Source organism: Oncorhynchus nerka, linkage group LG15, assembly GCF_034236695.1.
Source record: "Oncorhynchus nerka isolate Pitt River linkage group LG15, Oner_Uvic_2.0, whole genome shotgun sequence".
Classification (NCBI taxonomy): domain Eukaryota; kingdom Metazoa; phylum Chordata; class Actinopteri; order Salmoniformes; family Salmonidae; genus Oncorhynchus; species Oncorhynchus nerka.
The window spans coordinates 51,455,626-51,527,253 of NC_088410.1; the positions used below are offsets into that span (position 1 = coordinate 51,455,626).

Genomic DNA, 71,628 nt, shown 5'->3' on the forward strand with positions numbered 1-71,628 from the left:
GACCACCTAACAACAACAGGAAGGATGTCACGAATTGCTCTTCTCATAACAGGATTTTACACATACATTTGGATGTATATCCAGATTTACCACTCTGGACCTACAACATTATTACTACAACGCTAATCCCCTGAAGCAATGTCTCCTATGCCTGCAATAACAAACATGTCATAGCATTTCATTAACTGTCCTACATATCAGTGATGTTCATATGCTTGCAAAAAGTATGGGTGCATGCCATTTCTTGAATTTGTAATACATTTCAAATCACATTTTAAACTACCTGCTGTGACACAACAGGGATGCATGTTTACTTCATTGTGGTCTGACCAGAGACGGACTGGGACCAGGCATTTCCAACACACCTACCCATTTTACTCTCTCAAGGCACCCACACTGTCCCCTTTTGGGACCCCACATTATTAACCAAATTATAATTATTCTGCCCAAAATCCCCAATTAAGACTGTCCCACTGGGCTAAAGCTGGACCAGCCCATCTGGCATTTGCCCAAACTGCCCTAATGCCAGTCCATTTTTAGGTCTGACTCATATCATGGGAGGAAAGATCCCCCAAAAGGCTGTGGGTTAGTACTGGAACAGGTGTTACTTCATTGCATATCAACATTACAGGTGTCGTTTAGGGAGATGTGGAAGTGAATACCATTAAACATCCCAAATGAGCAATGAAGCAAGGATAGCATGTAAGATTTATTTGTGTAACCTTTATTTAACTAGGCAAGTCAGTTAAGAACAAATTATTATTTAGAATGACGGTCTACCCCGGCCAAACACTGACGACGCTGGGCCAATTGTGCGCCATCCTATGGGACTCCCAATCACGGCCGGATGTGATGCAGCCTAGTATAATCAAACATGAACGCATTTAAACCTCGAACAGGAGGAGAAAAAAAACGTGGAAATATTCATAATCCACACAACCTGCACAATCTATTTTATTTCAGGTTATTAGGAAAAAGGTAGGTTAAATAGTAATTGACACAATGTCACTAACCAATATGTATTTTGTAGGCCAAAGCTGAGGATCCAACTTTTTTGGATCCCTCTTCCCAGCAGCTAAAGGTCCCAAAACTTTATTATTATTATTATTGCTCTACTCGTAGAGAACAGATCATACTGTTAGTGCAAATGTAAATTAATGTCTGCAAGATTTTTAATTTTTTTACCCACTTTTCTCCCCAATTGTTTTTAGTAGCTACTATCTTGTCTCATCGCTACAACTCCCGTACGGGCTCAGGAGAGAAGTATGTGTCCTCCGATACACAACCCAACCAAGCCACACTGCTTCTTAACACAGTACGCATCCAACCCGCAAGCTACAATGTGTCAGAGGAAACACCGTGCACCTGGCAACCTTGGTTAGCGCACACTGCACCCGGCCTGCCACAGGAGTCGCTGGTGCTCGATGAGACAAGGATATCCCTACGGGCCAACCCCTCCCTAACCCGGACGATGCTAGGCTAATTGTGCATCGCCCCACGGAACTCTCGGTCGTGGCCGGTTACGACAGAGCCTTTTGTTGTGCAAAAATACATGCAACCAAACAAAGACAAGATCCCACAACTGAAGGTGGGGAAAAGGGCTGCCTAAGTATGATCCCCAATCAGTATGATCCCCAACCACGATAGACAGCTGCCTCTGATTGGGAACCATACTAGGCCAACAAAGAAAAAGAAAACATAGATATACAAAAACTAGAGTACCCACCCTAGTCACACCCTGACCTAACCAAAATATAGAGAATAAACAGGGATCTCAAAAGGTCAGGGCGTGACATGCGTGTTAAAGCTAACTTGGCATACTCTCAACCAGCTTCTGTATTGACGGACCTTCATGTCTTAAAGTAATGGACTGTCGTTTCTGTTTGCTTATTTGAGCTGTTCTTGCCATAATAGACTTGGTCTTTTACCAAATAGGGCAATCTACTGTATACCACCCTTACCTTGTCACAACACAACTGATTGCCTCAAACACATTGAGGAAGAAATTCCACAAATTAACTTTTAACAAGGCACACCTGTTAATTGAAATGCATTCCAGGTGACTACCTCATGAAGCCGGTTGAGAAAATGCCAAGTGTGCAAAGCTGTCATCAAGTTAAAGGGTGGCTACTTTGAAGAATCTCAAATATATTTTTTATTTGTTTAACACTTTGTTATTTCATAGTTTTGATGTCTTCACTATTATTCTACAATGTAGAAAATACAAAAAAATCAAGACAAACCTTGGAATGAATAGGTGTCCAAACCTTTGACTGGTACTGTATAAACTTTGATTATATACTGTAACTCAATCATGATTGACTTGATTTAGTTACACATTTCAAATATTAACACCAACTACTAATACTAACATACTAACCCCCGATCTTGATAAGAAATTACCACACCAGACAATTTTATTTTAAAGACAGTTGTTATTTGATTGGTTTCCAATTTATATAATCCATTAAATATAAGAGTAAGCTACACCAACATTAGTTTGGTAAAACAAGGAAATACATTATTGCAGTTGTGCGTAATGATTATCAAATAGATAAATCGCCCTTAGTCTGCTCAAAAAGTAAGACGAAGTTGTTTCCGATGACAATACCCACCAGAGAGCGAACATATCTTGAAAGACTTTGGTAGCAAGCAAGACTAAGGTAATGCCGACATCAGCTTTTAGGGAGCGGTAATGTGACCAATAATGGTTGCAATTGAGATCAGCTATGCAGGTGAATTTAGCGCATATTGATGGTCTAAAAAGAAATCAGCTGGCGATAATCGTCCCATCGATGTTTGCAAATGGCCCAGTATAATGTTTGGCATACTCAGTCTCTTTTCATCTTTCATAATGGCCCTGTCGGAAAATTGTTCTCTTCCATGCTATTTCAAAGCAACACTCTCAAGTATAGCTAATGTACCAGTAGTTTGTCGTCATCTTCACACAAACACATTTGGGAAAGCTATACTTGAGAGTTGCCAGGTTTGTTTTCACATATGACTAAATTGTCATCCATAATAATCATGCTTTTCAATCCTTTTATCAGGAACATTGTGCATTTCTGGGCAACCACTCCAAGGAATTAGATTTCACTGCCGATCAGCCAACATGAAACAAATAAATGAGTGTTTTTTATGTTACATTTATGTAAATTGTTTTCTTTGATTTCTAATCATAACAAAAGTTTTTCATAACAAAGAACTTTCTGTTTGTAATCCAACCACATAACAACCAGAATATGGCATCCCACAAAGTTTTGATATTGTCATGACCGACTATACCTGGTTGTAACAGAGACCCGTTGGTTGTAATCTGGTTGCATAATTTCTTTTCAACCAGAGACCAGCATAAAAGTCATTATGATGTCACATGGAAAATTTTGCACAGCAGGCAATGTTTGGATCTGGTATTTTGTTCGCTTTTTAAACTGCAAAGCGATATTTGGAAATACATTTTCCATCAATGCGCAAGAGTACACATGCAGTGGAAGCAACAAGGAGACAGCTGCGCAGGTAGATGGAGCAGAAAAACATTGACCCAGACAGCAACAGTCATCTGCTTAATGGATATAACCAACACACTGTTTCAAACTCACTGGAATGATGAAAGAACAGTCATTTTACTGGGACAAACTGCCAACCAATGGCACTCCAGTCCTCACTGGTGCCTCACACAAAGCATCGGAAGAAACCACACCTGAAACACTTGACCTACTCCTGCCAATAGAAACTTGTGGCTTTCCCTTCGCCACATGCCGTCTGCAATGTTGAGTCCACCATCAATTATTTACAGATGTTGTGGGAAGAGTAGTTTAATACTTCCTTTAGCGAGGTTTCTATAAAGGTTATATATATGAATTGCTTATTTAAGGTATTAGTTGACCTTGCACTAGTCCTTATAGATATGATATTGATCATCCTGTGGATTTTATTTGAAATCTATGTTGTTTTATTGTGTTGGTTTATTATTGAGCTGTGCCTTTTAAAATTACCTGTCTCATACAGATCCGTACCAGGTAATTATCTTCTCCTGCAGACTGGAATGAATCCCAAATGGCACTATTCACTAAATAGGGCTTTATGGGTTCTGGTCAAAAGTAGTGCACTGTATAGGGAATAGGGTGCCATCTGGGACACAACCTGGCATGGCTGCGAGAAGATGTTTATGGGTGGGGGTGTTTATCTTCGAGAAGAGTTAGGGGGTGCAGAGATAAATTGCACTGCCCAGACATCCTGCATTATTGACCATGTGAGAATTGGCCGCTTCTCAAAGCAATTTAGTTGACGGTGCTATATTATGATGGTAACATTCAATTCAACAAATCCTCAAGCTTCATTACAGTGTAAAAGTGATAAACTTTAGCCTACCACAGGGGCGGGACTGGAACCAGATATAGGCCTGGGAATTTCAAGTGAACCAGTTCCCGCGACTCAGCAGGATGATGGCATGGCGCCGTGTTCTGCTTTACTCCCTTAGATCTGTCAATAGCAGGCCAAATAAAATAAAATAAAAAAATTAACCTTTATTTAACCAGGTAGGCAAGTTGAGAACAAGTTACCATTTACAATTGCGACCTGGCCAAGATAAAGCAAAGCAGTTCGACAGATACAATGACAGAGTTACACATGGAGTAAAACAAACATACAGTCAATAATACAGTATAAACAAGTCTATATACAATGTGAGCAAATGAGGTGAGAAGGGAGGTAAAGGCAAAAAAGGCCATGGTGGCAAAGTAAATACAATATAGCAAGTAAAACACTGGAATGGTAGTTTTGCAATGGACGAATGTGCAAAGTAGAAATAAAAATAATGGGGTGCAAAGGAGCAAAATAAATTAATTAATTAAATACAGTTGGGAAAGAGGTAGTTGTTTGGGGCTATGTACAGGTGCAGTAATCTATAAGATGCTCTGACAGTTGGTGCTTAAAGCTAGTGAGGGAGATAAGTGTTTCCAGTTTCAGAGATTTTTGTAGTTCGTTCCAGTCATTGGCAGCAGAGAACTGGAAGGAGAGGCGGCCAAAGAAAGAATTGGTTTTGGGGGTGACTAGAGAGATATACCTGCTGGAGCGTGTGCTACAGGTGGGAGATGCTATGGTGACCAGCGAGCTGAGATAAGGGGGGACTTTACCTAGCAGGGTCTTGTAGATGACATGGAGCCAGTGGGTTTGGCGACGAGTATGAAGCGAGGGCCAGCCAACGAGAGCGTACAGGTCGCAATGGTGGGTAGTATATGGGGCTTTGGTGACAAAACGGATTGTACTGTGATAGACTGCATCCAATTTGTTGAGTAGGGTATTGGAGGCTATTTTGTAAATGACATCGCCAAAGTCGAGGATTGGTAGGATGGTCAGTTTTACAAGGGTATGTTTGGCAGCATGAGTGAAGGATGCTTTGTTGCGAAATAGGAAGCCAATTCTAGATTTAACTTTGGATTGGAGATGTTTGATATGGGTCTGGAAGGAGAGTTTACAGTCTAACCAGACACCTAAGTATTTGTAGTTGTCCACGTATTCTAAGTCAGAGCCGTCCAGAGTAGTGATGTTGGACAGGCGGGTAGGTGCAGGTAGCGATCGGTTGAAGAGCATGCATTTAGTTTTACTTGTATTTAAGAGCAATTGGAGGCCACGGAAGGAGAGTTGTATGGCATTGAAGCTTGCCTGGAGGGTTGTTAACACAGTGTCCAAAGAAGGGCCGGAAGTATACAGAATGGTGTCGTCTGCGTAGAGGTGGATCAGAGACTCACCAGCAGCAAGAGCGACCTCGATGTATACAGAGAAGAGTCAGTCCAAGAATTGAACCCTGTGGCACCCCCACAGAGACTGCCAGAGGTCCGGACAGCAGACCCTCCGATTTGACACACTGAACTCTATCAGAGAAGTAGTTGGTGAACCAGGCGAGGCAATCATTTGAGAAACCAAGGCTGTCGAGTCTGCCGATGAGGATGTGGTGATTGACAGAGTCAAAAGCCTTGGCCAGATCAATGAATACGGCTGCACAGTAATGTTTCTTATCGACGGCGGTTAAGATATCGTTTAGGACCTTGAGCGTGGCTGAGGTGCACCCATGACCAGCTCTGAAACCAGACTGCATAGCAGAGAAGGTATGGTGAGATTCGAAATGGTCGGTAATCCGTTTGTTTACTTTGCTTTCGAAGACCTTAGAAAGGCATGGTAGGATAGATATAAGTCTGTAGCAGTTTGGGTCAAGAGTGTCCCCCCCTTTGAAGAGGGGGATGACCGCAGCTGCTTTCCAATCTTTGGAAATCTCAGACGACACGAAAGAGAGGTTGAACAGGCTAGTAATAGGGGTGGCAACAATTTCAGCGGATAATTTTAGAAAGAAAGGGTCCAGATTGTCTAGCCCGGCTAATTTGTAGGGATCCAGATTTTTCAGCTCTTTCAGAACATCAGCTGAACGGATTTGGGAGAAGGAGAAATGGGGAAGGCTTGGGCGAGTTGCTGTTGGGGGTGCAGTGCTGTTGACCGGGGTAGGAGTAGCCAGGTGGAAAGCATGGCCAGCCGTAGAAAATTGCTTATTGAAATTCTCAATTATGGTGGATTTATCAGTGGTGACAGTGTTTCCTATCTTCAGTGCAGTGGGCAGCTGGGAGGATGTGTTCTTATTCTCCATTAACTTTACAGTGTCCCAGAACTTTTTTGAGTTAGTGTTGCAGGAAGCAAATTTCTGCTTGAAAAAGCTAGCCTTGGCTTTTCTAACTGCCTGTGTATAACGGTTTCTAGCTTCCCTGAACAGCTGCATATCACGGGGGCTGTTCGATGCTAATGCAGAACGCCATAGGATGTTTTTGTGTTGGTTAAGGGCAGTCAGGTCTGGGGAGAACCAAGGGCTATATCTGTTCCTGGTTCTAAATTTCTTGAATGGGGCATGTTTATTTAAGATTGTTAGGAAGGCATTTAAAAAAAATATCCAGGCATCCTCTACTGACGGGATGAGATCAATATCCTTCCAGGATACCCCGGCCACGTCGATTAGAAAGGCCTGCTCGCTGAAGTGTTTCAGGGAGCGTTTTACAGTGATGAGTGGAGGTCGTTTGACCGCTGACCCATTACGGATGCAGGCAATGAGGCAGTGATCGCTGAGATCTTGGTTGAAGACAGCAGAGGTGTATTTACAGGGGAAGTTGGTTAGGATGATATCTATGAGGGTGCCCGTGTTTAAGGCTTTGGGGGGTACCTGGTAGGTTCATTGATAATTTGTGTGAGATTGAGGGCATCAAGTTTAGATTGTAGGATAGCTGGGGTGTTAACCTCTTCAACCTATGGGGGCGCTATGTCATTATTGTATATAAAAACGTGCCCGTTTTAAGCGCAATATTTTGTCACGAAAAGATGCTCGACTATGCATATAATTGGCAGCTTTGGAAAGAAAACACTGACGTTTTCAAAACTGCAAAGATATCTGTGAGTGCCCCAGAACTGATGCTACAGGCGAAACCAAGATGAAACCTCAAACAGGAAATGAGCTGAATTTGAAGCTCTGTTTTACTATCGTCTCCTTATATGGCTGTGAATGTGCCGTGAACGAGCTTATGCTCTCTGCCGTTCGTCCAAGATGTCTGCAGCATTGTGACGTATTTGTAGGCATATCATTGGAAGATTGGCCATAAGAGACTACATTTGCCAGGTGTCCGCCCGGTGTCCTTTGTCGAAATTGGTGCGCAATTCTCAGTGGCACTCATTTTACCATGCGATACAGAGGGAGAAGCACACTTCCAGGAACGATACATCATTGAAGAGATATGTAGAAAAACACCTTGAGGATTGATTCTAAACAACGTTTGTCATGTTTCAGTCGATATTATGGAGTTATTTTAAATAATACTTATTTATAAATAGGTGAGGCTGGTTGCAGGAGAGTGTTTTGAAGATGAGTTGATGGAAAATAAAAATAAAATGTATGAAAAAAGTTGTAAATATATATATACAGGACACGACAAGACGAGGACAAAAGACGTCTGAACTGCTATGCCATCTCTTACAAATAATAAGATAGTAAATTGAATTCTAATCACAGGTAGGTTCAGTTCTGTCATATGTCAATTTAAGAAACCATTCACTCCATTGAGTCTACGTTGAGTCATCTCAAAATAGAGTCAGCATTTTCATCCAAATTCAAACCATAGAAGACTGTCCTACCTTACATGGTTAGCAGGTGGCGCAGTAGTGACATTTTCTCTGCAACCCTGTCAATAACCCCCATCACTGTCAAGGGCCAGCAGTATCTCTTTCTCTGTAGCCATCAACATGAAACCCTCCAAGTGGTCTTGGAACATAGTGCTTCTCAGTCTGTTCTTTACGAACTTCAGAGTAGAGAAACTCCTTTCACATGCCAATTCAGTGACAGACATAGTGAGGATGAGTATTTAAGTGTGTTATTTCTATCTAGGTGTATGCTGCTGCATCTGTTCTCCCTGGACCTGTTGTACTCGACCCTGCCAAAGGCACATCTACAGGCTGACTGATTTGGGAACAAGAAGCATCTCCCTAGCTACACCTATTGGCAGAGCCAGGCTAGGCCTACGGAACATGTCTGCCTTGTGAGACAGTTGCCGTTTCTCTCAATTTCTCCGCACCAGCTTTTCTTTTCCTCTCCATTATGACAACACAAGGCTACTCAGAATAGTTATTTGGAAAACATGATTAACTTCTTGCGTCGAGCCAACCCGGATCCTGGATCATGACTACAGCCTCAAGCCCATTACCATAACGCAACGTTAACTATTCATGAAAATCGCAAATTAAATCAATATGCTATCTCTCAAGCTTAGCCTTTTGTTAACACTGTCATCTCAGATTTTCAAAAATATGCTTCTCAACCATAGCAAACTAGCATTTAGCATTTAGCGTTAGCATTTAGCATTAGCATTTAGCGTTAGCATTAGCAGGCAACATTTTCACAAAAACATTCAATAAATAATTTACCTTTGAAGAACTTCGGATGTTTTCAATGAGGAGACTCAGTTAGATAGCAAATGTTCAGTTTTCCTGAAAGATTATTTGTGCAGGAGAAATCGGTCCGTTTTCTGCGTCATGTTTGGCTACCAAAAAACCCCGAAAATTCAGTTATAAAAACGCCGAACTTTTTCCAAAATAACTCCATAATATCAACTGAAACATGGCAAATGTTGTTTAGAATCAATCCTCAAGGTGTTTTTCTACATATCTCTTCAATGATGTATCGTTCCTGGAAGTCTGCTTCTCCCTCTGTATCGCATGGTGAAATGAGTGCCACTGGGAGTTGCGCAGCAATTTAGACAAAGGACACCGGACGGCCCCCTGGCAAATGTAGTCTCTTATGGCCAATCTTCCAATGATATGCCTACAAATACGTCACAATGCTGCAGACATCTTGGACGAACGGCAGAGCGCATAAGCTCGTTCACAGCATATTCACAGCCATATAAGGAGACGATAGTAAAACAGAGCGTCAAAAATCCTGCTCATTTCCTGTTTGAAGTTGCATCTTGGTTTCGCCTGTAATATCAGTTCTGGGGCACTCACAGATAATATCTTTGCAGTTTTGAAAACGTCAGTGTTTTCTTTCCAAAGCTGCCAATTATATGCATAGTCGAGCATCTTTTCGTGACAAAATATTGCGCTTAAAACGGGCACGTTTTTTTTTATCCAATAATGACATAGCGCCGCCATAGGTTGAAGAGGTTAAGACACTGAAGATGGAACAAATATGAAAAAAACTTTGCTTAGGATATTGACAAAACCCGTTAGCAATAATGCCAGGCGAGTTCAATTAGGGAGGGGTCACTCTTCCTCTCCCCTTAAATATTGCACTATTGGATAGATCCATCCAAGAGAGTGGCCGTCTTGTGTGTTAGAGAGAGTAAAAAAAAATAAAAGGCCAGTTGAGGAGGGTGGCCCACGCAGATCCGATGAGAACAGTCCCGCTCTTCCGGACGGCCAGTCTGCCTCTGGCCTACCATATTGTTTCTCACTATCCAGTCTGTGGACAGGCGCCAGTCCATGGCATTCTAGTTTCTTCATTTCTAGGTTCTGTTTCTGTTTTGGCCGGGTATGGTTCTCAATCAGGGACAACTGTCTATCGTTGTCTCTGATTGGGAATCATACTTAGGCAGCCTGTTTTTTCACCTTAGTTGTGGGTAGTTGTCTGTGTTTAGTGGCCTGTATAGCCCTAGTAAGCTTCACGGTTGTTTCCTTATTCTTTGTTTTGTTGGCGACATTTATAAATAAAAAGAAATGTACGCTCACCATGCTGCACCTTGGTCCAGTCATTTCCACCCTGACGACAGTCGTGACAGCAAAAGCCACTGGCCATTCCATGCCTCCGTGCAGTTGAGACAAAACAGCTCCAAGGGCAAGTGTTGAGGCATCACAGGTGACAATAATTTGTGAAGATTGTCGAAGTGAGCCAGAATTAGGGTCGATGTGAGCTGCACCTTGAGCTCCTGCACAGCATCCCGACAGTCCTGAGGTCATGTCCATGGTGCGTCTTTTTTCAGAAGCCGCCGAAGAGGATCGATTATCTCAGCATAGTTTGGAAGAAACCTTAAGCAGTATTTTGCCATGCCGAGGAATGACGCCAGCTGTGCTGCATACTGAGGCTCAGGAAAGGTGAGAGTGGCATCCACATGGGACAGGATGGGGGTGATGCCCTGGCTGGAGAGCCTGTATCCAAGGAGCTCAATGTCTGACACCCCGAACACACACTTTTCAGTGTTGAGTCTGGCCCCGTTCGAAAGCTGCAAGCGAGAATCGTGCTCTGTCTGTGATTCACTGTGTACCACAACGTCATCCAGATAGATTGACACTCCAGAGATGCCTGCCAGGAAAAGTCATAATCTTCTGGAAAAAAGCTGGGCACGGAGCTGAGTTCGAATGGCATGTGTTTGTACCTGAACAGCCCCGTGTGTTATGAACGCATGAGATCGACTCTCATGTGCCAGGGGAACCTTGAGGTATCCCTGCTTCAGGTCTAGTTTGCAGAATACCGTGGACCCATAGAAATGGGTTGTGAGCTCCTCAGCGGTTGGTAGCGGGTACTTGACGGAAAGATTGCGGTCCATGCAGGTCCTGAGGTCCATGCAGATCAGAAGATTGTTCTGAAAAATGGTTAAAGACCTGGAGAATAAACCCTCCTCCTCACAGCTGCCCATGTCCCTTAAAGTTGACGATGTGGTTGTTACATTAAGTCAGGATTCCTATTTGCCTCAGCCATGCCTCCTTGCCCGTCCAACATTTCCTCATCTCCCACCCCTTCTAATGCGACTATCAGCGATGCTTCTCCCTTTTTTTCCTCTGCCCCGCTACGAAGTTTCTCCCTGCAGGCAGTCACTGAGTCTGAAGTGCTAGAGGAGATCCTGAAACTTGCCCCCAAAAAAACATCTTTCTTCTTTAAGGTTGCTGCCCCTATCATTGCCAAGCCTATCTCCGACCTTTTTAACCTGTCTCTCCTTTCTGGGGAGGTTTCCATTGCTTGGAAGGCAGCCACGGTTTGTCCTTTATTTGAAGGGGGAGATCAAGCTGATCCTAACTGTTATAGGACTATTTCTATTTTGCCCAGTTTATCAAAAGTGTTGGAAAAACTTGTCAATAATCAACTGACTGGCTTTCTTGATGTCTATAGTATTCTCTCTGGTATGCAATCTGGTTTCCACTCAGGTTATGGATGTGTCACTGCAATCTTAAAAAGGTCCTCAGTGAGGTCACCATTGCCCTTGATTCTAAGCAATGTTGTGCTGCTATTTGTATCGACTTGCTATTTGTATCGACTTGGCCAAAGCTTTTGATAAGGTAGAACATTCCATTCTGTGGACCGGCTAAGGAATATTGGTGTCTCTGAGGGGTCTTTGGCCTGGTTTGCTAACTACCTCTCTCAAAGAGTGCAGTGTATAAAGTCAGAAAATATGCTGTCTCAGCCACTGCCTGTCACCAAGGGAGTACCCCAAGACTCAATCCTAGGCCCCACTCTTCTCAATTTACATTAACATAGCTCGGGCAGTAGGAAGTTCTCTCATCCATTTATAAGCAGATGATACAGTCTTATACTCAGCTGGCCCCTCCCTGGATTTTATGTTAAATGCTCTACAGCAAAGCTTTGTGTCCAACAAGCTTTCTTGTGTCCAACAAGCTTTCAAGCTTTAGAGCTTGAGGTAGTCACCTCATACAAGTACTTGAGAGTATGGCTAAACAGTACACTGTCCTCTCAGCACATATCAAATCTGCAGGCTAAAGGTATTTCTAGACTTGGTTTCCTCTATCGTAATCCCTCCTTTCACCCCAGCTGCCAACTAACCCTGATTCAGATGACCATCCTACCCATGCTAGATTACGGAGACATAATTTATAGATCCGCAGGTAAGGGTGCTCTCGAGTGGTTAGATGTTCTTTACCATTCGGCCATCAGATTTGCCACCAATGTTCCTTATAGGACACATCACTGCACCATATACTCACCTGTAAAATGGTCATCTCTGTATACCCGTCAAAAGACCCACTGGTTGATGCTCATTTAAACAACCCTCTCAGGCCTCACTCCCCACTAACAGAGATATCTACTGCAGCCCTCATTCTCCACATACAACACCAGTTCTGCCAGTCACATTCTGATTAAAGGTCCCCAAAGCACACACATCCCTGGGTCGCTCCTCTTTTCAGTTCACTGCAGCTATCGACTGGAACGAGCTGCAAACACTCAAAATGAACAGTTTTAACTCAATCTCTTCATTCAAAGACTCAATCATGGACACTCTCACTGAGTTGTGGCTGCTTTGCGTGATGCATTGTTGTCTCTACCTTCTTGCCCTTCATGCTGTTGTCTGTGCCCAATAATGTTTGTACCATGTTTTGTGCTGCTACCATGTTTTGTTGCTACCATGTTGTCATGTGTTGTAATTTGTTGCTGCCTTGCTATGTTGTGGTCTTAGGACTCTGTCGTGTTGTCTCTTGTCGTGATGTGCGTTTTTGTCCTATATTTATATGTTATTTATTTTTAATCCTTGCCCCCGTTCCTGCAAGAGGTCTTTTGCCTTTTGGTAGGCCATCATTGTAAATTTGAATTTGTTTTTAACTGACTTGCCTAGTTAAATAAAATATCTTATTAACAATCATTATATCTTGAGGAATGGCTGCCCTTTCATTTGTGTCGATCGGCTTATCCGTAAACTGCAGAGCAATCATTGACGACCACAGCACACAGAGAGGTAAATGCTGAGTGCCTTTTGGAGTTCTTCAAGGCCAGTAATCTTAGCAAGACACTGCATAGGTCCTAGGTCAACCTGCAGAGACACTCAACTAACAATGTTCCTGCTTCACTGTGACATTCCCTCCATCCCAAATGGCACCCTATTCCCGAAAAAGTGCTCTACGTTTGACCAGAGTGGGGCACCATTTTGGATGCACAGAGTTCACTTGTTATTTTCCAGGGGAAATAGTTAGAAAAAGGGGGTACAAAATGGAATAGTAAGGCCTATGACCACAAAGTCATGTCGAAGGCAGGTTTTTTTTATTACTCTCATGCCGCCCTGGAAATAAAAGGTGCACACTATTGTGCAAATGCTTCATACAACTGGCACTAGTATGGTAGCTTGAGAGATTTGAACAGATGAAGGCAATCTCAAATATTATATTCCAGGTATAATTATTTATATTGATTTAATCAGTCGGTTTCAGTCTGTCCATGGCAATATAAACTCAGCAAAGGACCCTGTCTTTCTAAGATAATTCATAAAAATCCAAATAACTTCACAGATCTTCAAGGGTTTAAACACTGTTTCCCATTGTTACGAATCCCTTTTGGCCCGACAGTCTAGGGGGGGGATGGTAATGAGACCCGTAACATAACTCATGCAAATTCTAATAGTGACAAAGTAAAAGTGAGAACGAAATAACAACAACAACTGAAATCTACCGTCGAACTCAAGGTTTATTTGTAAACACACGGTAATGGGGGGAGCAGGAAAAGGGGCTGAGCTGGACCCAAGGAAAGAAACAATAAGTATTCAAGAAAAAACTAAGTTAGACTAGCCTACTTTAACAACCGCTAACTAACTAACCAAAAATACAGTGGGTGGTCCGCCCAGTTCTAACTAGTGTATTTAACAAAGTCTACCGACAGGTAGTGTATGCCCATGGGCGACTTGTCTTGGTTTCCCCTTTTCCCACCAGCAATCAAACAAACACCATAACCAAAAACAATACTCACAGGTGATGACAAAGTGCTATGGAGGTGCTCAAACAAAAGAGCGGTTAATACACAAAGAGAGAGTGACACAACGAGACCTACAGACATGGCATTTACAGAGAGATTGCGCTCTAGAGCAGACAACTGATGGGGTTTTTAAACCAAGGGAAAGGAACTGTGATTGGGTAGGAAACAGGAGGAGGTGTGTCTTCTGATTGATGATTGGATTGGTGACTGATTGGGGAGTGATGATTTTCACCTGTGAGGGGAGACGTAGAGAAAAGAACACAGGATACACACACACACACACACAGACACAGGATACCTGTATCCGTAACACCCATGCTTGTTCAATGAACCATAAATAATTAATGAACATGTACCTGAGGAACAGTCGTTAAGACACTAACAGCTTACAGACGGTAGGCAATTAAGGTCACAGTTATGAAAACTTAGGACACTAAAGAAGCCTTTCTACTGACTCTGAAAAACACCGAAAGAAAGATGACCAGTGTTCCTACTCATCTTTTATTAATTTATTTAACTAGGCAAGTCAGTTAAGAACAAATTTGTTCAGGAGCAGAATGACATACTTGAACCTTGTCAGCTCGGGGATTTGAATTTGCAACCTTTCGTTTACTAGCTCAACGCTCTAACCACTAGGCTACCCTGCTGCCCTATTTTGCATGTACTGAGTTCACTGCGTGAACATGCCTTAGGCATGCTGCAAGGAGGCATGAGGACTGCAGATGTGGCCAGGGAAATAAATTGCAATGTCCATACTGTGAGATGCCAAAGACAGCGCTACAGGGAGACCACGTGTAACAACACCTGCACAGGATCGGGACATCCGAACATCACACCTGCGGGACAGGTACAGGATGGCAACAACAACTGCCCGAGTTACACCAGGAATGCACAATCCCTCCATCAGTGCTCAGACTGTCCGCAATAGGCTGAGAGAGGCTGGACTGAAGGCTTGTAGGCCTGTTGTAAGGCAGGTCCTCACCAGACATCACCGGCAACAACGTCGCCTACGGGCACAAACCCACCATCGCTGGACCAGAAAGGACTGGCAAAAAGTGCTCTTCACTGACAAGTCACGGTTTTGTCTCACCAGGGGTGATGGTCGGATTCACGTTTATCGTCAAAGGAATGAGCGTTACACCGAGGCCAGTACTCTGGAGTGTGATCGATTTGGAGGTGGAGGGTCCGTCATGGTCTGAGGCGGTGTGTTACAGCATCAACGGGCTGAACTTGTCATTTCAGGCAATCTGTCTTCCCTGATTACAGGGAAGACATCCTTCTCCCTCATGTGGTACCCCTCCTGCAGGCTCATCCTGATGTAACCGATGTGAAATGGCTAGCTAGTTCGCGGGGTGCGCGCTAATTGCGTTTCAAACGGTGACGTCACTCGCTCTGAGATCTTTAAGTAGTTGTTCCCCTTGCTCTGCAAGGGCCGTGGCTTTTGTGGAGCGATGGGTAATGATGCTTCATGGGAGGCAGTTGTTGATGTGTGCAGAGTATCCCTGGTTCGAGCCCAGATAGGGGCGAGGAGAGGGACGGAAGCTAAACTGTTACACTGACATGACCCTCCAGCATGACAATGCCACCAGCCATACTGCTCGTTCTGCGTGTGATTTCTACATATAGTACCTGCAGTGACAATCTGCAACTTCTAATACATAGTCATGCAGGAATGTCAGTGTTCTGCCTTGGCCAGCGAAGAGCCCGCATCTCAATCCCATTGAGCACATCTGGGACCTGTTGGTTCGGAGTGTGAGGGCTAGGGCCATTCACCCCAGAAATGTCCGGGAACTTGCAGGTGCCTTGGTGGAAGAGTGGGGTAACATCTCACAGCAAGAACTGGCAAATCTGGTGCAGTCCATGAAGAAGAGATGCACTACAGTACTTAATGCAGCTGGTGGTCACACCAGATACTGACTGTTACTTTTGACCCCCCCCCCCCCCCCTTTGTTCAGGGACACATTATTCCATTTCTGTTAGTCACATGTCTGTGGAACATGTTCAGTTTATGTCTCAGTTGTTGAACCTTATGTTCACACAAATATGTACACATGTTAAGTTTGCTAAAAAATAAACGCTGTTGACAGTGAGGATGTTTCTTTTTTTGCTGAGTTTATATTCATACAATACACCTAACTGGGACCTAGTAGCCATATGAAACAATCCCTCATTTGCTAGTGCCAATAAACATGATCTCATTTTGATTGTTCGGATCCCATAGCCCGGTGTTAGTCGTAGTTATCAGGCTGGGATGGGTCCATTCCCATGGGAACACTTTACATTTTCTGTGGGCTTACTGTATGTTGCATGTGTACTGCGTTGCTCAGTTAGCTCAGAGTTTCAGTGGTACAAGTAGGCACACTTGATGGAGATGTAACAATGTTCATTCCTCCAGCTAATTAGACAGGATTTCTACCTGCATTGAAATTGAACAGCCCTTAGATAAACATGTTTAACACGTTCACATAGAAATGTAGTGTGCAGAATGTATATGATTACTTGATTAGGATATCTGCTATAATAGAATTGGTAATGCTGTCAGATCTACTGATTACATTTCTATCTGAAACATTATGAACCTTTCACCTCATCGAATAGGCCTACATGGAACTAATGCCATGGGTGTCCACTAGTGGATTCATTTGTATTAATACAGAATATGAACAATGTAAGAGTTACATACTGTATAACAGTGTAACATATTTTCGTTACACCCCTCCTTCATATAGTACATGCAGTGACAATCTGCAACTTCTAACACATAGTCATGCATAACATCTATGAATATATTTTTTAAGTGAGAGAGCAAGTAGCAAAACATTGACCCGTGAAGAGCTTTTAGAAGGAAGAATAGGAAACCCGGACTAAGTAACACTCATAATATCCTACTCTGTTTTGTATTTCTTATGAATTTATTATATAGAGTAGCTGGAATATCCAGTTTTTTATGGATGTTTTCACAAAAAAAAATACCTTTCTCATTTAAAGGCTCGCCAAGTGGTGACCACAAAGAGGACAAAGAGAGGAATCCAGCGCATCGAGAGCCTCACCTCATACTTCACAGAGAAGTAGCTCTTGTGAACAGTGGAAGTCTCTTATGGTTGTGCTCTGCTTCCCTTCTTCTTCTCTTGCATTTTCAGCTTCCTCTACACACCATCTGTATATGTATCATAAAAAAAAACATGGAACCCAAACACAAATACAGGGGTTACGTGTTTTATTTTAGACCGTTCAATGCATTCCTGACATAGATTTTATTGGAACAAACAAGCATCTGTCTGATAAAGCATTCTGTTTGTTCTTTGTGAGCGCTTGTACATATTCACACTATGAAAGAAAATATGTCATTAGTATAGCTTGTATTTGTATTTTCCTCCGATTTATAAGACAACACTATACAGTGCATTCTGAAAGAATTCAGACCGCTTGACTTTTTTCACATTTTGTTACGTTACAGCCTTATTCTAAAATGTTTTTCCCCCCCTCATAAAAAACACATTTACATAAGTATTCAGACCCTTACTCAGTACTTTGTTGAAGCACCTTTAGCAGTGATTACAGCCTCAAGCCTTCTTGGGTATGACGCTACAAGCTTGGCACACATGTATTTGGGGAGTTTCTCCCATTCTTCTCTGCAGATCCTCTCAAACTCTTTCAGGTTGGAAGGGGAGCGTAGCTATAACAGCTATTTTCAGGTCTCTCCAGAGATGTTCGATGGGTTCAAGTCCGGGCTCTGGTTGGGCCACTCAAGGACATTCAGAGACTTGTCACTGAACCCGCTCCTGCATTGTCTTGGATGTGTGCTTCTGGTCATTGTGCAGTTGGAAGGTGAACCTTCGCCCCAGTCTAAGGTCCTGAGCGCGCTGGAGCAGGTTTTCATCAAGAATATCTCTGTACTTTGCTCTGTTCATATTTCCTTCGATCCTGACTAGTCTTCCAGTCCCTGCCGCTGAAAAACATCCACACAGCATGCCTGCCACCACCATGCTTCACTGTACGGATGGTGCCAGGTTTCCTCCAGACGTAACGCTTGGCATTCATGGCCAAAGAGTTCAATCTTGGTTTCATCTGACCAGAGAATCTTGTTTCTAATGGTCTGAGAGTCCTTTAGGAAAATTCCAAGCGGGCTGTCATGTGCCTTTTACTGAGGTGGGGTTTCCGTCTGGCCACTCTACCATAAAGGCCTGATTGGTGGAGTTCTGCAGAGATCGCTGTCCTTCTGGAAGTTTCTCCCATCTCCACAGAGAAACTCTGAAGCTCTGTCAGAGTGTGTATCGGATTCTTGGTCACCTCCCTGACCAAGGCCCTTCTCCCCCGATTGCTCAGTTTGGCTGGGCGGCCAGCTCTAGGAAGGGTCTTGTTGGTTCCAAACTTCTTCCATTTAAGACTGATGGAAGCCGCGTTGTTCTTGAGGACCTTCAATGCCGCAGAAATGTGTTAGTACCCTTCCCCAGATTTGTGCCTCAACACAAACCTGTCTCAGAGATCTACGAACAGTTCCTTTGACCTCATGGCTTGGTTTTTGCTCTTTTTGCTCTGACATGGAACCATACAGATGTGTGCCTTTCCAAATCGTGTCCAATCAATTGAATTTACCACAGGTGAACTACGATCAATTTGTAGAAATATCTCAAGGATGATCAAAGGAAACAGGATGCACCTGAGCTCAATTTCGAGTCTGATAGCAAAGGGTCTGAATACTTATATTAGTAAGGTATTTCTGTTTATTATTTTTAATACATTTGCAAACATTTCTAAAAACCTGTTATCGCTTTGTCATTAAGGGGTATTGTGTGTAGATTTTGATGTCTTCACTATTATTCTACAATGTAGAAAATAGTAAAATAAAGAAAATCCCTTGAATTAGTAGATGTATCCAAACTTTGACTGATACTCTATGTGGACACCCCTTCAAATTAGTGGATTTGGCTATTTCAGTCAAACCCGTTGCTGACAGGCAGTGGCGACCTGTCATTCAGGGTAGGTGTGGCAGACCCTGACATTGAGCCCCACATTTTTTGGGGTTGCCTGTTTTGCATGTTATTTTGGCATTAATACGTGTCCCATATCAGTTTGCAAACAATGTAAAATCATTAAGTTAATAAAGCTGCATACAAACATGGTCTCTTTTTTGATGTCTTGAGTATGGCAGCTACAAAATGCAGGTGTTTCAGCCTACCTCGGTGCTTTCTGTGGTGGTGGGAAAATACGGAGCGCAGGGGTTGGTAATGTTCTATTGTTGCCCCTTGGCAGCACCCCTGCTGCCATAGTTACATTAGACAACTGGGAACTCTGAACTCTGGAAGTGCCCATCCACGGTCATTGGCCACAGATAAAATGACATCAAATCACGTTATATCTACAGGAGCTTTGATTGGACTGATCATGTCAACATTATACTTTCAAAATCTTAGCTAGCAAGCTAGCAGTCATCATCATGAATCAAGTCGACAATCTACTGGCAAATACTTTTTAATCCTTGTAATTTGAAGAGAAATAATGAAGAGAAATTATAGATAAAACGTATCGGTGCTCATTGGCCATAAACATTACACAACAAGTTGGAAATCGCAAATTCAACAATGAGTGGTTTGGAATTAATTAGTGGTTAACTGCAAGCAGTGAAAAGCAATCACTAGCCTGCTATTCAGTGGAGTGGCTGTGTGGTCCCAAGTATGATTTCTGCCGTGCTCAAAACAACTGTTAACTAGGAACTGGGAAATCTGAATTCAGTGAGTTCAAGACAACTGAGAACTCGGGGAAAAACGTGCTCCAACTGGGAAAATACGTTTTGAACGGCCTTCCAACTTGGAATTGTAAGTCGGGAAACCGGGCCTCTTTCTAGAGCTACGACCTGAAGATTACTGACGTCATCATAACTTGACATTGTTTTTTTCAGTGTTCCCAGTTGTCTTGAAAACTCCATAAATCCAGAGAATGCCAGACTTTCATAACAAAGTTTGATGACAAAATTTCCCCCACGAAGGACCACCGCACCACCTTCCTGTTCATGTGCGCACAGCACAACAAGGTGAGTCCAAAAATGTATTGTATGCTGCTGCATAAATTATGTAATATCCCAGGGTGATATGTATACTCTATCTAAGAAAGCAGTAGTTAGTGTATGTTGTAAGCTGTTAGTAGCCTGTATGCCTCACCCTAATAATTTGGTCTATTTTCCCCTCTTAATTTTACCTACTGTTCTGACTTGGTGGTGCACATGTAGCCTATTCAGTAACCTGTTTTAGAGAAATGTAATCATTGAATATTGTAAGAGCTTTCATTGTCTGCATATATGCCCCCTTTATTTATCATATGGTTCTAACTTGGTGTACAGGGAGAATACTGTAAGAATGGTTCTGAATTCTGTCGCTGTACATTTCAAAAGTGCTGAACAAATAGTTTGCTTGCTCATTAACTGACTTGCCTAGTAAAATCAAATTTAAATAATTGTTTTGCTTTTTAGTGGAAATTCCAAAGCCAAAAATAGTGAACATTAAAAATTGCCAAAAATATTCAATTGTCTCTGTCAGGTTCACATTGGGTAGACATCAATAGAAAAATAGGAAATGACTATCAAATAATAGAATATTTCAGTTGTGTATTTTACTTAGTTTTGTTTGATGGCTTTACTTTTGATTTAATTCCTTAAAGTCCTCATCTCATCTCTGCTCAGACAATAGCAGCCAAACAATGTTATCTCTGTACTCCCAATACTGTTCTGTCTTTTGTTATTCTATTTAGCTAGGCTAGCTGCAGAGCTGTCTGACAAAATTATTTTACTAGTTCTTCAAAGAAGACAAGGCATACTTTCATGAACAGTCCCTCTCTCTCATCGTTGTGTACATTCCTCTCTGTGTATCTAACCTAGAATAACACGAGCAAAAGTGTATCCACCTGCCTGAACATAAAAAACTGAATTGAATGCTAAATAAATATGTTTAATAAAATATCATGGTGCCCCAAAAATAAATCAGTGCAAAAATGAAAGGTGAAAACAAAACACAAATGTTTCGGCCTCAGGCCATCATCAGTGTGAATCGTTGGCACACACACCTGGCTTGTATTAGGATAATTGCATATATGTCATGATCAAGCAAGAACACACATAAAAAAATCTATGAATCAATACAATAGAATAGTAGGGTCCTTGTCCACTACCTTGTATACAAAGCCTACAGACAAGAACAGTATACTTTCATGCCTCTAGTGCACATCCCACATTTCTGAAGGAGGGATTACCGTACACACAATTTCTGAGACTGAAGCGCATTTACTGGTAAAACAGACTTTGAAAATTAGGCTATGAAAATGTATAGACCATTTGAGGTCCGCTTATACTGTAAATAACGGCTTGATGATGCTCTCGGTAGAGTACGTACCATTGATGAGACCTCAACCAGAAGGGATACAAGTTTTTTTTTAAACATTCATGTGTCTGTTCCACTACATATTCTCCTTTGAGTGATGACATCAATGGAGCGGTTTAGAAACATTGGAATGTGCTCACGGCTAATCCTGCTTGTCAAAAGATTTTCTCTGACCCTGTTCTCTTTTCACACTACAGTGCCAGGAATGTCAGGGACTTCATTGTTCGGGCTGACACTCATGTCCCCCTGTAAATAAATGATGGAAGACTGGATGAGGTGGCTGGCTTCTACCCCTGCCGTAGTTGTGTGACATGTAGGGATTCCTGTAAAAAAAAAGTTAGCGAATTGAGCAGCTCTGCCACTGGCAAACAATACACTATCAAACAGTTCCTTACATGCAGCTCTTCTAACGTCATATACCTTATCCCTTGCCCATGCATTAAGCAATACGTGGGCAAAACCCGTAGACAGATAAGAACAGGCATTATAGAACACAAGAGTGCTGCAAGGAAAAATGACCCTAAATCCCCTATTGCACCTAACTTTTCAGAGTCCGGTCAACCCGTCTCCTCCATGTCCTTCTGTGCTATACAGCAGATAAAACTTTTGCGTAACAATGAAGAATTGTTATTGAAGTGTTTTCTGTAACTGGTATTTTGCCTCCCACTGGTGTTCAATACCCCCATCTGGTGGTATCTCTAGCTCTATACTCTTACAATCCTGTGTTATTTATTCTGAGGAAATGTTCAAATGGCATTTGTAAAAGCAATAATTGATGATATTTCTCTGTCTGCTTTTGTATATTTTGTATAAAATATAGATCATGCACTCTATTGTACTAGGTACTGAATCATAGATTTAAAATCTTTATTTTGCGTTCAAGCCTCAGTATTGGATGTATTATTTTTCTTGACAGTGTATGAGCCTCCATCTCTTCCATTGTAGTTAATTACCACGTTTCTGCCCTGAACTAGGTTGAATATTTGCTTAATGAAAACTACAACTCCCTTCAGCCCAGCGTCCCACATATTTTTGTTGTTGTTTATTTCTCTGTAGAGAAATGGCGTGTTGGGCTCGCCCAAAAAAATTAAAGTAATTTAACTGAAAAAAACTAAACGCAATGTTGGTTAATCGCTCCAGTGTCTGCTAAATTACTCAAAATGTAAAAATACCCTTCATGGAAGGCAGTGGTGTATATTCAATGGAAGCATGCTTCTCTCTGGGCTTCATAATTTTCATTCAATTCACAAGAGGCAGAATGTATCTCAGAGGAGAACGCATCCAAACGAGTGAAACAGCGCCCCTCTGTCTCTCTATGTGTAGGTCATCTATCTGATACGGTCTGGTCCAAACGAGTATGACATTGTTGCCGCAAGTAGCATTGAATGCAAGGGAAGCCAGCAAGCATTTGGCCTCCCTTGACAAAAAAAGTATAAAAAGTTAGCCAATCAGCATTGAGCTAAACTGAGCGAGCTCAACTGTGAATGGTGGCGGAAAAAAATATGTGTCAAGAGAAGCCAACTTGTATTTGGCATCTCTCCTATCAAATCTCTTTAAGAGCATACGTCCTTCACAGAAACAACTTGAATAGTTGCATCTCGTTGTGTGGTTGTCCTCCAGTGGCTAGCTAGCTAGCAAAAATTGTCCCTTTCCTAAATTAGCCATGGATGGAGATGTGGTTGTGGTTTGACTTAATTCTCCGTACTGGCCAATGATTATAACAGCGATCCAACCATTAATTCATACACCTGGCCTGAATGGATAGAAATTCAATATGTACAGTAGCTAGATGTAGAAGGCTAATATTAACTAGCTAATGTTGTCCATGAATGGAAGTTAGGCTAGCGAGCAAGCATTTTAGCATTTTAGCCAGGTAGCCTTGGACAACAAAAAATAAGTGAACGCACGTACACGCGCAAACAGAAATCAGAACCATGTACAGCCACATCATATTTAGCTTACGTTGATTGGACAAACATTTTTTGGGTATCTTTTAGTTGTCACTGTGTTAGACTAAGCAGAGGTGATTTGATTATGTTGAAATGTTGAAGTTGAAATGGTGCTGGAATAGTGGAGGCAGCTCCTGTTTCCTTTGCGACTTGCGGTAAACGCTCTGTAGTTATAAATCAATAGTTGTGTAGTTATCCGAAAATGTCGGAAACATTAACTTGCTTAACCATGCTGTAGGTCATGTAACTGTTTGTTATATGCAATATGCCTCAAGGACATCACCGGACAGAGGTTGCTATCTGGTTTTGTGATAAAACAAAGGTGTGGTTGAATTTATTCTGCCACTGTCTTCTTATTGTCTCGACCTTTAGATCACAGTCACAAGGCATATGAATTAACAGCAAACAATGCAATTATGACAACACACACAGTGTAGGTTGTAATATGGGGGGGGGGCTTGGCTTCCCCAGTGTTTTTACCAACACACCGCTACTGCTGGAAGGAGATTACAGCTCTTGTAAAGCAGAATGGCAAATCATTGCCATTTTGCACACTGTTGACAAAATTTTACCAGACAACTTGTTTCATGGGGCTTTGACTCCATCTACTGGTCTATCTCACCATTCAGGTCTACCCAATATGTCACCTACATCCTGCTTGAAACATGCAACAACAAATATTTTCATATGATTATACCAGTGTACCTTTTATTTACAAATATGACAGTCATGGGCTGCATGTTAGATTTTTGGGGGAGGGGAAAGTAGGCCCTGCACTCTCCAGGACAGAGGGTTATTGGAGGACAGCTGCTGCACAAACAAACTACACTATCTACAAGCTTACAAACCGATGCTGCCATCTCTTGCAACTTCTGGCTGTATGACCAAATAAGAGTATTCAATCATTTCAAGAAGAATTCAACAGTTAAAAACATAGTTTTGTCATCTTAAAGTCCCCCGACCAATAGGTGTCACCGTTTTTATTATGGCCTTCCCAACTTTTTATGAATAAACTCCAAATAACGTCTGATATTCGCTATATTTAATTCGTTCGAACAATAAAACATGATTATGTAGACATTGTCGATACATATTACACAACACCCGCTGTCAAACACTTGTATAAACACGTGGCAATGTTGTATAAACACGTATTGTGTAATTTTCTGCATGGAAGGGGCGGGGCAATGGATCCAGCAGCGTTCCGCTGTCTTTCGAGGCATCAGAAGACAAGAAGATGGCGGCACTACGAGTGGTCGTGCTATCGGGGACTGGACGAGCCTTCCTATGCACGCCAAAAATGATTAAGGCTCCTCGGGTATGATGACATGTTTATGTTGTTTTGGAGTTTGTTCGTTTCTAAAAAATACTTCCAAAGCCACCCTGACAGCTAGCCGGGTAGCTAGCTAACACAGACAAGGTCACTCGAGCAGTGATTACGTTACCCAGTGTGCGGTAGATAGCTGCATGTTGAAGTGCAACTCAGTGTGCGAAGTAACGTTGCTACATTTGACGTGATGGATAGTTGATAATAGTGATGTTACGTTTGATACCGGAGCATGCGTTGAAATTGAAAAGCAGTTGACTTTAAAATCAAAGCAGTGTGCCGATGCCGGTATCACCAACATTGTCTCATAGCATTTCGTAATACTCTGTACATAAATCCGATACATCCATTTAGTATGGTGTGTATCAGTACTTGACTTGGACGGGAGTTCACCTGAGCTGAGTTACGTAAACTAACTCACTCTTGTACATCGCCTTGGTCCGTACAATGTACCTTATTTTTCCGCCCCCAAAACGTAATACTTCGATAGCGCGCCGGACCTCCGGCTAGAAGGTCGAGGGTTCGAGAACTGCTCCCTGCTGTTTCATTACATTACCATTGTAAAGCACCATTTCTCTAACAAAATCAATGACGAGACCTCCACGCTGCCCGTTTCTGTATGATTAAAGAAGGCAGTGAGCTCCGTCGGTTGTTTTGAAAAATAGCGGGTCGGGGAGCGAAACTAATGCGTGATAGTGAGGAGAGATGTCGTGTGGGGAAACTGCTTTTTTTTTACTCGATCTGTCCAACTTATCGCCTCTAAAATGTAAATAAAACACTATAAGGAATTTATATAATGTGTTATTACATACCTATTTCTAGGTTTGTGTCGAATTTGAATCGGGTTTTTAGAGCAGTGCTAAAGTGATCTTCAGAAGTTAAGTGGCTTTTGAGAGTCATGATTGCTTGCAGTGATGACGCAAAATGACTAGGTATCCCCCTTACCCCTGTCCATTTCTTGTTTTCAATTGGTAGAGAGAAGTGCTTACACCTGGTGGAGAGAGATTGTAAGACAAATAATTGCTTTATGCGTGCTGTATGTTACAGCATGACACGTAACGGTGGGTCAACTTTAAACTTTTCTCCAATACTATAGAGCCATTACCATGTCGATCAACGTTTGAATAGAAACGTAGTTCACACGCCAGATTTCGAAGTCAACACAGTCGCTACAGTCCCATTAGTTTTCTTTGCAGCCTCGTTTGAATGTCGCGGTTGCGCACATTTGTACGGAATGGGGTGAGTTATTACCTTACTGGTGTTGTGCTGAAAAGTCCCCCCCCCCTGCCAGAACCCCCACCCCCTTCGCGTGAACGCGCACGCACTCAATTCTTCATTGCTGCGACTTGCTTACTAGTTGAGATTTCTGATCTGCGTTTCATTAGAATTTTTTTTTTGGGGGGGGGTTTATTTATGGATTAATACACATGAACAAATAGCCAAACCGAAAACTGCAGACATTACTAGTGCCCCCCTGCGATCAAACCGACATAAAAACGTGATCAGAAATTTCAACTAGCAAGCATGTCGCAGCAATGAAGAATTGGGTTCTGGCACCACACGTTCTACTTCTTGATCTCCTGTTCCTTTTATTGAATATTAGCTCAAAAGCATTGTGGAGGTCCTGCACCTAACTATAAACAGTACTATTTCAGTCCAGGTCAAGCACGGGTATGAATTTATTTGTGTCCATCACCCATTTCATATGATATGTTACAAATTAAAATTACTTGAATTCTAGCTAGGTGGCTAACGTTAGCTGGGCTAGGGGTTAAGTTTAGGAGTTAGGTTAAGGATTAACTTGAAGTGTTAGCTAACAAGCTAAGTAGTTTAAAAATTGCTAAAATGCTAAAGTTGTTGATTATGAAATACACTGATTGTTTAAAGCAAAACTACCAAAACTATTACTGATGGTGAACCTGAACAATCAAAATAAAATCTATTGTATGCTCCGTGCTGCATGTATATCCAGATTTGTCTCCGGTAGCACTAGCTTACTTTTATTCCGGTAAAACACAATTTAACAGGGCATAGATGAAAATAACACAGCAAATTATAGTTAGCTTACGCTCTTTTGTACATTGCGCTGTAATATACAATTTACCTTATTTTAGCACCCAAAAAACATAATACTTTCAGGTTAACTAATATGAATACCATTGTAAAGCTGAATTTCTTCCCTTTCCAGCAAGATCAATGACAAGACCATGTTGCCGTCTTCATGATTGAAGAAGACAATGAGCTCTGTCGGGTCTTTTTTAAAATGGCGGGTGGGGAAGTGACACCTACTGCGTGATAGGGAAAGGGGGAGATAAGCCTTGTGTGCAAACTGCTTTTTTCACCTGATCTAACTTTTTACAGCTAAAATGTAAATAAAACACTATAAAGAGTTTATATAATGTGTGAATCTGGTTTTTAGAGCGGAGCTAAAGTTATCTCCGGTCTTCTGGTCAGACTTTGGAGGTGCGCACACCACCCACTGCTTCAGTATATTACTCGCTAATGTCCAGACTAGATAACAAGGTAGATGAAATTTGGGCAAGGGTTGCTTTCCAGAGAGACATCAGGGATTGTAACAATCTTTTCCATGGAAACATGGCTCTCTTGGGATATGCTGTCAGTGTCGATACAGCCACCTGGATACTTTATACGTCGCGCCGAAAGTAATAAACATCTCTCCGGGAAGAAGGGCGGGGGTGTATGTTTCATGATTAACGACTCATGGTGTAATTGTAACAACATACAGGCACTCAAGTCCTTTTGTTCACTTGAACTAGAATTCCTCTAAATCAAATGCAGACCGTATTATCTCCCAATGGAATTGTCCTTGATTATTGTCGTATATATCCCCCTCAAGCCGATACCACGACGGCCCTCAAAGAACTTCACTGGATTTGATGAAAACTGGAAACCATATATCCTGAGGCTGCATTTATTGTAGCTGGGGATTTTAACAAAGCAAATTTGAGAACAAGGCTACGTAAATTATATCAGCATAATGACTGTAGTACTCGTGGTGGCAACTTTGGATCACTGCTACTTTAACTTCAGCAATGCATACAAGGCCCTTCCTCCTTTTGGCAAAACTGACCACGACTCCATTTTGCTCCTCCCTTCCTATAGTCAGAAGTTCAAACAGGATGTACCCATGTTAAGAACTATTCAATGCTGGTCTGACTAATCGGAATCCACGCTCCCAAGATTGATTTGATCTCGCGGACTGGGACATTCCGGGTAGCTTCAGAGAATAACATCGAAATATACGTTGATTCGGTGCGTGAGTTTATAAGGAAGTGCATGGGAGATGTTGTACCCACTGTGACTATTAAAACCTACCCTAACCAGAAACCATGGATAGATGGCGGCATTCGCGCCAAACTGAAAGTGCGACCCACCGCATTTAACCATGACATGGTGACTGGGATTATGGCCAAATACAAACAGTATAGTTATTCCCTCCGCAAGGCAAGCAAGCGAAATGTCAGTACAGAGAGATTGGAGTCGCAATTCAACGGCTCAGACACGAGACGTATGTGGCAGGGTCTAGAGACAATCACGGAATACAAAAAGAAAACCAGCCACATCACGGACAACGTCTTGCTACCAGACAAACTAAACACATTCTTTGCCCGCTTTGAGGATAGTGCCACCGACGTGGCCCGCTACCAAGGACTGTGGGCTCTCCTGCACTGTAGCCGACGTAAGACATTTAAACGTGTTAACCCTCACAAGGCTGCTGGCCCAGACGTCATCCCTAGCCGCGTCCTCGGAGTATGCGCAGACCAGCTGGCTGGTGTGTTTACGGACATATTCAATCGCTCCCTATCCCAGTCTGCTGTCCCCACATGCTTCAAGATGGCCACCATTGTTCCTGTACCCAAGGAGGCAAAGGTAACTGAGCTGAATGACTATCGCCCCATAGTGCTCACTTCTGTCATCATGAAGTGCTTTGAGAGACTAGTCAAGGATCATATCACCTCCACCGTACCTTTCAGCCTAGACCCACTTCAATTTGTCGCCTAAAACCCTCCAACTTTTGCAGATGCACAATTGAGAGCACCCTGTCGGGCTGTATCACCGCCTGGTATGGCAACTGTACTGCCCACAACCGCAAGGCTCTCCAGAGGGTGGTGTGGTCTGCACAACGCATCACAGAGGGCAAACTACCTGCCCTCCAGGACACCTACAGCACCCGATGTCACAGGAAGGCCAAAAAGATCATAAAGGACAACAACCACCCAAGCCACTGCCTGTTCACCCCGCTACCATCCAAAAGGCGAGGTCAGTACAGGTGCATCAAAGCTGGGACCGAGAGACAGAAGCTGTTTTTCAATCTCAAGGCCATCCAACTGTTAAACAGCCATCACTAACACACAGAGGCTGCTGCCTACATACAGACTTGAAATCATTGGCCACTTTAATAAATGGATCACTAGTCACTTTAATGTTTACATATCTTTCATTACTCATCTCATAGTATAAAAAACAGTATATACATATCTATTGCAGCTTGCCTATGCCGCTCTGGCATTGCTCATCCATATATTTATGTATATATTCTTATTCTATTCCTTTACTTAGATGTGTGTATTAGGTAGTTGTGGAATTGTTAGATATTATTGCACTGTCGGAACTAGAAGCACAAGCATTTCGCTACACTGGCAATAACATATGCTAACCATGTGTATGTGGCCAATAATATTAGATTTTATTTTAAGAAGTACACGGCAGCTTTTGAGAGTCGTGATGGCTTGCAGTGGTGACTCAAAAAATGAATGCATTCAGTACAATTGACTAGTGCGGCGTTTCAAACTCAAAAGACACCCTCGTCCACTCACCCTCGCCTTATGCCCTTGGGGGAATCCCCATCACCATCTTGGACGTCGGTCCAAACAATTAGCCAAACGAGAAGTTCGCAACGTAAGCCCCTCAGCCCTCGTTTTTGATTGAGTTTGCGAGTGTACAATTATGCACACTTCGGGGCTTGAAACGCCCCATAATTCAATTTGCAATGATTGTACATCCGCTAAGACAAGTCTGCCGACAGGTCCGTTTTTTTTCCAGCTTTTCTCCAATATTATCGGGCCATTACCATGTCAATCAACGCTTGAATATAAACGTAGTTCACACCGCAGATTTTGATGCTAACGCAGTCGCTACAGTCCCATTTGTTTTTATTGCAGCCTCGTTTGAATGCAGTGGTTGTGCAAATTTGTACGAAATGGGGTTAGTCAACAGTACATGGGTTTACTCAACTAAAACGTAATATCACACAAGCCTTTTTAGGGTTTGAATGCTGAAGGTGCCACGTAGATACACAAGATCAGGAACAGGCCGTCTACAGTTTGACCAGGCTACTGATGTTGCCTGTGGTTGATCGGCATCCAAAATGACTCAATGACTCAACACAGTTACATGCAGTTCGACACTGAAGGAGAGAAAGCATCGGTTGTCACAAAATATTAGGTATTTTCGTAAGGTAGAAAGATTATAATATGAGCAAACTGTTTCTTGTAAACTGGCGATTTGTAACGATTTGATTTTCCTGACATGCATGCTACGTTTGGATCGGTTTGGGGTCTGCTGACTGATGCACTTGTATCTAATACATTTGAATCAGGGACCGATGTGAATTGTCACATCCCTACACTATTGGTTACCTACCAAGCTAGAAAGGAAGACTCAAGTAGCCAGCATTGAGATGGTAACTGAGCCAGAGCAGAGGTAGTTTGAATTTTACATAGCTAACGTTGTTCGGTGGCTCGATAGCCAGTTTGAAAACAATTGATTAGAAACTTGCTAACCTTAGTCAGTATTTTGAGGCTGCAAACTGGGAAACGTCCTCCTAACTACTTGAGCTTGTTTCTCGGTGTTTCGTGTGTGGTTATCATTATCCCTGTGAAAGGTATTCATTGCCAGCCAGTATAGCAAATCGATATCCTACCGACTTCATGCAACTTCATTAATCACTAGCTATGCTATCTATGTTGCTGTTTGCCTACCCGAGACCTCTTGTGGTGCTAGAAGGCTGACTCCTTTGCTATCTGTTGTGAAACCCAGGATAGAAGGGCAGTTTCATAAGTGCTTAGTTGTATGCCTTTGCCTTGACATGGGATGCATATTCAGTGATCTCATGAACCAACAAAGATTGACCACAATATTACGGTTATTTTGGTTAAGGCAAAAATGACGGTGAATACCTCAAATGAGCAAATGGACGACAAATGTCAGTAGCTAGCTACATTCATTCTATGTCAACTCTCTTCCTCAACAGGCCAACATGTCGTTTGCCAGTCTACCCAGGTCAAAGAAGGTGGCCCTGACAACATTGGGTGTGTTGACAACTGGAGGGGCCGGACTGGCTCTGATGCTGCAGCAGTCGGTTAAGGCTTCAGACCTGGAGCTTCATCCCCCCAACTACCCCTGGACCCACAGCGGCATGCTGTCAGCCCTCGACCACGCCAGGTACTAACTAACTCCTAACCATGAAGGCCAATTACAATTACATCATATGATATCACCAAGGCTTTTTCCAGTGCTAGCAATATGAAATTTGATTTAGACATTTAGAATTTTAAGGAAATATAATTTTTCTTAAGGAATCTTATTACATGCTAGATCATATTTACCTGAAAAGGAGGACTGGATGTAATGTCTGTTATTCTTTATATTGCAGCATTCGCCGTGGATATCAGGTGTACAAGCAAGTGTGTTCAGCGTGTCACAGCATGGAATACCTGGCCTTCCGTAACTTGGTCGGAGTGTCGCACACAGAGGCCGAAGTGAAGGTTTTGGCTGAGGAGGTAAGGGTTTGTCCTTGGCCATTAGATTAAACAAGGTCATGGCCTTACAGATGACTGTCAGTCACTGGCTAGAACGTGTCCTTGGGCACAGTTCTAGGATCAGCTTTTCCAAATCCTAACTTTAACCATTATGAGTGAAAAATGAAAAGCTGACCTATCAGTTTCTAGGGACGTCTTGGTCCTTCTCCATGTCACTGACCACTGTCTGTTCTCTGCTCAGATTGAGGTGGTGGATGGCCCTGACGAGTCAGGAGAGATGTTCACCCGTCCAGGAAAGCTCTCAGACTACTTCCCCAAGCCATACCCAAACCCAGAAGCTGCCCGTGTGGCAAACGGGGGAGCCTTGCCCCCAGATCTCAGCTACATTGTCAGTGCCAGGTACCCTGTTGCTCAATCCAAGGCAACGTTCTCCAACCTTTTCTAGCAGGAGAGCAACAACAAAAAAGTGTGACCTGTCACAGAGCTACTCGTTTTTTGGGGTAGCTTTCTAATAGGCATGTTCTTCTCTCCTTCCCTGGGTCCTTAGTGCGCTACTTTCTCTTTGACACTGTTTTCTGTCAATATACCTGGTAAAATAATAATCTGAATATGTTCTGTTTTTCACTCAACATTACAATTGTTTATAGAGAAACATTGGATGTTCTGAGTACATGCCAATGCTTAAATCACATCAGAATACTTGTTTTCTTACAGACCTAAAAAAAAAACATGATTTTACTAATTCCCCTTAAATTGCCCATCTAGCGTGTGAGGAATGTGGCGGTCTAGTGATGGTTCCGCACTGCTGCTGCTCATTTCATTGCAAACTTTATAAATAACAAATAATAGATACAAATGATATACTTCTGCCTGGTAAGCCTACGTTGCAGTTTACATTTGAATTGATAAGGTTTTTGGGAAAGTATCTGTCAACTTACACGATGGGTATCACATCAACTGGCTACACACGGAGTGATAGACAAATGTACTCACCACACAGGCGGGCAATATTGCTGGAAATTAATTGGCAGATAGTTTTAGGTTTCGCTTTTTATGCCAATAGTGGCTAACCAGCGTTGGGATAATGTCAATGGTACTGGTTAGATGGGAGCTTGCGGTGTCTGATACTTGTACGATTTGTTTATGACAGTTTGCGGTGGAAAATGTATGTATTTTCAGAATTGTTTGGCGAGCTGGGTTGCGGGTTACCGGTAGCTTACGATTGACCTGTTGGAGACCCATGCTCCAGAGTATCTGGTGATTTGGGAATATCGACAGTAAACGAAACGTTAGATTCAAGGTAGAATATATTGTAACCTTTACTTCACCAAAAATCTTTTTAAGTGTCTATAGAGCAGGATAATACTTTTGTAAATCCACAACAAGACACTCCACTGCTACCATGATATTGTACCTTAGCTTGCAAGTGCTATGTCCTAAGTTGTTTTTCTCCATTGTTGCAGACATGGAGGTGAAGACTATGTGTTCTCCCTGCTGACAGGCTACTGTGAGCCCCCTGCTGGAGTGGAGGTGAGAGAGGGCCTCTACTACAACCCCTACTTCCCTGGCCAGGCCATCGGCATGGCTCCCCCCATCTACAATGAGGTCCTGGAGTTTGAGGACGGTCAGTAGGATTCCCTCTGCTAGGGATCACTAACTTGAAATAATATAATGATAAATCGATTCAGAAAGTGCTTCTTTCTTTTTTTGCATCGCTCCCAAGACTCCATTTTGACCCTTGACATGCCAGACTGAATGTCTAGGTTCTGGTTATAGATTAATAGACGAAGGGCTCCCGAGTGGCGCAGCGGTCTAAGGCACTAGTTCGATTCCAGGCTGTATCACAACCGACCGTGATTGGGAATCTTATAGGGCAGCGCAAAATTGGCCCAGTGTTGTCCAGGTTAGGCCGACATTGTAAATAAGAATTTGTTCTGAACTTACTTGCCTGGTTAAATAAAATGATTTGATATTGGATATTTACTGAACAAAAATAAACGCAATTCAAAGATTTTACTGATTTACACTTCATATAAGGAAATCAGTTAATTTAAATGAATTAATTAGGCCCTAATCTATGGATTTCACATGACTGGAAATACAGATATCCATCTATTGGTAAAAGATGGCTTATAAAAAAATAGGCATGGTTCAGTATCTGGGTTGTCCACCATTTTCCTCATGCAGCACGACATCTTAATCGCATAGAGTTTCAGGCTGTTGATTGTGGCCTGTGGAATGTTGTCCCACTCTTCAATGGCTGTGCGAAGTTTCTGGATATTGGTGGAAACTGGAACACGCTGTCGTACACACTGATCCCAAACATGGTCAATTGGTGACTGGTGAGTATGCAGGCCATTGAAGAACTGGGACATTTTAGCTTCCAGGAATTGTGCACAGGTCCTTAAGACATGGGACCGTGCATTATCATGCTGAAAAATGAGGTGGATGAATGGCGCGACATAAAATGCAATTGTGTTCATTGTCCGTAGCTTATGCCTGCCGCTACTATAACCCCACCGCCATGGGCCACTGTTCACAACTTTGACATCAGCAAAACACTCGCCCACACAACGCCATACATGTGGTCTGCGGTTGTGAAGCCAGTTGGACGTACTACCAAATTCTCTAAAACGAAGTTGGAGGCTGCATATGGTAGAGAAATGAACATTACATTCTCTGGCAACAGCTCTGGTAGACATTCCATCAGTCAGCATGTCAATTGTACACTCCCTCAACTTGAGACAACTGGCATTGTGTTGTGACAAACCTGCACATTTTTAGTGGCCTTTTATTATCCCCAGCACAAGGTGCAATGATCATGCCATTTAATCAGCTTCATAATATGCCACATCTGTCAGGTGGATGGATTGGCAAAGGAGAAATGCCCGCTAACTGGGATGTAAACAAATTTGTGCGGAGAATTTGATACATTTTTGTGCGTATTAGAGGTCGACTGATTATGATTTTTCAACACTGATACCGATTTATTTGTAATAATGACAATTACAACAATACTGAATGAACAATGAACACTTTCATTTTAACTTAATATAATACATAAATAAAAATCAATAATGAAACATGTTCCATTTGGTTTAAATAATGCAAAAACAAAGTGTTGAAGAAGAAAGTAAGTGTGGAAAATGTAAAGAAGCTAACATTGGGCCTCCCGGGTGGCGCAGTGGTTAAGGGCGCTGTACTGCAGCGCCAGCTGTGCCATCAGAGTCCCTGGGTTCGCCCCTAGGCTCTGTCGTAACCGGCCGCGACCAGGAGGTCTGTGGGGCGACGCACAATTGGCCTAGCATCGTCCGGGTTAGGGAGGGCTTGGTCGGTAGGGATGTCCTTGTCTCATCGCGCACCAGCGACTCCTGTGGCGTGCCGGGCGCAGTGCGCGCTAACCAAGGTTGCCAGGTGCACGGTGTACCCTCCGACACATTGGTGCGGCTGGCTTCCGGGTTGGATGCGCGCTGTGTTAAGAAGCAGTACGGCTGGTTGGGTTGTGTATCGGAGGACGCATGACTTTCAACCTTCGTCTCTCCCGAGCCTGTATGGGAGTTGTAGCGATGAGACAAGATAGTAGCTACTACAACAATTGGATACCACGAAATTGGGGAGAAAAAGGGTAACAAAAAAAAATTAAACACACAAGCTTCCTTTTAACATGAGTCTTCAGTATTCCCAGGTAAGAAGTTTTAGGTTTTAGGTATTATAGAACTATTTCTCTATACCATTTGTATTTCATTTCCTTTGACTATTGGATGTTCTAATAGGTACTTTAGTATTGCCCGCCTAATCTCGGGAGTTGATAGGCTTGAAGTCATAAACAGCACAATGCTTGAAGCATTGTGAAGAGCTGCTGGCAAACGCAAGAAAGTGCTGTTTGAATGAATGCTTATGAGCCTGCTGCTGCCTACCACCGCTCAGTCAGACAGCTCTATCAAATTATAGACTTAATTATAATATAATAACACACAGAAATACGAGCCTTAGGTCATTAATATGGTCAAATCCAAAAAGTATCATTTCGAAAACAAAACGTTTATTCTTTCAGTGAAATACGGAACCGTTCCGTATTTTATCTCACGGGTGGCATCCATAAGTCTAAATATTACTTCTACATTGCACAACCTTTAATGTTATGTCATAATTATGTACAATTCTGGAATATTAGTTTGCAACGAGCCAGGCGGCCCAACTGTTGCATATACCCTGACTCTGCGTGCAATGAACGCAAGAGAAGTGACACAATTTCCCTAGTTGATATTGCCTGCTAACGTGAATTTCTTTTAACTAAATATGCAGGTTTAAAAATATACTTCTGTGTATTGATTTTAAGAAAGACATTGATGTTTATGGTTTGGTACATTCGTACAACGATTTTGCTTTATTCGCAAATGCACTTTTGTTAAATCGTCCCCCATTTGGCGAAGTTGGCTGTCTTTATTAGGAAGAAATGGTCTTCACACAGTTCGCAACGAGCCAGGCAGCCCAAACTGCTGCATATACCCTGACTCTGTTGCACAGAACTCAAGAAAAGTGACACAATTTCCCTAGTTAAAATAAAGTCATGTCAGCAGGCAATATTAACTAAATATGCAGGTTTAAAATATATATACTTGTGTATTGATTTTAAGAATGGCGTTGATGTTTATCGTTAGGTACACATTGGTGCAACAACTGCTTTTTTCGCAAATGGGCTTGTTATATCACCCATTTGGCGAAGTAGGCTGTGATTCAATGATAATTTAACAGGCACTGCATCGATAATATGCAACGCAGGACAAGCTAGATAAACTACACATGGTTGATAATATTACTAGTTAACTAGTGATTATGTTAAGATACATTTAATGCTAGCTAGCACCTTAACTTGGCTTCTTGCTGCACTCGCATAACAGGTAGTCAGCCTGCCACTCAGTCTCCTCGTAGAGTGCAATGTAATCGGCCATAATCGGTGTCCAAAAATGCAGATTACCGATTGTTATGAAAACTTGAAATCGGCCCTAATTAATCGGCCATTCCGATTAATCGGTTGACCTCTAGTGTGTATGGAACAATTCTGAGATCTTTTATTTCGGCTCATGAAACATATGTTGCATTTATATTTTTGTTCAGTGTATTCCACATCTTGCATTTTTGTCTTTAACTTCTTGACGCACCCATCCCTTTAGCGGGATCATTTTCATCAACACCCGCTGAATTGCAGCGCGCCAAATTCAATTACTAAAAATATTTAATTTTCATGAAATCACAAGTGCAATATAGCAAAACACAGCTTAGCTTGTTGTTAATCCACCTGGCGTGTCAGATTTCAATACAGCTTTTCGGCGAAAGCATAACAAGCATTTATGTAAGAACATCTATCTCAGTAGATAAAATATTAAACACTAGCAGCCAAGTAGATTGGTCACGAAAAGCAATACATTAAATCGCTTACCTTTGATCTTTGGATGTTTGCACTCAAGAGACTCCCAGTTACACAATAAATGTTCCTTTTGTTCCATAAAGATGATTTTTATATCCAAAATACCTCCATTTGTTTGGCGCGTTATGTTCAGAAATCCACAGGCTCGAGCGGTCACGACATTGCAAACAAATTCCTAATAGTTTCTGTAATGTCCACAGAAACATGTCAAACGTTTTTTATAATCAATCCTCAGGTTGTTTTTAAAATATATAATATATCAACCGGGACTGTCGCTTTTTCAATAGGAGAGGGAGAGACAATGGCTGCCCCACTCTGTTGCACATGCAAAACTCTGCGAACACCCAGCTATCCACTGACGCAATGTTATCTTTCTCGCTCATTTTTCAAAATAAAAGCCTGAAACTATGTCTAAAGACTGTTGACACCTTGAAGCCATAGGGAAAGGAATCTGGTTGATATCCCTTTAAATGGAGGCAAGGCATCCAATGGAACAGAGAGCTTTCAGGAAAAACAGCACTTCCTGGTTTGATTTTCCTCAGGTTTTCGCCTGCAATATCAGTTCTGTTATACTCACAGACAATATTTTGACAGTTTTGGAAACTTTAGTGTTTTCTATTCTAATCTGACAAAAAAAATAAAAAATCTTGCCCCCTACACTCAAGAAGTTAATCAGATGGTCTTATCCAGAGCAACTTAGTCAGTGCGTTCATCTAAAGTAGAGAAGACGATCACATGTCATTGGAAGTAAAACCTTCCATTTTCATGTGTTGACAGGAACCCCAGCCACCATGAGCCAGGTGGCCAAGGACGTGTGCACCTTCCTCCGGTGGGCGGCCGAGCCTGAGCACGACCAGCGCAAACGCATGGGCCTGAAGGTAAGCTGGCAGGGAGGCGCCAACCACTGCCATAATAGAAATGGTTGTAATCAGAAATGGATTTGCAACCTAGGGTGTATTCAATAGTGCAAACTGTTTTTCAATAGAATATGTTTAACAATGAAAACATTTTTTTTTTGGGGGGGGGGGTACAAATGCAGGTAGTCCCTCTATTTGGGATTTTCTTTGGTTGGTTTCTAGTGAATACATCCCTGATTTAGGACATTCCTTTCCATTGTTTGACACAATGCCATTGTTTGACACAATACCTTTGTAGTCTTAAAAATTGGTAGGTCTATGTGGGGCATTGCTTGGATCCCTCAAGTATTTTTAAATTATATTAATTACATTCAATTTCATATGTCTGGAACCACTACTTGTCATGTTTATAAACATAAAATAAGATGTTTGAAAGGAGTCACTAAGTCAAATCCCCTGTTTTGGATTTGTCTTTTTGGCCCTTGCTTTCAAATGGCTCCCTTTCTACATTACTCTCATCACAGTTGACATTGACCCCATCTCACTCAAACAATTTCTTCCCCCAGCTGCTCATGGGCTCTGCCATCTTGATCCCCCTGGTCTATTACATGAAGAGGCACAGGTGGTCAGTGCTGAAGAGCAGGAAGATCGCTTACAGACCCCCAAAGTAAAGACCTAGACAGCTGCATTCTGACTGCCCATGTTGCTTCTCGGCTAAAATTCTGACCCCTCTGATTTGTGATTGTCCTTTTAAAAAAAAAAAAAAAACACATGCATTTATGATATGGTTGCCCTAATTCACTTTCTGGGTGACCTCTCAATTAGTTATTTTCTGCCAACGGGAAAGGATGTAAACACAACCTCTATACTGTTTTTCTGTACAAAATAAATTATCGAAAGAAACGTGTCCAGGTTGTTGTCTAATGGTTAACCTGTTCTTTGATGGGACTCAAGTCCTGCAACCTTGTGCTGTTGGGAATCTGTCACATCATGGGTTCTCTACACTTTGTTGTGTAAATATTGAATAAACACTGGTGTACCGAATAAACCATGTTATAACCTCTGACCATGTTCTGCAATGCACCTATGCCACAAATGTCTTGTCTTGATGTGGTTCATACACTTTCTACACATTTTAACATTTAACTTTCCTTTTGTTTGCAAAAACCATACCGCAAGTTTTCCGGCCAGAAGATAATATCGTCAATATAGGGATTCTTAAAAGTCTGGATAATCCTTGTCCAGCAAGGAAACTTTATTTTTATAGTTGAAAACTGTTGCATTATTTGAGGTTAATTTTTACATTTAAGGTGAACGTTTTGCTTTTGGAATTGTTTATTCATTTCTATGTCGGCTCTAGGCCGGGAATTGCCCTTGTCCAGAGCAAAATATCCTAATTTCAAACTCTGTTCAATTCTAAGAACTGGCAATTAATAATAACTGCAAAAAAGGATCTAATGTAGTTTCTTGCAATAGCCCTCTGACTTTTGTCTAAAATCCTAAATACATCATGACTGAGGATGGCTTATTTTTAACAATTTTATATATTTTTGGGTTTTAACTATTTTGAATTCACCATGATCACAACCATATACAACTCCAGCTGCCTGAGATAGGATCTGCATTTTGGTTCAAATGTTTATTTTAAGGTTTTTAGAGTCGAAGCAATTTAGGAAAAACAAAATTGCTACTTTGTATACATACACCTTGAATGGATAAAAAATAATTTGTCAACTCTGTAAAACATCTCTTGTCAGATTGTATTCTAAACGTCAGCTCGCTGAAAGATCAGAATTGTTATTGGGGATTTTCAAATGAATCATTTCATAGTTTACAAATGTTTATATTGAACTTTTATTTTGAGGCAATATATCTTGAGTATTTGTTAACTTCGTCACTGATGGCTACCCCCTTAAGATGTTATTTGTCAACGTATGCTTACACTATTGACGTATTTGCTGTGCTAGATCTAAGGGATAATGTTTCCTTTATAAATGTTTTAAGTTATGAATCTAGAAAAACATGCCAAAATGCTAACAAAATTTGCCCTGAAGCATTATATAGCGCTATACAATAAAACAAGTTTGGATATTTGAATAATCTAATGTTAGAATTAAACCGCAGCGTATGTTTACTACTGAAAAGATTTTCTAAAAGCCAATTTATGGTTGATCCGAAATGTGGTTGGAGGATGTGACTCAATCGCGGAGCTTCAGAAGCCAAATCAAGCTCCATACAGCTCCGCTATGCGCCTCTCAAATGTTGTAACTTTGTGGAGGGCTACTTAGAGCTTCGCTTTGACATGATTGGTTGGTGGTGCGGGAGGTCCTGTATAAACACCGCCAGCCTGCTCATTATTAGGCGGCAGATTGATTAGGGCAGCCTTTTCTGAGCTAAATTGATCCAGACGCACCACCACCACATAAAACCTCATAATTCTGCCCCAAAACAATTTCTCTCAACCAGTAGCATACGTACTTTTTAGGTAAGCGCTGATGCCGCCCTTTGGTAAGCAATGCCCATTTTGTCAAAGGCACAAAATATTTTGCTTGTCCATTCCCAGCGCTCCACTGACGTTCTGTCCCCCCCAAAAATGAACATAAATCTTGTATCAGACATAGTATATGGTATAAATGTGGCTTTTTCTGGAGTCAACAGGCTGGACATAAAGTGTATGACAACGTAATGAGGACCTACACTTTTTTTTACATCATGCAGGTTTCTCCGATCAAATAGCCTAACCTAATTGGCGCTCAATCAAATAAACAATGCGCTGTTAACAAACAACATATCATAAAAACATGACAGGTCAAAGTAAAATGGACAGTATGGAATTGACAAACACAAATTATGTCCAGGAGTTTCACCCTATTGTCATGATCAGTGGTTTCAAGTTTGTATCTGTACATTTTTGACAAGCTGATCATAGCAAAAAATAAAATACTTCTGCATTTCCCGCTGTGTAAACACATTGCAAATAGGCTCGCGATAACTCTTGAAAAAGTTGGGTAGCTGATATTCAGAGTTTAAATAGCCACATTTATTTAGTCGCGGGAATCAGGATTAATAAAGCCAATGCAATGCCCTGTTTTACAAACGGTGGGCCTAAAACATGGACGGTTGCAATTTGGTGCAGTCCTCCAGACAGGCCTTGATTTCAACGTCCAATGACAGATTTTTGGTCCGGTCCGCACCAAATCTGAACCAATCATAGACGTCTATGTATGGTTCAGACTTTGTCCGGTCTGGACCAGACTTGATTTTGCCCAAACATAAACGTCTATAAATTACTTATTTTCAACTTTCATTCAGAACTGAAAATGAACCGGATTTCAACATCAGGAAAATACATATTTTTCAACGTCCGGAAAATGCCTTTTCAACGTCCTGGAAAATAAACATTTTAAACATACGGGAAAAAAACTTTCCCCCTTTTATTCAGAACCTAAATTTAACCTAACTTCAAAGTCTGGAAAATTCGTATTTTAGACGTCTTTTCAACGTCATTTTGCTTACTGGAACTATTCTAGTTTTGCAGGGTGTCATTTTTGGTCTCGCCAATTGCGGTAGAACGGCAAGGACCGGCCCTGTGTATAAACTAACTCCCTTCCTAGACAACTTCCTTCACAACAGCTCTGCAAAGAGCAATAAGTATGAATGCCCTGCCTTCTGCTGTAAATACTGCATGGCCAATGCAGACATCAGATTGACCATGAAGCGCCTTTAATTCTGCTAGTTTATACAAAACTCCCAAGTCAAGTAAATTCATATATTGACCCTTATGCGGTCAACGCTGATTGGTTCCTTACGCATGCATGCCTTGTGTACCGGAAGTGAATGTCGAGGACTGATGTGTCAGGAATTCTTTCAGCCGATGGAATGAAAGAAGATGGACACACTAAATAAACTGAAACAATTTGATGCATATCCGAAAACGCTTGAGGATTTCCGAATTAAAACATGCGGTGGAGCTACAGGTGAGTATTTTTGTGCAGAGTTCTAGTTACAAGCATAACACTAATATTATCCCCATTTGCTAGCAGTAGCATAACCCATTCATAGACGCTAACTACCTTGAGCGCCTATATTGACGATATTATCTTCTGGCCGGCGAACTTTTGTTAAGATCCCCGATGCTCGTTCTGAACGTTAAAACGCATCGCTTGCGGTACGGTTTTTGGAAACGAAAGGAATGTACCTTTTCATATCACCCAGAAATAATCTTACATTACTACACATTTTATTGTTAGGGTTCCCACACAGCCTTATTTTCATGTTTAGAGCGCTTGTTTACGGAAAACAGACAGAAGGCAGAGGCGTACAAATTAGCTAGCTAAGTCTCCGAACACCTGTGTGTAAACGGAAGAAGATTCCACAAACGTGTTGTCACTGAAAAATACTGTCAGCTGCAACTGTTAAAACAGCGTACAGTAAGTGTATATTTAGCATTTGTGAAATTATTTTTATGTGAGGGCTTTATACGTTTCTAGAACCGTACCGTAGTTGAGAATCGATTCATGTCTGTATGGTAGTATTGGCTGTTTTGTCTGCCAGAGCCAATTCGCTTCTAAACAGAACATGTAAGGTCCTTGGACTATAGAGTACCATAGTATGAGTGTAATACCCATCAAACCTAGCGGTCAAACAGGGAAATGGTTACAATCGTTTTTCCACCATTCATTTTTACCATAGGGGATTCTAGAACCATTTAATAAGGTCTGTGTTTCATGTAGGTTTATCCTGGCGTGACATTTTGATAACCGTGTAACTCTCTCAGACATGGTGACTTATCACTTTATTTGCCTGTACCCACAACAAATGAAACACAAATTAGCTGCTAATGTGGTATTCATTAAGAACTACAAATGACATGATGATCTGGAGGAGACTGCCGAATTGAGACAACGGTAAACATCTCTGGATTAAATATCTAATGTTAGCTAAATGTAGTAATTCATACATTGGCGGCAGGGTAGCCTAGTGGTTAGAGTGTTGGACTAGTAACCGAAAGGTTGCAAGTTCGAATCCCTGAGCTGACAAGGTACAAATCTGTCGTTCTGCCCCTGAACAGGCAGTTAACCCACTGTTCCTAGGCCGTCATTGAAAATAAGAATTTGTTCTTAACTGACTTGCCTAGTAAAATAAAGGTTAATTTTTTTTTTTTTTAAATGGCTACATTTCTTTATATTTATCTCTTAGCAAAGGTGCAAGCTAAAGATGATGTGCAGGAGCTTGCAGTGATTTGTTTTGATGCTAATTAGCATTTTCCAATCTGGATTTCTTAAAAAAAAATAATAATAATAATGCCGAATATCTTGATAAAATTCACCTTGTCGGAGAGAGATTTACATGGTTATCAAAACGTCACTCCAGGGTAAGCCTACATGAATCATATACCTTATGTTAAGTGTTTCTACATCTGGGGGGGAAACGGATGACTAGCTACAATAGTTTGCTAAAAATCAATGGGATTTGGTGATATTCTGACATGCATTTTTGTCTTTACCCCTTTTACAGTCACCATCATAAGTGGTCTCATCATGTTGATCCTGTTCTTCTCAGAGTTGCAGTATTATCTCACTAAGGAGGTGAGTTCATGTGATTTCTTTCTGAAAATAGTCAGGTACACTAGTGCAGGTATGCCAGCCAGGTATGTGGTTAAGAAGCTAGCTCTAGGGCCTCCCGAGTGGCGCAGTGCATCTCAGTGCTAGCTGTGCCAGCTAGCTGTGCCACTAGAGTTCAGGCTCTGTCGCAGCCGGACCACGACCGGGAGAACCATGGGGTGGCGCACAGAGTCATCCGAGTTAAGGGAGGGTTTGGCCAGCAGGGATGTTCCTGTCCCACTGCGCACTAGCGACTCCTGTGGCAGACCGGGCGCAATGCACACTGACACGGTTGCCAGTTGTACGGCGCTTCCTCCGACACATTGGTGCGGTTGGCTTCCGGGTTAAGCGTGCATTGTGTCAAACAGTGCAGCATGGTTGAGTTGTGTTTCGGAGGATGCACGGCTCTCGACCTTCGCCTCTGTACATGAGTTGCAGTGATGGGACAGGACTGTAAACTACCAATTGGATACTATGAAATTTGGGAGAAAAAGGGGGTAAAATAATAATTCATAAAAGAGGCTAGCTCTGTGTGGACCACACTGAACGATTCTCTACGGGAGAACAGGCAACTAGGAGAACAATGGAGTTGAGTGGCGAATTGTGAGAGCGGACTGGAGTTCCAACATCGCATAAAATAATTTTTTTATCAAAAGCATATTTCAGCACCCAAAGAATAGCTTGCATTTACACTAGTCGCCGCTCAACTCCATTGTAAATCGTTGAGTTTAGTCGGCTAGGAGAACAGGGAACTAAACATCTAGCTAGCTACTCTGTTTAGGTTCAAGCTTTGCATGTCACACTTATTCTAGTTTGTAAACTCTTAAGACAGACAGTGGTATTCAAACTTTCAGCCAAGCCCTTTGCGATTTAAAAAAATGTCTAATTAAATATCAAGTAAAATTTTGGTCTGATTAATCAGGCTCTAATGCATGATTAATTGGTATGTACAGCCTGAAACATTGGAGTGCAAAATTGTTTAAATGTTCCTTACAAGCCAGAATGTTGAATAAAATTACATTTGAACTTTACTGGTTGTCTGTGCAACTGGTAGAGTAAGGAAAGTATTGCTTACCCAACTTTTTAAAGAGCTGGTAGGTTTGCCACTGCCAGCTGAATGTGAGGGAATGTAATTCGGTAGTGTTTACATCGGTTGTGTCAGTAGATTTAAAATACACACCGAAAATACAAGCCAACAGAACCATATACCTACCAGCTCTCTAAAAAGTAGTGTAAACAATACTTTCATGTGGATATGTTGTAAAAAAAAATGTAGGGTGGCTGCAGGACAAGCCTCACAGACAACTGTCAGAGTACATAAAAATACCTATATATTCAACATTCTGGATTGTAAGGAACATTTACATGATTTTGCACTTCAATGTTTCAGGCTGTATAAAACAATTAATTGTGTATTGTAGACTGATTAATCAGACAGTTAATTTCCACTCCATTGCCACCTGGGCAACTGGGAATAGTAAACATTTCAATGGTGGGTATAGTGCTAAAATACAATGACTGGCCTATTTGAGGATGATTAGAATATAACAAATGTTGTGTTTTTCTTATTAAGCCATCTGTCATAACTTTTACCCACAATTCTTTGAAACTCCAGCTATTGGGCCCGGTCCACACTTTAAGTACACTGCTTTATGACTTTAATTAATATCGTTCTGCCAACCCAGGTTCATCCTGAATTATTTGTGGACACATCACGAGGAGACAAACTGAAAATCAACATTGATGTGATATTTCCTAACATGCCATGTGCCTGTAAGTAACTTTAGAAAAATACTTGTGTTCAGACCTAGCATGCATCATCACATTAACTTACATGTGTACAATTAACCCCTATATGTGCTTGTTTATATGATATTATAAACAAGGACAAGGAACAAAATATGACATTTTATCTGAATGCGTAAGGTTAGGCCTACTTCAACTTAAAATCTTCAGTAATCTCTTTAGGGTAATTGCACAGATGTACATGAAGCTATAGGGTAATTGCACAGTTGAAGTATATGATATTTGTAACACCACCTTGTCCTTCAGATCTAAGCATTGATGCCATGGATGTTGCTGGAGAGCAGCAGTTGGATGTGGAACACAACCTGTTCAAGCAAAGACTCGACAAGGAGAGCAATCCTGTCACTACAGAGGCAGAGAAGCACGGTAACCATCTTGTTAATTAGCTTGCTTGCAATGTCATTATATTTCTTGAAGAGCATTCTATACCTTGGAGAGCAGTGCAGTTCTCCCTCATGGGGAAATATAAGCTGTATGAATTGTATTAAATAGTTAATGTTTTTCACTCGGTCATGGAATTTGTTTTGTCATCTCATGTAGATTTGGGACAAGAGGAAGGTGACATTTTTGACCCCAGTAAGCTAGATCCTGAGCGCTGTGAAAGCTGCTACGGAGCAGAGATGGAAGATTTGAAGTGAGTTTCCAAGACATGAATGCCTTCCAAGGCATTACAGAACATACAGTGCATCTACTACACCATCTTCCCATGATGGAAAATGGGGTTTCTCTGTCAATTTCATAACTAAAATCCATTGACTGAAATTGGACTTGCTACAATGTATTAGAGGTTTTGTTTTAAAATATGACTGCCCCCCCACCTTTTTAAGACCTTATATATTTTTCAGAACATAGACCATGAATGAATGAGATTATCTATTGTCCAAAATGTTAATGTGACATTGACATATTTCCTGTGCTTTTCTTGTAGGTGCTGTAACACCTGCGATGATGTACGAGAAGCCTATCGCAGGCGGGGTTGGGCCTTCAAGAACCCCGACACCATCGAGCAGTGCAAGAGGGAGGGCTTCAGCCAAAAGATGCAGGAGCAGAAAAATGAGGGCTGCCAGATCTACGGCTTTCTGGAGGTCAACAAGGTAACTAGTCTTCAATGGATAATTTGGCTAAGTTCATAATCAAAAGAATAGTCAGTACTCGCACTCTGATTTACACTCCAAAAGGGGATGTTTTATTTAATGGCTGACAGTGTTTAAACCATTGCCTGGTCTTCAAATGGTCAGGTTAGAAACAACATGGTTAGAAACAACAAATGAATCATCACTTTTTGGGAGCATAATTCTGTGTGGTTATTTAAAAAGAAATAGGGATGGAAGTGTACTGTAACTAGAAGTTATATTTTGTGAGGTGCTTTAATGCATTTATATACATTTTCAATCTGTAAATATTACGTTCATTGTCTGTCTTTCTTTTAAACTCTTTGTCTGTTTTTTTGTTAGGTGGCAGGAAATTTCCACTTTGCCCCTGGAAAGAGTTTCCAGCAGTCCCATGTTCATGGTAAGACCTGCATTTTACTATCCTAAGTGTGGACAACCCAAATCTGATTTTCTTTCTGTATCCAATCTTTTTTTCTGACTGTCCACAAATTTTATCAGATTTGTGCATTCATACTGATCTGAATTGGGCTGCCTATGTAAACGCAACCCTGGTCGAAATGGGTTGGTCCCCTGGTCTTATATCAATTATCCAAGGAAAATAAGAATTCTGTTTTCCATCAATACCCATGACAGAAAGTCAATCCTCTGAATTGCAGACAAACGGGTAGCAGACTGATTTGGGTTGGAAATCGAAAATTGCTTACTTGCTACCAGAAACACCTTGTGATTTATTAAAACAGTCTGTCTCAGACCAGGTACAGACCCTTTTGTAGTGTAGTTTGCCCCTAGCACATTCTCAGACGATAGCAAGGAAAGACCAATGTTAACCGGTAAGTTCACTTGCAAGTCACTATGCCAGTAGGCATTTCTAGTGCATCCATAACTAATCTTTCCAGTAAATCCTTTTGTAAATGGTGCATGTTTTTCTTTTTCATCGTTCCTTTAGTTGTCTTATGCTAGACTTCTTCCGTTCTTTCCTAATAGGATCCGCTGTAATCTCAGTAATTAATTTTAGCTCTTTTTTTCTCATGAAAACATCTGATCTTTATGGCAGAGGTGAAAATGTGTCAAACTAAGTAGCTCTTTTTTTCTACATATAAACGTAACGTTTTGACTGTAAATGGATAATTGACTCACTTGCTTTATCATTGTTGCCTACTGATAACACTAACATACTAATCAAGTTATTTTGCATTGACACACTCTGGATAAATATGAATGTGAAATGTATTAATTTGTTTGGCATACTGATTGCAAAACATTTATTGCAATGGATTTTACAAATTAAATCATGTTACTCGGCTTGACAGAAGTCTGAATTGCACTCCAACTGTGGAAGCGGGCATAAGAACAGAAGTCGTTACTATAAAAATTCTACCTGATGTAGCCTTTGTAACTGTGTGACAATACAGGCATTTTTGTCATTGAGGCACTGTTGTAATTTCATTTACCCTAATAACTTATTTCTCAATAATTGCTGATAGAGTAGCATGGTACATAACCAGATGAAGTTGTAGGCCCAAAGTACTATACTCTCAACTTGCTTGGAGGCATTGAAAGGTTTCTTTTGTCATAAACATCATGTACAGAAAGTATAGAGCAGAAGGTTTCACCAGCTCAATGCTGATTTTATTTACTAGACTAGTACTACTGTCCATGTCTGCTTAAAGGCAGAAATAAGAGACAAGAATCCCTTTTTGATAAGAATTTGGCCATATATGAAATACCAGATGTGATGAACCCCCTTCAGAGGCATATTGCCTTTGGCCAGCCTCTTTTTCTATGTAGCCCAACATGCGTCATATAGTGACTCTTCTCTCTTCTTTCTGCAGTGCACGCTGTGGAAAGTAAGTCCATCTTTTTGTAGCTTTTATTTTTGTAGTAAACGTCCCCCCTTACCCTGGTCCCAGATCTGTTTGTGTTCTTCTCTACTCCCTTGCTGTCCTTGTCATGACAATGAGTTGGCGTAAGAGCACAAACAGACTGGCACTCAGGCCACATCCCTCCCTTCTAAATTGATCCAGTCAAATATCAAACTTTGTTTATGAAGAGGTTGTCAGTCAGAATTTACCCTGTTATTAAATTAAAGCCTAGCGAAGACAACCAAAGCTGCTTCTAACTTGTGGTTTAAAACAGTCCTTTTGAATAACCAGCGTGTGATTGTTGGTTTGATCTTTATTGGAGGTGGTACAAGCAGTAATCTAGATCACATTTCGGAGGGCTCAACAATTATAACTTGTAATGGGAGAGTCGTAAGCCCTCATAACTGCCAGAACATAACTGATGATGCTATCAGATCACAGCATTACTAACATCTTGTCTCAAATTATTTTCAGTTCATGATCTGCAGAGTTTTGGACTAGACAACGTAAGTACATTTGACAAATCTTGTCTTGCCCAGGCAATGTTCTCCATACACATGAGCACTTATTTGTGTTGTCCTACAGATCAACATGACTCACTTTATCAAGCATCTGTCCTTCGGGAGAGACTACCCTGGTATCGTCAATCCTTTGGATGGTACAGATGTTGCAGCACCACAAGGTTAGTCATCCCATTTATCAAAAGCCCCACACCAAACATTTGGCCTACTACCAGCAATTGAAATCACAGCATTTATTGACATAATTTCTCCATCGTTCTGGGACAAAGTGTGACATGGGAATGAGTTATGACAAAAGTCCCACTATGTAATTTTCAGTAAGTATGGTAGGTGGTCTCAGCAGCGGATGCCCATCCCAATGGACATAAATGTACCAAATGTGCCTCCACTCTGCATCATTGTCTTCCCAACTCCTCCCATCAGCTCTCTGCCTCTCATGCCAACCCTGAGGGAAGAAAAAATACAGCATTTGAACAAAATGAAAAAACAATAGAGTTCTATTGAACAAACCACAATATGCAGTGTGGATGCCTGTGACAAAAACATGTAAAGAAATATGATGCCCAAACACACTATTGTATTCTTACAAAGTGTATTGCATTTCAGTGTAGGCTTACTTGTAATAGGTAGATAGCTAGACGTTGGGTTAACTTAACTAACCTTAGACAGGAAAAGGTTCCAAACATGGCACCAGCTGCCATCCCAACAGCGAAGCCCATCATGAATCCCATTTTAATTCTGTCAATGCAGGCTGGCTGTTGCTGGCCATACGGTCCTACTGCCACTGGCATCTGTATTGAAAGAAAGCACAACCATCAAAATACATGGCAGGTTCATGAATCAGTTGCGCTAGCTAGGCGTTTGTAGCTAGCTTGCTACGTCGTAAGACTACACCAGTGGCTAAGCTTAAACGGCAAGTTAAGCTCGCGGAATTAGCTAGCTAAACTATCAACGTTATTTGCACAAGACAGACATTTGCCACCGAAAACAGATTGATATGTAGCTAATGTCACGAACGTTGTCCACCCTTTATCTCGAGCTCTGTTTACCCAGCTAGCTAGCTGCGTTTTGGCTGGCTAACTGGTTTGCATGTCACCTAGGTCAGGCCTTGAAGACATTTGAAAAGATAGTTAACGCCCGACTATATATTTTTTTATATCATCACTATTATTCACTCTAAGCAGCACTTACCTTGGTTTATTGCGTAATGTGAGTTATCGGTCACTAGAGAAGAAACCCCTTTTCGATGAGACTAGGTAGTTTGGAATGCTGTACTAACAGGCGGCCATTACTTGAGAGGATTGCGAAACCAACGCAGTGGAGACAAAGATCAGTTCGTGAACGATTCGTTTTTCTGAGTGAGTCGTTCATTTGAGTCGTTCCTTTGACCTGCTAGCTGCAATGAATTCTACAGCAGGATTCAAACGCGTTCCGACCAACAACTCTGTCATATGTGCGCAGGAAAAATAGATAATGCTGCAGGCAGCATAGAGAACAGATTTTGTCAAATGTATTTCACCTTTATTTATCCAGGTAGGCTAGTTGAGAACAAGTTCTCATTTACAACTGAGACCTGGAATAGATAGTTGATAGCATGGTGCAAAAATGAATGCAATTGACTATTGAATATTATGATGGACACAGCTTTGAAGAACCATAACATACACAGACTCTGCTCAACAAACTCGAGAACGAATCGTTTGTGTTCCTGCATTTCGCGAATGAATCACACTCACGGCAGTCAAGCAATGCATTTCGCCAAGAGTCATTCACGATCTAGTCCTTTTGCGGCCAAACTAGATCTCCGTTTCAAATGTACCAATAAATAGTCGTATTTGTAAGTTTAGCATTCAACAAATGTACATTTGTTTAAAGCACGCTTCTACAAGTGTCACAAATGACCGCTCTATATAAACCCCTAATGGTGAACTATAGGCTTGTAGAATTATGACTATTTCGGGGGTGGGCGGTGTGTTCATCGTTCGACCGTTAACTGTCCACCGTGGTCTGGGCATTACTGACTCAAATGAACGAAGTTAGTCAACAGATTCGTTCTTCTGACTGGACGAGTTGAAAAGATCCGAGTCGAAAAGATCCGAGTCATTTATTTTTTACTAACTTCCGGTCACTTGATGGGTTGACCCGATAGAAATTATCCCTTTTGTGAACGTCGAGAACCGAATCACATCTGTGAAAGGATATACTGCAAATTTGAGCCCCAGGCATCGATTATCTGGAGATAAGTTATACTAACATTCTCTGAAGATGGTAATTCTTGACTGATTTTTTTAAAATGTTTTTTTTTTTTGTAAATCAAAACGTATTTGTCACATGCGCCGAATACAACAGTAGTCCTTACCGTGAAATGTTTACTTACAAGCCCTTAACCAACAATGCCGTTTTAAGAAAATATTTACTTAAAAAGTAACTCAATAAAGAGGCTATATACAGGGGGTACCAGTACCGAGTCAATGTGTGTGGGTACAGGTTGTCAAGGTAATTTGTACATGTGGGTAGGGGTAAAGTGACTATGCATAGCTAACAGCAAGCATCAGCAGTGTAAAAACAAAGGGGGGGGGGGTCAATGCAAATAGTCCGGGTGGCCATTTGATTAATTGTTCAGTCTTATTGTCCTACAGATCAACATGATCTGTTAATGAGCCATTTGGACCTAGACTTGGTGCTCCCCTACAGCTTGCTGTGCGGTAGCAGAGAGAACAGTCTATGACCTGAGTGACTGTAGTCTTTGCCCATTTTTGGGGCCTATCTCTGACACTGCTAGTAGAGGTCCTGGATGGTAGGAAGCTTGACCCCAGTGATGTACTGGGCCGTACACACTACCCTCTGTCGCAGGCTTGTGGTCGTATGCCAAGCAGTTGACATACCAGGCGGTGATGCAACCATGCTCTCGATGGTGCAGCTGTAGAACTTGTTGAGGATCTGGTCTCCTGAGTGGGAAAAGGCATTGTCGTGCCCTCTTCACGACTGTCTTGGTGTATTTGGAACATGGTAGTTTGGTGGTGATGTGGACACCAAGGAACTTGAAGCTCTCGACTCGCTCCACTACAGCCCCGTTGATGTGAATGTAATTTTGTCATGTAAAAAATTTATTTGAACTCGCATTTCACAATCTGAGATAATGGCAGGCAACGTTTTAGGCTATACATTAGAAATATGCTATTTTTCTAAGCACTGAATGAAGAGTTGTTTGTGAGCCAAGTGAATGGCTCTTTTAGGTGAACAGAGCAAAAAGATCCTGCTCACCAAAAAGACTCAGAATGCTCATTGGTGTGTAGGCTGCTAATTATGTGGTGTCAATCTATAGCGCCACCCTGCGTTCATGCTGAGTGAAATGTTGCATTTCTGCAGACTACATGGGCTCTGCTGCTACACATTACAAAACAATCACTTGTTTTATTCCAGCATCCATGATGTATCAGTACTTTGTGAAGATTGTCCCAACCATCTACGTGAAATGGGATGGAGAGGTGAGTATACATTAGACATGACAGCTGTGAAATTAACTCGGGTGGGTAGTTATTGACCGTACCAACACATTTTAGCTATTTGATGGAGTTAATTTAAATGTGATATAGCTATAAAATAAATTAAGGGAATTAATTGTTGTATATTTCCCTGTGCATGACTGTTTATGCATGCTAAGAAAGGTACTTAGGCTTCATGGACAAACAGGGAAGTCTTTTGTAATTGCTTGTGTCTTACAGGTGGTTAAAACAAACCAATTCTCTGTGACCCGACATGAGAAAGTAGCCAATGGGCTGATCGGAGACCAGGGCCTACCTGGGGTGTTTGTATTATATGAACTCTCCCCCATGATGGTGAAATTCACAGAGAAACAGCGGTAGGTAGCTTAAAACAAAATTGAAAATCCATATACAGTTGAAGTCAGAAGTTTACATACACCTTAGCCAAATACATTTAAACTCAGTTTTTCACAATTCTTCACATTCTCTTAAAAATTCCCTGTCTTAAGTCAGTTAGGATCACCACTTTATTTTAAGAATGTGAAATGTCAGAATAATAGTAGATAATTATTTATTTAAGCTTTTATTTCTTACATCACATTCCCAGTGGGTCAGAAGTTTACATGCACTCAATTAGTATTTGGTAGCATTGCCTTCAAACTGTTTAACTTGGGTCAAACATTTCGGGTAGCCTTCCACAATAAGTTGGGTGAATTTTGGCCCATTCCTCCTGACAGAGCTGGTTGAGTCCGGTTTGTTGGCCTCTTTGCTCGCACATGCTTTTTCAGTTCTGCCCACACATTTTCTATAGGATTGAGGTCAGGGCTTTGTGATGGCCACTCCAATACCTTGACACCATTGTACTTAAGCCATTTTGCCACAACTTTGGAAGTATGCTTGGGGTCATTGTCCATTTGGAAGACCCATTTGCAACCAAGCTTTAACTTCCTCAAATCAAATGTATTTGTCACATACACATGGTTAGCAGATGTTAATGCGAGTGTAGCGAAATGCTTGTGCTTCTAGTTCCGACCATGCAGTAATATCTAACAAGTAATATAACTTAACAATTTCACAACTACCACCTTATACACACACAAGTGTAAAGGAATGAATACGAATATGTACATAAAAATATGAATGAGTGATGCCCGAACGGCATAGGCAAGATGCCGTAGATGGTATAGAGTACAGTATATACATATGAGATGAATAATGTAGGGTATGAAAACATTATATAAAGTGCCATTGTTTAAAGTGGCTAGTGATACATTTAATTACATCAAGATGGCAAGATGCAGTACATACATATGAGATGAGTAATGTAGGGTATGTAAGCATTATAAAGTGGCTAGTGATATATTGATTACATCAATTTATCCATTATTAAAGTGGCTAGAGTTGAGTCAGTATGTTGGCAGCAGCCACTCAATGTTAGTGATGGCTGTTTAACAGTCTGATGGCCTTGAGATGGAAGCTGTTTCAGTGCCCCGCTTTGATGCATCTGGACTGACCTCACCTTCTGGATGATAGCGGGGTGAACAGGCAGTGGCTCGGGTGGTTGTTGTCCTTGATCTTTTTGGCCTTCCTGTGACATCGGGTGTTGTAGGTGTCCTGGAGGGCAGGTAGTTTGCACCCGGAGATGGGTTGTGCAGACCTCACTACCCTCTGGAGAGCCTTACTGTCATGGGCGTAGCAGCTGCCGTACCAGGCGGTGATACAGCCCGACAGGATGCTCTCGATTGTGCATCTGTAAAAGTTTGTCAGGGTTTTTGGTGACAAGCCAAATTTCTTCAGCCTCCTGAGGTTGAAGAGGCACTGCTGCTCCTTCTTCACCACGCTGTCTGTGTGGGTGGACCATTTCAGTTTGTCCGTGATGTGTAAGCTGAGGAACTTACATCTTTCCACCCTCTCCACTACTGTCCCAGCAATGTAGATAGGGGGCTGCTCCCTCAGCTGTTTCCTGAAGTCCACGATCAGCTCCTTTGTTTTGTTGATATTGAGTGTGAGGTTATTTTCCTGACACCACACTCCGAGGGCCCTCACCTCCTCCCTGTAGGACGTCTCGTCGTTGTTGGTAATCAAGCCTACCACTGTAGTGTCGTCTTAAAACTTGATGATTGAGTTGGAGGTGTGCAAGGCCACGCAGTCGTGGGTGAACAGGAGAGGGCTGGGAACGCACCCTTGTGGGGACCCCGTGTTGAGGATCAGCGGAGTGGAGATGTTGTTACCTACCCTCACCCTCTGGGGTGGCCCGTCAGGAAGTGTAGGACCCAGCTGCACAGGGCGGGGTCGAGACCCAGGGTCTCGAGCTTAATGACGAGTTTGGAGGGTACTATGGTGTTAAATGCTGAGCTGTAATCAATGAACAGCATTCTTACATAGGTATTCCTCTTGTCCAGATGGGTTAGGGCAGTGTGATGGCGATTGCATTGTCTGTGGACCTATTGGGGCGGTAAGCAAATTGGAGTGGGTCTAGGGTGTCAGGTAGGGTGGAGGTCCTTGACTAGTCTCTCAAAGCACTTCATGATGATGGAAGTGAGTGCTACAGGGCGGTAGTCATTTAGCTCAGTTATCTTAGCTTTCTTGGGAACAGGAACGATGGTGGCCCTCTTGTAGTAGCATGTGGGAACAGCAGACTGGGATAAGGATTGATTGAATATGTCTGTAAACACACCAGCCAGCTGGTCTGCGCATGCTCTGAGGACGTGGCCGGGGATGCCATCTGGGCCTGCAACCTTGCGAGGGTTAACACGTTTAAATGTTTTACTCTCGTTGGCTACAGTGAAGGAGAGCCCGCAGGTTTTGGTAGCGCGCCGTGTCAGTGGCACTGTATTCTCCTCAAAACGAGCAAAGAAGTTGTTTAGTCTGTCTGAGAGCAAGGCATCGTGGTCCGCGACGGGGATGGTTTTTCTTTTGTAGTCCGTGATTGACTATAGACCCTGCCACATTCCTCTTGTGTCTGAGCCGTGTAATTGCGACTCCACTTTGTCTCTATACTGATGCTTAGCTTGTTTGAATGCCTTGCGGAGGGAATAGCTACACTGTTTGTATTCGGTCATGTTTCCGGTCACCTTGCCCTGATTAAAAGCAGTGGTTCGTGCTTTCAGTTTTGCGCAAATGCTGCCATCAATCCACGGTTTCTGGTCAGGGAATGCTTTAATAGACGCTGTGGGTACAACATCACCGATGCAGTTGCTAATAAACTCACTCACCGAATCAGCGTATTCATCAATGTTGTTGTTCGACGTTATGCGGAACATGTCCCAGTCCACGTGATCGAAGCAATCTTGAAGCATGGAATCCGATTGGATGGACCAGCGTTGGACAGACCTGAGCGCCGGTGCTTCCTGTTTTAGATTCTGTCTATAGGCTGGGAGCAACAAAATGGAGGCGTGGTCAGCTTTTCCAAAGGGAGGGCTTTATATGCGTCGCGGAAGTTAGAATAACAGTGATCTAGGGTTTTGCCAGCCCTGGTAGCACAATCAATATGCTGATAGAATTTGGGGAGCCTTGTTTTCAGATTAGCCTTGTTAAAATCCCCAGCTACAATAAATGCAGCCTTAGGATATGTTGTTTACATAGAGTCGAATGAAGTCCTTTCAGGGCCATCAATGTGTCTGCTTGTGGGGAATATACACTACTGTGATTATGAGCGAATAGAATTCTCTTGGTAGATAATGCGGTCGGCATTGTGAGGAATTCTAAGTCAGGTGAAAAAAAGGACTTCAGTTCCTGTATGTTGTTATGATTGCACCACGTCTCGTTAATCATAAGGCAGACACGCCTTCTTCTTACTAGAGAGTTGCTTGTTTCTGTCAGCGCAATGCGTGAAGAAACCAGGTGGCTGTACCGACTCAAATAGCATGTCTCGAGTGAGCCATGTTTCCATGAAACAAAGAACCTTACAATCTCTGATGTCTCTCTGGAAGGCAACTCTTGTTCGGATTTCGTCTACCTTGTTGTCAAGAGACTGGACATTGGCGAGTAGTATGCTCGGGGGCAGTGCGCGATGTGCCCGTCTACGGAGCCTGACCAGAAGACCGCGCCGTCTGCCCCTTCTACGGCGTCGTTGTTTTGGGTCGCCGGCTGGGATCCGATCAATTGTCCTGGATGGTAGGCCAAACAGAGGATCCACTTTGGGAAATTCGTATTCCTGGTCGTAATGTTGGTGAGTTGACATTGCTCTCATATCCAATAGTACCTCCCGACTGTATGTAATAAAACCTAAGATTTTCTGGGGTAGCATTTTAAGAAATAACACACAAAAAACAAAATACTGCATAGTTTCCCTGGAAAGCGATGCGGCTATCTCTGTCGGCGCCGGAGGAGTCACTGATGTTTTGAGATGTTGCTTCAATATATCCACATAATTTTCCTCCCTCATGAAGCCATCTCTTTTGTGAAGTGCACAAGGCCCTCCTGCAGCAAAGAACCCCCATAACATGATGCTGCCACCCCCGTGCTTCACGGATGGGATGTGTTCTTCGGCTTGCAAGCCTCCCCCTTTCTCCTCCAAACATAACGATGGTCATTATGGCCAAACATTTCTATTTTTGTTTCATCAGACCAGAGGACATTTTGCCAAAAAGTACGATCTTTGTCCCCATGTGCAGTTGCAAACCGTAGTCTCGCTTTTTTATGGTGGTTTTGGAGCAGTGGCTTCTTCCTTGCTGAGCGGCCTTTCATGTTATGTCGATATGGGACTCGTTTTGCTGTGGATATAGATAATTTTGCATCTGTTTCCTCCAGCATCTTCACAAGGTCCTTTGCTGTTGTTCTGGGATTTATTTGCACTTTTCGCACCAAAGTACAATCATCTCTAGGAGACAGAAGCATCTCCTTCCTGAGAGGTATGACGGCTGCGTGGTCCCATGGTGTTTATACTTGCAAACTATTGTTTGTACAGATGAATGTGGTACCTTCAGGCATTTGGAAATTCCTCCCAAGGATGAACCAGACTTGGGGAGATCTACAATTTTTTTTCTGAGGTCTTGGCTGATTTCTTTAGATTTTCCATGATGTCAAGCAAAGAGGCACTGAGTTTGAAAGCAGGCCTTGAAATACATCCACAGGTACACCTCCAATTGATTCAAATGATGTCAATTAGCCTATCAGAAGCTTCTAAAGCAATGACATCATTATCTGGAATTTTCCAAGCTGTTTTAAAGGCAGAGTCAACTTAGTGTATGTAAACTTCTGACCCACTGGAATTGTGATACAGTGAATGATAAGTGAAATAATCTGTCTGTAAACCATTGTTGGAAAAATGACTTGTGTTGTGCAGAAAGTAGATGTCCTAACTGGCCAAAACTATAGTTTGATAACAATAAATTGGTGGAGTGGTTGATCAATTGGTTTTAATGACTCTAACATAAGTGTATGTAAACTTCCGACTTCAACTGTAGCATTGTCATTGTGTAGCCTATTTAAATAATAAGATGTGTGTTACATCTAACATGTTTGCTCTTTTTTCAGATCATTCACTCATTTTCTCACAGGAGTGTGTGCCATCATAGGGGGTGTTTTTACAGGTGGGCACCTCTGCATTCAGACAAACAAAAGGGTGTAATGGGTTTGCTAAAGATGTTGCATAAAGCTTATTTCATTATTAAATGTTTTTTTAATGGTTATCACTGGGATAGCGTACACAGATGTTTTGACTTTCCCATTTTACAAATACAGTTCACATAGAAAAAACATTTTTCACTCACTACATCTTCAATATAATTTAATCTAGTTTATAATTAGTGATGGCTTTCTCAGTTTGGAGGTACCATGCAGTATTGGAGGTAATGTTTTTCATTTGTTGGAATTAACCATATGGACAGTGGTTCTACTGTATGTGTGTCAGAGATATGTCATTTTATATACTGTGTCTTGTGTATCTTTTTCCCAGTGGCTGGACTCATTGATTCATTGATATACCACTCAGCAAAAGCCATCCAGAAGAAGATTGAACTGGGCAAAGCATCTTAGTGGAGTGTTTGACACGAGCAAACCAGCCTGTTCATCAGTCTCCGGAGGGGCCTATCTGGAAAGGGGAAGTGACTACAAACTGACTCACGCTTCCTAACATGGCAAAAAACACTAAGAATCTGAAAAATCTCCCTCAATATGGAAAGGAACTTTGACTGCTGTGTCTCCCATGTTGTTCGTTTTACATCCCCATCCATACAAAGAATGAAAGACAGAATCACTGACCAGAAGAGGGACTTAACAGAATTTTTTTGAACTCATTTTTGATTCATCCCCAGTCCTTACAAACTGATATTTTATTTTGCCAATCTCAGCTACCCTAAACATACTTTAGTGGCCAGTGGACATATTTATCCTTGTGTTTATCCCAAGCCTTAATTTCTAAATATGTACCCTTCTTTTACATGTGTATTGCTTCCCCATCACAAATTAAGTATTTGATATGATATGCGACCCGGGCAGGGTGAATGTGGTTTTTTAACGTGTTCAGGGGTGTATTCATTAGTGCAAACTGAAGCAAAAAGTTTGGCAATGGAAACGGGAATCTCTTATTGGACAAGTTCAGGTAGGTCCCTCCCCGTTTTGGCCTGTTTGCTTCTAGTTGGTTCTTAGTGAATACCCCAGAGTGATGGAAGTTCTGCCTGTTGTTGAGGACTATTTGAGGAGACTGGATTATGCAGTTTAATAATGTTTTTGTTCATTTGTTGTGATTGCACATTTTGAGATCCTATTCAGGGGCCTGGGTTGAGTGAAGGAGTGTGTGTGCAAGAGTGCACACGTGTGTGAGCGCATGTGTTGTCTGGTGCTGTGCACAGCCTATTTTGTGTGTGGGAGAGATGTATTTATATGTTGATTGTCCCAAACTGTTTTTAAAATGACAAATAAATGTTGAATACACCAGCCTGTAATGTAATGATTTGTCTGACATTTTGTGTACACAATGTGTCCTCTGTCCAATTCCTGTCTCAGGAACAACCACAAGTGACAGATTTCAGAGATCTAGAACCCTTAACTGAAAAATGTATGGAATTTCTTTTAACTCACTTGCTTATGGCTTGCTTTAGCTCTTTGCCCTTCATATAATTATATACAGCTGAAGGGGACCATTTATTTGGGTGAGGGGTTTCTTATTGAACACTTAAATACAATTGTATACTGGCTGGTTTGAGCCCTGAGTGCTGATTGGTTGACAGCTGTGGTATACCACGGGTAAAATACATTTATTTTAACTGCTTTAATTACTTTGGTAACCAGTTTGTAATAGCAATAAGGCACCTTGGGGGTTTGTGACATATGACCAATACACCACGGCTAAGGGTTGTGTCCAGGCACTGTGTTTCGTCGCGCTTAAGAACAGACCTTAGCCGTGGTATATTGGCCATATACCACAACCCCTCGGGCCTTATTGCTTAAGTATTGTACGTGACTTTATTTTCATCCCTCTTCTGGGCCTTGACTAATTGACTTCTTCTCTAGTGTGAAGTACTTAGTCATCATTACAATAAAAAGATAAGGGTCCTGCTATACAAGTTAGAGACCTTACGGTATACTCTGTTGCGAAAGGACTACTGATATCTGTGGAATGTCAGTGATATAATGTCACTTCCTCTCCAAGCTCATGTGCAATAGCTTCAGGACAAAGAGGTTACCAACCAAATGATCACTGTAGCTGTATGAGCCTATAGCGGTCTCTTTTCAGTGATATCTTTGTCGAAGTAGGCTACTGTCCTTTCCAAATGAGCTGGGGTTTTATGTTTCAGCCACAAGGGGGAGCACCGGTTCTTTCAATATACCCAGCTAAGTACGCTAATAATTGTGGGAATTAAAAAAAGAGTGAAATACCATCCTAGACAGCTGAATAACATTATTGTGAGTAACTTCCTGTATATGTGTCACAGCCACGTATCTATGAGCCATCTTGCTCTTGAATGGCTTATTTTTAAACGGGGGCCCAATGTTGACCCACAATATGCCTGTACAAATGCCGTATTCCGTAGTTACACTCATACAATGCTAATTCCCTGGGGAGTCTACAGCTGGAATTGCATTTCCATTGCATGTATTCACTGGAAGCTCGGCCTCTAACTCCCACATCCTGCCGTTTGGATTGTGATGCAATCATCCACACAAGAGCATGAGGGGCGCTAAGCAAACGGCTTTGAAAAGTTGCGGATGTTTTTTTGAGCTTAGCTGGGAGCTGTATGAGTCTGGTGAAAGGAAAGGCAATGTCAGTGAATCTGGCTCATGCCCATCACGGCCGGCGTATTTGGAGTGTGAGAGAGGATAGGATTGTCTATGGCACGATTCAATGACCACTATTTCAAATGGATACTCAAAAAGAAGTGATTCACAACCTCTTTTAGTTATTAAACCCCCAATCACAATTTGTTCTACCCAAAGTGCAACTGATCATTCAGCCTATGTTCTTATGAGTCTTGCCAAGTACCCCCTGTGGATAGGCCAGGTACCCCCTGGGGTACTAGTACCCCAGGTTGAGAACTACTGCTCTAAGGCATAAGTATAGGGGGTGGAGAAAGAAAGGGAAAGTATAGGCCTATAGTGTAGGGTTTAGCTGACATGAAAAAAGGTGCTGTTACAACTTTGACTTCAAATAAATGCGCACTTGGTAGTACAAAGATTCTTTACTGTACAGTAGTAGTGCAAAATCTACACTGGCCAGTCATTTTATAGTGGAGGTGATTGTGGAGTTTAGACCAACAACAACAAAAGTTCTGCCTGGACGAGTGCTGCATATCAAGCTCTTACATCATTGGAAATCTATGACAAGGATTTGGATCCATGACAAGCATCGCTATGACAATAGATTTTCCAGGATAATTAAATCGCATTTAAAGTGCTATTTGACTTTGGGCATCCTTGCAATCTTTTTTACCTTTATTTAACTAGGCAAGTCAGTTAAGAACAAATTGTTGTTTTCAATAACAGCCTAGGAACATTGGGTTAACTGCCTGTTCAGGGGCAGAACGAAAGATTTGTACCTTGTCAGTTCGGGGGTTTGAACTTGCAACCTTCCGGTAACAAGTCCAACGCTCTAACCACTAGGCTACCCTGGTGAGGCTAATCTTGAACGAATCACTAGATGGGGGACTACATAAAGTGACCAAACCACAGATTATTCAGACTTCACCCACTCTTCTAAACCGAGGGCAGAGGGTTCGGAGAGACAGAGAAAAGACAGAGTGGGGGGGTGAACATTTAAAAACAGCTTACTTACCCTTAATTCTCAATGCATTCCTCATTGATTGCTGTGTTGGCTTGGGGGTCTTTCAGGGATGCAAGAGGGCATTCAGGCCAGCAATTGAACAGTGGATAAGAATAAAGCTGTATTGATTGGCAAATGGTCTTGGGTATGCGCATGAGTGGGGGAGACATGGGTAGCACCCAGGTGTGATGGGGGCAGGGGTACTCTGCTGCAGCATTGAATGTCATAAGATAACTGTAGGGGATGGTGGTTGCTGTGAACTTCTTTTGACCAGAGCTCTAAGGGCACTCAACAAAAGTAGTGCTCTATATTGGGACTAGAGCATGTTCCAAATGGCACTCTATTCCCTATATAGCAGACTACTTTTGTCAAATGCCTATAGAGCTCTGGTCAAAAGAAGTGCTCTATGTAGGGAATATGGTGCCATTTGGAAAGCACCCAGTGACTCCCTCCTCATATAGCAGCAAATTACAGTCGAGATACAGTCAGGTGCAAAAGTAGGAGGGTTTATGTTCTTAGAGAGTTTATGTAACAGAGATAAGAACGTGCCATAAGCTCACTTCACAGCTAGCTTGAAATGTTGCCAATGGAGCTATTGAATTGAATTATTTTCAATATTTCAAGTGATTGGTACATTGTCAAGTAGGACTGTCATGTTTGTTTGCAATCACAAGACCACTGGTTTGAGTCCGGTATGGGGACAGGGAAAGTCGAGGAAGCTATAGTGTTAGCCAGAGGTGTGGACTCGAGTCACATGACTTGGACTCGAGTCACAACATTTACATTTACATTTAAGTCATTTAGCAGACGCTCTTATCCAGAGTGACTTACAAATTGGTGCGTTCACCTTAAGACATCCAGTGGAACAGCCACTTTACAATAGTGCATCTAAATCTTTTAAGGGGGGTGAGAAGGATTACTTTATCCTATCCTAGGTATTCCTGAAAGTGGTGGGGTTTCAGGTGTCTCCGGAAGGTGGTGATTGACTCCGCTGTCCTGGCGTCGTGAGGGAGTTTGTTCCACCATTGGGGGGCCAGAGCAGCGAACAGTTTTGACTGGGCTGCGCGGGAACTGTACTTCCTCAGTGGTAGGGAGGCGAGCAGGCCAGAGGTGGATGAACGCAGTGCCCTTGTTTGGGTGTAGGGCCTGATCAGAGCCTGGAGGTACTGAGGTGCCGTTCCCCTCACAGCTCCGTAGGCAAGCACCATGGTCTTGTAGTGGATGCGAGCTTCAACTGGAAGCCAGTGGAGAGAGCGGAGGAGCGGGGTGACGTGAGAGAACTTGGGAAGGTTGAACACCAGACGGGCTGCGGCGTTCTGGATGAGTTGTAGGGGTTTAATGGCACAGGCAGGGAGCCCAGCCAACAGCGAGTTGCAGTAATCCAGACGGGAGATGACAAGTGCCTGGATTAGGACCTGCGCTGCTTCCTGTGTGAGGCAGGGTCGTACTCTGCGGATGTTGTAGAGCATGAACCTACAAGAACGGGCCACCGCCTTGATGTTAGTTGAGAACGACAGGGTGTTGTCCAGGATCACGCCAAGGTTCTTAGCGCTCTGGGAGGAGGACACAATGGAGTTGTCAACCGTGATGGCGAGATCATGGAACGGGCAGTCCTTCCCCGGGAGGAAGAGCAGCTCCGTCTTCCTCCCGGGGAAGGACTGCCCGTTCCATGATCTCACAAATATGATGACTTGCAACTCGACTTTGACTTTAACACCAATGACTCTTGACTTGGACTTGAGCCTTTTGACTCGATCTGACTTGATCCCCTTCCCAAGCCCAAATAATAAAAATGATGCTATTAGAAAAAATGTGCAGCGCATCAACTATTCATTTAACGGATTACAGTTTGAATCGGACAGCAGCCAATCAAATTGTGCCAGCTGCGAAAAAGTTGTGCGTGGCAGTGCAGAGGAACGTCGGCGGGTGAATTCAGATGGAGCCCTTGGAAAGATGATACCCAAAATTTGTATTTTCGGATATAAAGACACGCTGTATCAACAAAAAACAGATTGCAACTTACAAAACATGCGGGAAGAAAATTATAGACGGAGGCATAACAATTTCCAACTTTGTTCGACATTTGAAGCTGCACAAAGAACGGTAAGTCGTGGCTAATATTGCCGACAGCTATATATTTTATTACTTTACGAGTGTATCATGTAGGCTAACATGACACACAGTCAGTCAGTGTGGGAACGTGATCATTGCACCCAAAATTGAGCTACAACTGGCTAGGCAATTGGTAGCCTAAATCCTGCCTGATGTTACTGCTGTTCCTAAAACCATTGGCATACATTAGCCTACTGTAACCACACAGAGTGTGTGTGTGTGTGTGTGTGTGTGTGTGTGTTAAGGTTGGTTGACTGTGTAAGCTGCAAGCCTACATCACCAGATTGCTCCCCATAGTGATCCTCGATAGTCGATCACTATGGGGGGGGGGGGTCTTTCTCATGGCTACCCATGTATTTCCATGGAAATATAACATTTATTTGGAAAGTAATAAATATATAGATATTTTAAAAGCATTCGTGATTTGCGTAAATGTAATATACTAACTATTACTCTTGATAAAAATATGAAATGGTATTACATTTGGTGAAGAGCACATTATGACTTGTTTAGGACTCAAAACTCAAAGTTTAGGACTTGAGACTTGACTTGAGACTTGACTTGATACTTGACGGTCTTGACTTGAGACTTGACTCGGGCTTGCCTGTCTTGACTTGGGACTTGAGACTTACTTGTAAAACAATGACGGTCCCACCTCTGGTGTTATAGCAGCACACTGATGTCAGTTTCACTTACAGCTTTTCATTTCCCCCCCATTCTTCATATAGATTTATTTGACACAACTAACTCTGCTTGATATAGGCAGAGAAGGGACACTGTTGTTCCATTTTGACATATATTTTTTCCACTCCTATATTACTTCATTTCAGAATAACTTTTACATGGATTCAGTTTTTACATGAGATTGAGGACATTTGTCAGCAGCCTACGCTTCTTATGTGATCCAAGGGCTTAAGTAATGTAAGCCAAGTTTTTATGCTACATAAAGAGTAAGCTCAAATGCCAAATAGGTAATTGCAACATAGAAATTGCATCCATGTAGAAGAAGTTATTCTCGTAATAAAGAAATGGAAAGCTATGGCAAAATGCTAAAGAGCATACATTGTTTTCATAATTTGGAACTATTTGGAACCACATTGCAAGGCTAGAGTGTCCAGCAGTGCTAGGCTGGAGTATCTGGTGGGCCCCTCTTCACTCTTAGTGTGAAACAGGCTGTGAAATGTTAGGAGTTCAGTGGGTCATGAGAATATTGGCTCCCTGACCCTCCCATTCTTGAAAGGACTTAGGTGAACTTTCACAAAAAAAAAAATCTTACTCTCAGAATAATTTGTTAAATGGAATTCCATACAGCTTTTTTAGCATTTTATTGATATTGGACACATTTTATACATATTCATATGAATGATTGATATCCAATCAATTTCTGTCATCATGTGCAGTGCTATCCATAATTTCAGTTTTCAACGCTGCCAATATTTCCGTTTTCTTGATTGTCCATAATTGAGTTTCATAATGAATTGAGGCTCATAATAAATTGAATCGGCAAAGCCCCTATGTACATAGGCAAGCCATATTTTGGCAAGCCATATTTCATCGGGCCCATATAGCAGCACACACACTGTTAAATTTCATGACACTCGTGGCAGCTGGAGTTTGCCATATAAGACTGGCCCCAGTGTTTCTCAGAACTTCGCCCCATGAATGACTGGGGTTGTGAATGTCGCTGGCTCGCATGGTGTCAGGTTTTGGGTCAAGTGCGGGCACCAACTGACTAGTGCTTTGCCCTATATGGCGAGGACTCTCATAGCGCTAGGCAGCAATGTGCCACGCTGAACATACAGTCATAAGACTCCTCTGGCATCTGGAACAGCTCTCCGTTCCCTCTCTTTTTCCCTCCCTCCCCCTTTCTTTTCCCTCGTTCTTTCTCTCTGTCTCTATCTATGTCAGAGCAGTCCTAAAAATAAATACTATGGTATTGCTCCAGACTCTGAGTTCTTCCACCACTAGTAACCTCTCTCTTTCCGTCTCTCTTTCTCTTTGCTCCCACCACCCACACTCTATCTCTCTCTCTGTTCCCCCCTCTCTTTGCTCAGCCCTTTTTCTCACCACAGTTGCAGAGTTCCTAGTAATATTTCCCGTAGGATTCACAGAAGAGCCCCTTTACTTCCCAAAACTCCTGCAGCCCTTTTTTTCACTTTCACCCACATCATCACACGTGTGTAATCCATGTGACCTCCCCTGCAGCCCTGTCTGTCTGTCTTCCTCTTCTTTACTTCATCTCTCCTCCAGTCAGGAGCACTGTTTCTCTCTTTCTCTGTGTGTATTTGTGTGTGTACTGGGCGCAGCTTGGGAACAGTGCCCTCACCCTGAATGTTCTATATAATAACTCAATAAGGGAATCTACCTCCATCAATGTGCCTGCCAACGAACAAATTCATGAATTAGTTGATTCATCAATATGTCTTCTTTGGATAATTAACTGTTTTTGTTGGGAGTATATACTGTGAAATACATATGATACTATGATATTGTGAATGATATATTTCAATGTGTGGGTATATTTAGATGACCACCTATGTTCCATATGCTACAATTATGTGCTTTCTTGGGACCCAACCTACAAACTGTAATGACAGCTTGTAACTTGAGTCCCATGTAGTCCAAAGGCTCCTCTATCAACTCCCAACTCTGAGAAACAGGGAAGTCTTATAGTGAGAGACACAGTAAGTGAGGGGGGAACTCCATGTGCATAGAAACAGATGTTAAACTCAGCAACTGGGGGCCCTGTGTGTGTGTGTGTGTGTGTGTGTGTGTGTGTGTGTGTGTGTGTGTGTGTGTGTGTGTGTGTGTGTGTGTGTGTGTGTGTGTGTGTGTGTGTGTGTGTGTGTGTGTGTGTGTGTGTGTGTGTGTGTGTGTGTGTGTGTGTGTGTGTGTGTGTGTGTGTGTGTGTGTGTGTGCGTGTGTGTGTGTGTCTGCGCTGCAGGGGCCGGCTGATTGCGAATAAGTCAGGGGTCTGTTTCTCATTCCAACACAGTGCCCCTCTGTTCCTCTTGTGGTGTCTCTCCATGGTATAAGGGAGTAGGGGTGGTCACTAAAACGTCCTGAAAACTTGGTGTACTCACTGACCTTTAATACTAATGTCCCATCTCCTCCTTTGTCACAACTGCTTCAAATGCTCATAGTAATTATTTTTGAGCTAAAGCTGCGATTTTTACACTGGATGAAGAAATACATTTTTTAATCAACTTAAATCAAGATGGCGCATACAAAAGAGTAACATTTAAATTTACCCTAGACAAACTATAGATCGTACCATACATACTGAGTCTTTTGACACATTTAAAGGTCCTGTTCTTTTAAGATCGAGCCTATGTTAAGAAAACGAGGAAGCGAAAATGTCAGTGTGGCCTTCAGTTGTAACAGTTTAGACGCTTCCTTCCTCTTCATTTCTCTTACCTTGTCATTGTTCTTTTTTTTCCCTGTTCTGTGCACTTCCCATATCTTAGTAACATGACCACCATAGACATGAAGTTGAACAAGAGAGTTTATTTGGGCCAGAATCTTACACACTCTTTCAGCCAACACAAGAATTGTCCAAGCTCATATTGAAATTAAAGGCGCACTCCTCAATGAAAAATAAATAAATAAACGGCAGCCACTTGGTTTGCTACAAAGCTAAGGGCTGCAGCTGCAGCAGCACACTCAAATTCATAGATGGCACAATGGAGGAACTGACCGTCCATGGGGTCACAATGATAATTTTCATAAGTGACATTCTCGAGGAATCAATTGATATATCTCATTAATTTAAAAAAAAACTAAAATGGCACGAGTGTTTTTTTCACCTCATTAAACTTTGTCCAACAATAGACAAGTTGATGTTGCGTCTGACATTCCCTGTCTCCTCTGGAGAAAGCAAATTCCAAAGGACACGTATGGGCCTATTCATTTGTGCTTAATTTCCCAAGAAGAATCAGTTGCATGCTGCCACCAACGAGATAAGGAAATCCAGTGTGGTAATCTGTAGAGGAAGACCCTGGATCACTCTGTAGTGGTATCTGTGTCCCCCACACAGCCCCCTATCACAAAGCCACAAGCAACACAACCCATTTCCCCCGAACCCCTGCCCATAGCAGACTCGTTGAGGCCGGCAATGTTGAAATGGCAGATTTCTTTAAAAGAACAGAAACGTTAACTGGTGGTTTTCATCTCAAACCCCTTCCTGGTCACCGCCCTCCTCCTCTCTCCTCACTGCACTATCGGGGGACACAGAGGAGATGTCACAAGGTTGCGAGGGACCCTTCCCTCACCAAAAAAGGCCGCAAGGCTGAGGGTGAGGAATCGTTCTCCGTGTCTTACAAAAACTGACTTGGCAGAAGGGTCACCCTTTTCTCAGAAACGGTCGGCATCTGGAGAACACTGACGTGTGGCATGTTCCCTTGCCTCTATGGTGACATTGTGTCACATTGTCCTACTCATGCTTTCATTGTCCTCACAATGCAAAGGGATAGAACATATGCACATGGCACATCCAATGGCTTTGTGCAGGGTGTATATCCAAGTATTCATCAGCAAATAAGAAATCTATTTTACGAAATATCTCAAATGTGTTTATTGTGATAATATATTCAACTCTTACATCTTCATCAGGTCATCACAATGTACATCACTGTCCTATTACTTTTTGATATGTATTCAACATAAAGATTTTGTTCACAGACACGAAGGGCAAAGTGAATTGGGAAACGCCTCCATGTTCTTCTGTGTTGTCTGGGGTATATTCGAGGCTTCACTGCAAAGAAATGGCCACATTGACCGCAGCAGCAAGTGGAGCACCAGTACGGTGCAGTACGGTGTCTGGGAGCCCCAGTACGGTAAATGGCTCTACAATACCCTATCTGTGATTATGTCAACTGCATTATCCCAGCTGTCATCCATTATAACTTTCTCTATTCATGTGTGCAAATAAAGATCAGTAGCCTTTGTCTGCTAAGTCATGTAAACTCCTACCTACCTCACCCTTGCTACACAGCTATATGCACAATCAGCATTTCACTCTCCGACATTGTCCAGTTCCAATATGGGATGTACAGTTAACAAATGTCTGTGTACATTTTGTGACAAATGATTTCCGTTGAACCATTGATATCATATTGGAACAATGACAGTCTTTGTTTAATTCACATGATTCTGCGCTAAGACCCTATAACAAACTGTTCTATTGTGTCTCCATATCCTTTTATATACTCTTAGAAAAAAGGTACTATGTATAACCTTAAAGGGTTTTTCGGCTGTCCCCATAGGAGAACCCTTTGGAATAACCCCTTTTTGGTTGCAGGTAGAACACATTTGGGTTCAATCTAGAACCCTCTGTAGAGAGGGTTCTATATGGAACCAAAAGGGGTTCATCAAAGGGTTCTCCTAGGGGGACAGCCGAAGAACCCTTTAGGGTTATAGATAGTACCTTTTTTCTAAGAGTGTAGGCATATGGGAGCTATTGCTGGGTTAGCTGCCTGCCAGCAATGCAATCGGGTGGACTTTAATATATTCCCAAAAGAGACTGGTTTCTCTGATGTATACCACAAAGCATGACAACCACACATAGCGCCCACCACATAAAAACAGGCCCAAGTGGAAATGTACACCAAAATTCACCCACCCCACCTCAAAAAAAAGTTTCTCCATTACACAGAACTAAACTTTTTTCTACTATTAAGTCACTGACAAGAAAATGTTAGGATGTTACAGACCTCAAGCTAAGACAAGCCTCCTAGAATATTTAGATAATTGGCCCTCAGCTAGAGATGTTCTCACAACTTATTCTAAGGATTCTGAACAACTTGAACAAGGATTCTGAACAGCTTGAACAAGTAGTCTCTGTTCTCTCATAACATAATGATAACTCAAAAGTTATTTCCATAGAGCAATTTTCTGTCTATAAACTTTTGGCAAATGGAAAGAGGACAGTCTATTGGCTTTCATGTGCTTGTTCCAGTGATGTAACCAAACCATTATCCAACCCTGTCACGTTCATTGGTAGTTGGAGTCCGGAAGTAAAGTTTTACTCTTAATATATTTGGCAAGCGTTTGTGGAAAGATCCTCAGCGTGTTGTATTGGGAACGGCATACGCATTGAAAGTAGATGGATAAAAGTTATTGAATTTATTAAGATCTAAGCCATGGTCCATTGATAGAATACAGTGTTTGGTATAAAGTAGCCTACAGTACCAGAATAAAACTCTACATTTCAACAAGAAATGGGATTTTTTTTTAACTTGTAATGTAATTGAAATATGAATTAGGCCCATGCATCGTGTGGTTTGTAGGTAGCCAGGGAGAAAGCAACAGTTCTATGGCGCTTAAATTATACGAGCGGAGGCGTGAGCAGAGTTCATTCAGTTTCTACTACAGGCTACACTGGTTCAGTGGGCCAGTCTGACAGCAGAGTTAATTCAGTTTCTACTACAGGCTATACTGGTTCAGTGGGCCAGTCTGACAGCAGAGTTAATTCAGTTTCTACTACAGGCTACACTGGTTCAGTGGGCCAGTCTGACAGCAGAGTTCAATCAGTTTCTACTACAGGCTACACTGGTTCAGTGGGCCAGTCAGACAGCAGAGTTCGTTCAGTTTCTACTACAGGCTACTCTAGTCGTGGGCCAGTCTGACAGAAACTTCTAGGTGGCACATTAACCCACTCTTTCAGTTCACCCATATTAGCCTGGTTGAGCAAGAGCCAGCAGCCAGTCAGTCCTCCTAACAAAGACTGATCTTAGCTCATATAGACAATATTGTTCATGCTTTTTGAGGTAGCCTACTGATTGGCACACTGATTACACATGACTGAATGTCAATGAATATGTATGAAAGTGGCTCATTGACATAATTTCTATAGTTTTTCAGAAATTAAGGCATTATTTTATTTTGCTTTTAAAAATTAGGGTAGATTTGTATTGAAAATCTAATTTAAAAACCCATGTAAAATCAAAAAGAAGTTGATTGTTCGCATAGAGTATATTGCAAAGTGATTCAATTCCTAACTTCTGTCCTTAAACAATAGATTGTGTCTGTAAAAGTCCACTTTGTAGTCTGGACCAATTGTAACAGATGCAACTCAGGCTGTACATATTTCTTGTTCTACTAGGCAGTACATTCCCCAAAGAGTAAATGGCGAAGCGAGAGGTAACTGGGCCCACAATCTGTCTTCTCCAGCAGGGGACTTTCTTTTCCGCTCACTGAGCGAGTTTTTGTATGGAGGTCAATGAGAGAGTGTAGAATTTGGTTAAAAAAACAAACATGTCACGGTTTATTTTCTACGTGTGGCTTATTTGATCGAATAGAAGTTTCACAATGATTAGATTGTTACGAGTGTACTGATATAAGTAGGAGACGTGACATCCCGTCAACTTCAAGGAAAAAAACACTTTATATAGGAGTTGTGCTTGGTCTTCACTAGTTACCACATCCACAAAGTAATAAACCCAGTTTATATCTACAATGCATCTTCTTAAAATGTGATTTAAAATCTAACCGTAACCACACTGCTAACATTATGCCTAACCCTAGCCTTGAAGTATAACTAAAAAGCACATTTGTGTTTTCACGATTTTTTTCACCAATTTAGCGTTATCTTTACTTTGTGGTTGTGGTAACTAGTGGTGCACGCGTATCTGCCCTCTTATTGGCTAGAACGGTCCCACCTGATCTTTTCTTCTCCCGACTGCAATTCCATTTTTGAAGACGTTTCTTTACATTGTTCAGGCGGCCACCACAGTATCTGGTCAATGTAATGGATCATCTAATCTGATTCCCTACCGAGTTTTGCTTTTCCTCATGTAACTAATGTGAATACTATAGTAGGGTACCCTCTACTTCCATTTTCGCAAGGTTAAACCGTGTAAATCATTACTATTATTTGATATTTTAATTAATAGATTCGGCATTATAGTTTGGGCGTTTCGTTTTGTTGGGTGTAAAATGCATGCAAATAATGTATTGTGCGTTCCTGGGCTGGCTGGTGTATTGCTTTGAAATGTCCAACCTGG

At 41.9% G+C, this 71,628-nt stretch overlaps 4 protein-coding genes across 6 annotated transcripts; 3 read left to right on the plus strand and 1 right to left on the minus strand.

Annotated features, from left to right (window-relative positions):
• The first annotated feature begins 24,730 nt into the window (after window positions 1–24,730).
• Window positions 24,731–38,988, plus strand: LOC115142868 (cytochrome c1, heme protein, mitochondrial-like). Of its 2 annotated transcripts, none has more exons than XM_029682669.2 (7): window positions 24,731–24,846; window positions 31,130–31,320; window positions 31,532–31,658; window positions 31,879–32,036; window positions 33,101–33,261; window positions 37,843–37,943; window positions 38,489–38,988. In XM_029682669.2, the coding sequence occupies exons 1-7, from the start codon at window positions 24,766–24,768 to the stop codon at window positions 38,591–38,593; spliced, it is 924 nt and encodes a 307-aa protein (XP_029538529.1). In that variant the 5' UTR covers window positions 24,731–24,765; the 3' UTR covers window positions 38,594–38,988. The 2 variants fall into 2 exon arrangements, with proteins under 2 accessions (XP_029538529.1, XP_064857741.1); XM_065001669.1 differs by lacking the exon at window positions 24,731–24,846 and adding an exon at window positions 29,047–29,136.
• Window positions 26,366–28,985, plus strand: LOC135560204 (uncharacterized). The gene is made up of 2 exons (XM_065001670.1): window positions 26,366–28,746; window positions 28,898–28,985. The coding sequence occupies exons 1-2, from the start codon at window positions 28,153–28,155 to the stop codon at window positions 28,907–28,909; spliced, it is 606 nt and encodes a 201-aa protein (XP_064857742.1). The 5' UTR covers window positions 26,366–28,152; the 3' UTR covers window positions 28,910–28,985.
• A 2,751-nt stretch (window positions 38,989–41,739) lies between the features above and the next one.
• On the plus strand, window positions 41,740–59,203 carry ergic3 (ERGIC and golgi 3). 2 transcript variants are annotated; one of them, XM_029682671.2, is made up of 14 exons: window positions 41,741–41,899; window positions 43,440–43,510; window positions 45,211–45,298; window positions 45,578–45,697; window positions 45,872–45,965; window positions 46,260–46,425; window positions 46,786–46,843; window positions 48,276–48,290; window positions 48,780–48,811; window positions 48,891–48,987; window positions 52,250–52,314; window positions 52,552–52,688; window positions 57,790–57,845; window positions 58,211–59,203. In XM_029682671.2, the coding sequence occupies exons 1-14, from the start codon at window positions 41,812–41,814 to the stop codon at window positions 58,288–58,290; spliced, it is 1,167 nt and encodes a 388-aa protein (XP_029538531.1). In that variant the 5' UTR covers window positions 41,741–41,811; the 3' UTR covers window positions 58,291–59,203. The 2 variants fall into 2 exon arrangements, with proteins under 2 accessions (XP_064857743.1, XP_029538531.1); XM_065001671.1 differs by lacking the exons at window positions 48,276–48,290; window positions 57,790–57,845; window positions 58,211–59,203 and having other exon boundaries at window positions 41,740–41,899; window positions 48,780–48,987; window positions 52,552–52,638.
• On the minus strand, window positions 48,601–50,157 carry romo1 (reactive oxygen species modulator 1). The gene is made up of 3 exons (XM_029682670.2): window positions 50,018–50,157; window positions 49,487–49,617; window positions 48,601–49,271 (listed from the first exon to the last, which is right to left on the minus strand). Exons 2-3 carry the CDS (start codon window positions 49,615–49,617, stop codon window positions 49,163–49,165), a joined length of 240 nt encoding a protein of 79 aa, XP_029538530.1. The 5' UTR covers window positions 50,018–50,157; the 3' UTR covers window positions 48,601–49,162.
• Window positions 59,204–71,628: the final 12,425 nt, after the last annotated feature.

Bases quoted from the DNA above. Each gene is read 5' to 3' on its own strand.
- ergic3 (XM_029682671.2), top strand. From the start codon at position 41,812: ATGGACACACTAAATAAACTGAAACAATTTGATGCATATCCGAAAACG. The intron at 45,698-45,871 runs GTAACCATCTTG...CATCTCATGTAG, and splicing joins TACAGAGGCAGAGAAGCACG to ATTTGGGACAAGAGGAAGGT. The intron at 52,689-57,789 runs GTAGGTAGCTTA...CTCTTTTTTCAG, and splicing joins AAATTCACAGAGAAACAGCG to ATCATTCACTCATTTTCTCA.
- LOC115142868 (XM_029682669.2), top strand. From the start codon at position 24,766: ATGGCGGCACTACGAGTGGTCGTGCTATCGGGGACTGGACGAGCCTTC. The intron at 31,321-31,531 runs GTACTAACTAAC...TTTATATTGCAG, and splicing joins TCAGCCCTCGACCACGCCAG to CATTCGCCGTGGATATCAGG. The intron at 31,659-31,878 runs GTAAGGGTTTGT...TTCTCTGCTCAG, and splicing joins TGAAGGTTTTGGCTGAGGAG to ATTGAGGTGGTGGATGGCCC.
- romo1 (XM_029682670.2), bottom strand. From the start codon at position 49,617: ATGCCAGTGGCAGTAGGACCGTATGGCCAGCAACAGCCAGCCTGCATT. The intron at 49,272-49,486 runs GTTAGTTAAGTT...TTCTTCCCTCAG, and splicing joins GGAACCTTTTCCTGTCTAAG to GGTTGGCATGAGAGGCAGAG.
- LOC135560204 (XM_065001670.1), top strand. From the start codon at position 28,153: ATGGGAGATGTTGTACCCACTGTGACTATTAAAACCTACCCTAACCAG.